This window comes from Mustela lutreola, chromosome 2 (genome assembly GCF_030435805.1).
Source record: "Mustela lutreola isolate mMusLut2 chromosome 2, mMusLut2.pri, whole genome shotgun sequence".
In the NCBI taxonomy this organism is placed as follows: Eukaryota; Metazoa; Chordata; class Mammalia; order Carnivora; family Mustelidae; genus Mustela; species Mustela lutreola.
The window spans coordinates 1859542-1930984 of record NC_081291.1 but is presented as its reverse complement, the minus strand read 5'-3'; the positions used below and the strand labels follow the sequence as shown (position 1 = coordinate 1930984).

Sequence of the window (71443 nt, the reverse complement as noted above, 5' to 3'; positions counted from 1 at the left end):
TGGCCCAGGTGCCCCTCCGCTCTGGACAAAGGGTCACTCCATGGGGAACCGGATTCTGAAATTCCTGTGCCCATGGAGTAAGGCTTCCTAAACCCAGGTGGACCACTACCCCTCTCCCAAACCTGTTTTCAGCTCTTTTCGGGTATAAGATTCGGAGTGTAAGTGCGGGGCCGTGGGATGCAAACCTGCTTCTGTAGTGCGCTCAGGGTGCTATGACGGATGTCCCACTCAGAAATGTAGTAGATACTTCGTTTAGTTTCATAAAAGTGGGTAACATCCTTCAGACTGGGCCCCCACATCCGTGAATGGACGCAGGCTGGCGTCAGTGTCCGGGCAGTGAGACAGAAGCAGAACCACGTTCTCACGCAGCCCAGAAGCCTGCCCCTTGTATAGCCCACGTCGTTCCGATAAGGATCAAACACGAGCTCGTTGCTACATTTTTTTATAATATTTTATTCATTTATTTGACAGACACAGATCACAAGCAGGCAGACAGGCAGGCAGAGAGAGAGAGGGCAGGAAGCAGGCTCCCTGCCGAGCAGAAAGCCTGATGCGGGGCTCGATCCCAGGACCCTGAGACCATGACCCGAGCCGAAGGCAGAGGCTTCAACCCACTGAGCCACCCAGGAGCCCCTCGTTGCTACATTTTTAAAGGGTCTCCTGATGACCTGTGCGTCTCCAACTGACCCCTAAGCACCACAGTTAACATCCAACTGAGTGATAAGCACCAGCAAAATCTTACGAAAGCAGTTTTAGGAGTAGAAATTCCCAGAAGGCATTCAGGATCTGAGAGTCCCTGCACATCCCCTGCCCCTCCACTAAGCTGATAACCAGCAGCTTCCTGCAGCTGAGGCAGCGCTTTCTGCCCACGGATCCTGTCCCTGTGCTAATATGGAAGCTCCTTTAGCACCAAACATTCCTTAAGAATTCTTTCTCTTTTTAAAAAGATTTTATTTGTTTATTTGACAGAGAGAGAGATCATAAGCAAGCAGAGCAGCAGGTGGAGGTTGGGGGGTGGGAGGAAGCAGGCTCCCTGCCAAGCAGAGAGCCTGATGCGGGGCTCGATCCCAGGACCCTGAGACCATGACCCGAGCTGAAGGCAGAGGCTTAACCCACTGAGCCACCCAGATGCCTCTCAAGAATTCTTTCTTGACCGTCGGCTCACGGCCCCACATCATTCTGGCACCCGATGTGGGGCTTGTCCTCTCACTAGACTTGGAGCCCTGGTGCAAACTTGGTGAGCTGCTCCCTCTTTTCTTTTACTTTCGTTCCGGGGGCTCTTCAGAGAGTAGGGGCTTACGGAAACATGCAGTCCTCTACGGGGAGGAGAAAGCCCACCTTCTGGCTGGGAGTTAGTACCCTGCCTGGGAATGAGAAGACCGAGACACTTGATGCCTTCTCTGTATGCCTCCTGTCCTCACACAGAGCTGTCTTGAGCACAGGACAGCCACCTAGGCCACCAGGACACCTCCCATCTTAAGACTCCCGTGGCAGGTGGTTTCCTCATTGGGCTCCTGTGATCCCCTCCACGTCTCGGGTCTAGCGGCTTCTGGCCATGGGACCTCCACTGAGGGGCAGCCGAAACCAGCACCGACTGAACTAAAACCCCAGTGGGGGCGGCCTCCTAGGGAAGACGGCTGTCCGGACGACCCGCGTCGGAGCGCTGCGTAGACGCGATGGTCTCCTTCCTACTTTTCGCCAGTGCCCGCTGCTGGCTACCCAAATGCCAACCCTGGGTAATTTCCCGTTGTAGAACTTTTCTGGGTTTTCCCATGGGTTCAAAATGGCAGGTTCCCGGGGGCAGCGTTTTCAGTGTGTTCACCGGCCCCAGGCTGCGGAGCAGAATGCACCGGAGAAGCAGAGACGCGTCTGGCCCGTTGGTGAGCAGGGAGCGCGGGGCCTGTCTTGCACCGGATGCCGCCGGGAACTCGGGGGTCTTCCCGATAACGGCCCTTCTCGCAGTCCCCACACGGCGCCCTTGGGACGCCTTTTAACCCGCGGGAAACGCTCGGATGGCAAGGGCTGGTTGGCGCCCACTGCAGGGCCGCACGCGCAGACGCTGGTCTGTCGGAGCGAGAGGGGCGTGAGACGGGGGAGGCTTTTACTCTGCCCTCTGGGCTTTTGGGCGCCTCACCCCTCCGGCCCCTCCCGCGGGGACGCCCCCCGGGTACAGCCCGCAGGACCGGCTCCACACCAGGCTGTGCCTCCGACCCCTTCCCTCGCCTTGGAGAAGCCTAGAGCACCCCTTCCTGGGCTCACGTTCCCCAAATTCAGCTTTCCCCACTGGGGCCGCAGGTAAGAACGGACCATGGGGAGCACACTGGTCGACGCCGAGGTCAGGTTCCTAGTTTCATTAAGGCGCACATGTCTGTGGAGTCCTCGGCATTAGAAAACTCAGGCTCCCAAGGTTTACGGCCACTCCCCGAAGCGCACATCACTGCTGGGATGAGGCAGCGGAAAGATGACTCGACAGCACGCGCAATTTCGTCCGTCCCATAAAGTTCTCATGGGTGACTGTTCAGGTAGACTTCAAAGTCTTTGGTAACCTGAAGGCTTGAAGTTTTGCCACATTAGATGTCACATTGGGTTAAACTGACGGGATATCGGCCTTTTCCAAATAACATACAATACTAAAGCACTGATTATTCGAATGTAGGTTTGTATTTGGCTTCTTATCATAGAGAACCCGAATGTACTCAGGTCTGTAAGTAAATACGCTTTGTGCTTGACTGAAAGATTGTACTATGGAAAACGTATGTTTTTATGAGACTGACCCACTGCGTACTGCGCTAAGAAGGCACTAAAATGTATGTTTCTAGAAATTAGTGAGTGTTTATAAATTTGCCATCTAAAGAATTCTGGTGTGACTCGCTGCTCACAACTGGTTAGTTTTCACCAGAACTAAGGTTTCCAAGAGATAAAATTCTAAAACATGTCATTAAGCCTGATGGAAATGATGAGGAAAACAATGCTGTACGTAGGAAAGCGGATGTGTAGGAAAGGTATAGGCAATCGGAATCCACTTTATTGAGGGGAAAAAGGAAGTAACTTGGTCCTAAAATGAGCTGGTTGTTTGGATAGAAAATACACAGGACAAAATCCAATTGAAAAAGAAAGTTGTGGGGCGCCTGGGTGGCTCAGTGGTTTGGGCTGCTGCCTTCAGCTCGGGTCATGATCTCAGGGTCCTGGGATGGAGCCCCGCATTGGGCTCTCTGTTCCGCAGGAAGCCTGCTTCCCTCTTTCTCTCTCTCTGCTTTGCCTGCCTCTCTGCCTACTTGTGATCTCTGTCTGTCAAATAAATAAATAAAATCTTTAAAAAAAAAAAGAAAAAAAAAAGAAAAAGAAAGTTGTAAAAGGTTTGTGAAGGGAAAGCTTTGGAAAAGAATTGTAAATAAAGAAGATGTGGTCCATAGATACAATGGAATAGTAGGCCTCCTTCAGATAGGATGAACACCCAACTTTTGCATCATCATGGATGGGACTGGAGGAGATCACGCTGGGTGAGGTAAGTCAAGCAGAGAGAGTCAGTTCTGATATGGTGTCACTGACTTGTGGAGCACAGGGAATAGCGTGGAGGACAGAAGGAAGGGAAAAATGAAGGGGGGGAAATCGGTGGGGAGACGAACCACGAGAGACTGTGGACTCCAAGAAACAAACTGAGGGTTTTAGAAAGGAGGGAGTGGGGGGTTGGGTGAGCCTGGTGGTGGGTACTAAGGAAGGCACGGTTTGCATGGAGCACTGGGTGTTCTGTGTAAACAATGAACCTTGGGACACCGCATCAAAAACGAACGATGAGCTGGATGGTGACGAATGCAACATTATAAGAAATAAAAGCAACAAAAAAAGAATTTTATGTGTGGTCAGGACTAAGGTTGAAATGAATGGATATTAAAAGTACACTGGTCTAGGGACACCTGAGTGGTTCAGTGGGTTAAGGGACTGCCTTCTGCTCGGGTCCTGATCCCAGGTCCTGGGATTGAATCTCACATCAGGATCGTCTCCCTGCAGCTCCCCCTGCTTGTGTGCTCTCCCTCTCTCTGATGAGCAAATAAAATCCTTGAAAAAAAAAAAATGAATGAAAATTAGTAACATAGGACTGAATGAAATGAGGAAGATGATAAAATATTCCTTTGTGAATAAATTGAAACATTCAATTTTCTCCCTGCCTGAGCTCTCCAGAACTCAGAAACACTCAGTATTATCTCTGTCAAATAAATAAATAAAATCTTTAAAAAAAAAAAAAAGTTCCAGCAGAGCAAGTTTTTTTTTTAAAAAAAACTCATATGATCGGGCGACTGGGTGGCTCAGTCAGTGAAGCCTCAGGGTCATGACCCCAGGATCCTGGGATCGAGCCCAGCATCGGGCTCCCTGCTCCATGGGGAGTCTGCTTCTTCTGCCTGCCGCTCCCCCTGCTGGAGCTCTCTCTCTCTCTGACAAATAAAATCTTTTTTTAAAAAATCATTAAATGGGGCACCTGGGTGGCTCAGTGGGTTAGGCCACTGCCTTCGGCTCAGGTCACGATCTCAAGATCCTGGGATCGAGTCCTGCATTGGGCTCTCTGCTCAGCAGGGAGCCTGCTTCCTCCTCTCTCTCTGCCTGCCTCTCTGCCTCCTTGTGATCTCTCTCTCTGTCAAATTAATTAATTAATTAATTAATTTTAAAAATCATTAAAAACTAAAACCTCCCTTTTACCTAAAGTCCTGGACTTTATTTATTTATTTTTTTAAAGGTTTTCTTTATTCATTTAACAGAGAGGGAGAGCACAAGCAGGGAGAGCAGCAGGCAGAGTGGGAGGGGGAAGCAGGCTCCCTGCTGAGCCAGGAGCCAGATGTGGGACTCGATCCCAGGACCCCGGGATCACGACCTGAGCCGAAGGCAGCTGCTTAAGGAACTAAGTCACCCAGGCGTCCCTAAAGTCCTGGACTTTAGAGTTGGAAAGCCTGAGGTCAGCTTCAGACAGACTGCCCCAACAGATCCTGTGTAGACAGTCTCCATGCTTTCTACTCTGTAGGGATAAAAACAGGACCCCAGGGGCACAGGGTTCCTTCAACAGCTGGAACATGGGCAGGACTCCCCAAAAAGTGCTAACTCAGCTGTCACCTTGACCAGTTTTGTGCAGCTGGCATGACCAAATCACAAGCAGAGGGCTTCTTAATGGTTTTATCCCGTAGCCATGTTTGTCCTGGGAGGTGCCTCGATTGGTGTAAAACCACGAGCCAAGCAAACTATAGCTACCCTTAACCAAACCCCCCACACGGTCACCCACAAATTTGGAAAGTGGCCCCCCAAGAGCTAACGACCTTGGATATCCCGACTGCAAGTCAAAGAGAAAGTCATTAGGCTCCGAGGAGGATGAAAGTTGGGTGCATTTCCCGGATGGTACTGCTACGGCCTCCGACGTCCTAGCAGACGCGTGCACGGTACCTAGAGCGTGACTCGTTTTCACAAGGGCGCAACATCACGTGGCGCTACAGCACCAGCATTCACGTTGGACTTGTGGCTTAGTTCCCCCTTTAACGGTTCTCTACTACAAGGCACAGACCGCATTATTTGTGCCAATACATGGCCCATAGGATACGTTACGTCAATGTCGGCACATACAGAAATAGCATTTCTATTACTAAAAAAGAATGTTTCTTGGTGGCCCATGGTAAATGTTACATGGGACTCTTGTGTCGTAAGAAGCCTTTCTCTTATTCTCAAGCCATCAGAATCTTAACTTAGTATGCCAAGCCACCGATGGACTCATAACAATGGACGAGATCGTGTTCCACTGCTACGACCATCTCACATCTTTCTTCATCAGCGGGTTTAGAGAAGATTGCATATGGCACACGGAGGCCCTTGATACATACACAAATGAAGACTTGAAAGTCTCTCAAAATAGCATTACATTATTAAACATTAACATTACCCAAGTGCATAAAGCAATTCTGCAAAATAGAATGACATTAGGTGTCTTAACAGCAACGCAAGGAGCAGCATGTGGCATTGTTGAAGCTGTGTGTTGGGGCCTGGGTGGCTCAGTGGTTAAGCATCTGCCTTTGGCTCAGGTCGTGATCCCAGGGTCCTGGGACGGAGCCCTGCTTCTGCTCCCTGCTCAGCAGGGAGACTGCTTCTCCCTCTTCCACTCCCCCTGCTGTATTCCCTCTCTTGCTGGCTCTCTCTCTCTGTCAAATAAATATAATCTTTTTTTAAAAAATAAGTAAAGCTGTACGTTTCATCTACATTCCAGATTATAACAAAATTATAACAAAAATGTAACTTACAGATACGAATAATCAAATTGCTGCTCTTACAGACCCTACAGTGTCTCTTACTAACTGGTTATATTGCTGGTCAGGAGGCGGACGCCACCCACTCTAAAGGGTCTTCTTACCGCCCCTCCTGTTTTTATTACAAGGTTAATCCTATATATATGTTGTCTCTTCCCCTTTGTTCTCGCCAAGGGTCAGATACCTGCAGGCAGCCCCCAACTCCTTTGCCAGCCAGCAGACCTTCTACTGGAAAGGAGCTCGCGCCCGTGTTTACTCTGCACTCTACAGCAGTGGCTTTCCCTAGTAGTAGGGACAGACAGTGACCAATTTTGACTCAGAGGTAGAAGATGTCGTTTTTGAATGCAGGTGAGGTTCGATGGGGTGAGATCCAGAGCTGACGGCCAAGGAAAGAATTCTTGAGATGCCTTTGGTGCAAAATGGTGGTTGATGAAAGCTCGGGGACAGGACCCGTGGGTAGACAGAGCTGCTGCCTGGGGCTCCGAGGGGTGACTGATTCTACACTGGGGAGCTGGGGGCAAGGAAAAAGGGAGGTTTTCAAAAGAATCTCTGTAAGCTGGGGTGCCTGGGGGGCTCAGTGGGCTAAAGCCTCTGCCTTCGGCTCAGGTCGTGATCTCGGGGTCCTGGGTTCAAGCCCCGCATCGGGCTCTCTGCTCAGCAGGGAGTCTGCTTCTCCCTCTGCCCCTCCGCTCACACTCTCACTTTCTCAAATAAATACTTTTTTTAAAAGCATTAATGTGAAGGTAGTTGTGAGTTCCTTGAGGAATGTCATACTCCACCCGCCTCAGGTATTTCTGGATGGCTGCAGGGTGCACGTGATGAAGTGCTAGAACACAGGTGAGATTCGGTGGGGTGAGGTCCGGAGCCAATGATCAAGAAAGAATTCTTGAGACATCATTGTTACAAAATGGTGATTCATTAAAGCACGGGGACAGGACCCATGGGCAGGAGGAGCTGCAGCCCTGGGGATGTGAGGCGTGCTCTATTAGATACTTGTAAGTTGGGGAGGGGATTAGGGATGATTTAAGTCTCTAAGGAATTTTGGCAGCAAGGTTTCTAGGACCTTGAGGGGCTAACGGTTGTCTGGGCAAAAGGTTATTCATTACCAGTAACAGAACCTTCTCCTGAGACTCTTTAGATGTCTATCTGTGGGCCATATGCTTGGGAATGATTGTCAACACTATCTTGGAGGTTTAGAGATAAAGTTTCCTAAAGGAATTGTTAATGTAGACTTACTGGATCCTGGCTGGGGAAAGGGGGTCGGTCAGGCTAGGATTGTCCTTTGCCCTTAGCAAAGCCTTAAGGTGGTGGTCACTCTGCCTGTTTTAAGGGCTTGTCAGTAGGTAAGGAAATTTAATAATTATTCTTCTGCCTCTGTGTCCCCCCTGAACAATTTTTTTAAGATTTTATTTATTTATTTGGCAGAGAGAGATCACAAGTAGGCACAGAGGCAGACAGAGAGAGAGGAAGGAAAGCAGGCTCCCTGATGCACAGAGAATCCAATGCAGAGCTGGATCCCAGGATTCTGGGATCATGACCTGAGCCAAAAGCAGAGGCCTTAACCCCCTGAGCCACCCAAGCGCCCCTCCCCCTGAACAATTTTGACCTTTAAATCTTTAAGGTAGTTGAAGGTGGAAGGTCTCATCTTCTGTAACTTCTTCCTGCTGAATAGGGGCATAGAGTTGTCCCTACCTACTCGGGTCAACATCGATCAGTTGAGGAATGTGTACGGGAGTTACAAAAGATGTGTGGTAAGGATCATCTGTCGTCGTGAAGTCATTGCAGCAACGGAGTATCGGCAGCAAGTACAGAAACACTGAACAAGGCAACACATTAAGATTAATAAGGCTATAAGAATGAGAAGTCCAAAAGTGGGATTTTTAATTGTTGGCCATAGTCCTCCTTTAAACCAGGAACTTAACCAACCACTGAGAGAGAGAGAATGATCCTGTAGAGCCTCAATCTGGGTATTCATATCTTTTATTAGTCTTGTGACATTTTTGTGATATTCTGGGATGGTCACACAACATTCTGCTTTGATAATTGCACATGTGCCACCCTGTGCTGCTGTCCGGACATCTAAGGCCATCTTATTTTGTAGGATTGCCTTGTGCATCTGTGTGACTTTGATATTAAGTAAGGAGATGCTATTTAGTGAATCAGAGTGCCTTTGCAGTATATTTATTAAAGGCTTCTACATGCCAAATGACATCTTCTAGTTCCACAGATAGAGCAAAAATGGGTGTTAAGTGATTTAAAAACCATTTAAAAACAGATCATGTCCATCTTTGCTTTAAATTGGGGAGATTAGCTGGAGTAGTGATGGTTTTAGTAATGCGTCCATGAATCCAGACAAATCCTAAGGTACAGTGAGTGACCTATCCACCCTGGAGGTAGCCAGGGCCACAGGTTAGATCCACATATCCAGTGGGTTCCGTTTGGAGCTGGCCATCTAATGCCAGGTTACCTTACCCAATCAGTAGCAAACTAGTCAGTAGCCTGGAGTACTATTATTTGAGAACACATTTCTAATGATAGCTGTCCTAGATGTCGTGTGTTATTTGCCCAAGTATCATATGTATGATCTCTTTGTTCCCAGCATAAGACTGCCTTTTGACTGAGCTGTCCAACAGTGGGTGTGAGCCACAAATACGTATCCCAGATTTGATATATGCCATCCTCAGTATAGCGATAAGGAGGGTTTTGTAGCTTAGGCCCTAGTTGCTGGGTATTAATTTGTGAGCTTGTAAGGTCAATTAGGATTTTCATAGTTTGAGAGTATGAAAAAGTTTGGTTATGTCCTGGTGAACTCCATGTTTCACTGATCATGGGCCACGAAGAAACATCTGGATTAGTGATAGATTTATCCTGGTACATAATGTCTCCATATATTATATCTGAAATATAATCCTGCAGAGAAAGCCAATCAGTACCCTATAAAGGGGAAACCCACCAGAGTAACCTGGACATACTTGACATAGGCAAAATTCCACATATCCAACAATCTGCTTGATTTTGTAGACCAGCATACTGCTGTGCCCACTATAGAAAGGACCTGTCAGTCAAGATAGGTGAAAGGAAGATAAAGAAGATATATACAACCTTCATTTTTGTTTGAAGAGAAGTTTGAGATCTTCTGTGGGCTCAGAGGAGTTAAGAAGGCACGTTAATTTGCTCACTGGGTTCCTTTTCCTGCTTCCTTAGCTGTATGGTCTGCTAAATTGTTTCCTTTAGATTCTAAGGTCATATCCTTTCAATGTCCTTTGATGTGAATCACAGCTACCTCCTTGGGCAGGTGTACAGGCTCAAGAAGAGTTATGATCTCAGGCCCATATTTGATTGGGGAGTTATGGCTTGACAGCAATCCCCTTTCCTTCCAAATAGCTCCATGGGCATGTAGTACCAGGAAGGCATATTTGGAGTCAGTATTAATGTGTATTTTTAAGGCTTTGGCAATTGCAAAGTGCTAGTGAGCACTATGGCATACATAGCTTTTCTCATTCTTTTTATGAAAACTATTGTCATCAGTAAACCAACTGTCATTTGTATTTTTCATAAGAGCAACTTAAATCTGGCCAACTAGAGTAAACAAGACCAATAACCTCTGAACAGTTTTGCCCTATAGAGAAAGAAGCACCATGGTCAAGTTGAGGCATACGGGTAACTAGTTTTAAAGTTTGACAAGTTTTAGGTATTATTTCTGGCATATCTGTAAGTGTAGCCCAGTATTTAATAAGTCTGCCTCCCTCATCCATTGGTGGCCTTTGGTTTCTAAGACAAATCTGGACCTGATGTGAAGTCATTACAGTCAGGGACTGTCCCATAGTGAGCTCTGAGGCTCTTTCTATGAAGAGGACTATTCTATGCTTCGCTAAAGTATTTGTGTGCAATTACACCTCAACAGAGGTAGCTTCTAGGATAAATATGACTAAGGGATGAAACCACTAAGAAGCCCTTCGAGTGGTCCAGCCTTAACAGTATCCTGAATACAGGGGATCACTGGCAAGTGGGAGAAAACTTGTCAAGAGATAAGTGGAGTCCCACACGCATCATCCGATCCAATCATGAAGAAAGTGGGGTCAACCATTATCTCCACAAGTCCATAGTTAATCCTATGGAGTGCGGTATGCTGGCTTTTAGGCAATTTCATTATTCCATCTACACACAAGGTGATAGTTAAGTTATACAATTGTTGGGGAATCAATCCCATTTTTCCAGTTGTTTAATCATATGCCATGGGATCTTGTTATTATCTCCACAGAATAAAAAGCAAGAAGTGTAAGGGCCTATTTAGCCAGAGCGATTTCATCTTGGTTAAACAGTCATTTTGTTGTTTATGCAGTAGAACTTAAACTGACCCTGTTCCCCTCCCCCCAGGGGAACTTACTTAAAAGCAAGACCGGGAAACCAGTAGAATGTGGTCAACCAGTCCCTGATAACAGAGCCCAAATACAAGGGCGGGTCAGGTCAGGTGGAGATAACAGCCCAAATGCAGGGATGACTCGGGTCAGGTGGAAACATCCAATCAGTGGGGCACCCATACTCTCTCCCTAGCTACCAAGGAGTGTGGGTCCCGCCTTTTGGGCGCCTTTTGGGCCAATTCTGACCAAGGTGATAGGCTAGTTCATATAGCTCCTATGGGGTGAATTGTAACTCAATTGGCCACCCATGTGTGACCTAGCATGACTGTGCAGCTTTCTCTGTGTGTTGCAATCTCTTTGGCCATCTGTGTGTGGCCAGGCTCAACCACATGGCCTTTGCTCTATAAAAGTTAGTCTGTGAGGCTGGGAGGGGTCGCCCTCTCTGTAAGAGGTGGCCCCAAACGGTCGGTTTGATTCTCAATGCTTGGCACAAAATAAAGCTTTGCTTGACCTTTGCTTTGTATCAGTCTTGCTTCTTTGATAACAGACCTATCATATGGGGGCTCCTCTGGGATCAAACAACGAGATCTCGGCCAGCATCAGAATTTCTGGGAAAAGGCTCCAGAGGTAAGATCTCAAGATTTTATACTGTGAGATCTGGTCTGTCTGTCTGGGGTTGAGGACCTCCAGGGTATAGCCCGCTGGGGAGAAGCTGGACACAGCATTGTTCCCCAGGGCTGGAGTGGATGCGGGAATGTCCCGTCCTTCTTCTGGTAGGTCGCCAGGGGGTTCAAGTCCCCCTAGGCGGTCAGGGGACTGAGAAAATTCCCACCAACAAGTGTTTATAGGGGACTGAGAAAACCCCCACCGGCCAGTGGGTCTGCGGTTGGCTTTGTCTTGTCTTTTTGTTGTCTGTTGTGTTGTTTGTTCTGTTTGAAGAAATGGGGCAAGGAGAGAGTAAGGGAATCTGACTTTCATCTCTCTGTTCCTCCTAATAGATGTGGGGCTTCTCCCTTACTCATTTCGTGTGTTAAGGGCTATAACTGGAGCCAACTGTGGTTAGTCTAACTTGAGACAGAGTCTTTAAGGAATATTCCCAAGAAGCTGCCCAAACTCCCTTTGTTTCAGGGAAATTCCTTGCCTTCTTTGGTTCAACATGGACTGCCAGCCCCTCCCTCTTGCTGGTGGGAAAGCATGGCATCTGCTCCTCTGTTGTAGCTGATGAGCTCTAAAACTGGGAACATTTTCTTTGCCTTATGGTGGCACATTGTTCTTCTGTCTCCCCATTCTGTTTATGCACTGCCTTGGGTGCAGCCTGCATAACTGGCCTCTAAACCATCCTTGGTGCTTCCTACACCATGGCTCCTTCTCTCTTCACTGTCGGGAAACAAGAAGAGCACCCCCTGGACCTAACACCCTCCCACTCCAGACCTTCCCACCCATATCAAAGGTAAAGATTCAAAGTGGAGCGGGCCCAGGTGGAATGTAAATCAGTATTTGAACTAAGTTACATTTGTTGGTTTAATTAGGATGAACATGTCTTTTGAGTTAGCAGCAATAAATGTGAAACTTCAATCAAAGTTTACTGAGGGTCAAATAAGCTCGTATTATTTGCTGAAATCTGTTAGCAAAGAGATGACTAAAACTGATGGTTAACTGTCTGTTTCAAAGTTTTAATGGGTGATAAAGTAGTTTTCGAAGTTTTTGGTAATCTGAAACTTTAAAGTTTTGCTTGGATAACACATGGAATTAAATTTCTTGGACATCTAGGTCTTAACCAAATGGGATACAATGCTAGAGCACTGGTTGCCAGAACTAGTTTTGTGCTTTTGAATCCGCTGGTAAATATGTTTTGTGCTTAACTGATTTATAAATTTGCCTTCTAAGAATTCTGTTGTAACAGTTCACAGTTGATTAATATTTAGTCTTCACTAGAGATTGAGATGTTTCTAAGAAAATGTAAATGGGGGGCACTTGGGTGACTCGGTGACTTAAAGCCTCTGCTTTAGCTCAGGTCATGATCCCAGGGTCCTGGGATCGAGCCCCTCATCGGGCTCTCTGCTCAGAAAGGAGTCTGCTTACCCCCCTCTCTCTGCCTGCCTCTCTGCTTGCTTGTGATCTCTGTCTGTCAAATAAATAAAATCTTAAAAAAGAAAATGTAAATGGTTTTCTCTTTGCTTGCCCAGAATTGTAAATGAGATCTCTTTGACTCATAAGGCTTTTACTTGATATGCTAAGTTACCCAGGAAGTACTACTAAACCACTGATAAACCTTGGGTTACATTTGGGTAAATGCTGTAACTACTCTAGAGGTTCTATTCATTTCTCAAAGCTTGAATGTTTTGATACGGTCATCACTTGATATTTAACCATATCTATTCTGAGTTCTTGTCATTTGTAATTGTTTTAATTCTCTTGTAAAATGAATCCTGCCAAAAGGAAATTCATATGGGAGACTTTCAGGACAAATACAGGTCTTTGATATGTTGAAATCCTGGAACTGAAATGGGTAAGAATTTCCAGAAGTAAACGCTGCATTCGGACTAAACCAGATTAGCAACATGGGACTACATGAACTGAAAGATTGTAATGTCATGCCTCTTAATGTTTTGTCTTATTTTAAACATTATTGGTTCTGTAATGTTTGCTCTTCCAGACTAGGAAAACTTTTTCTTAAGGTATCTGTAACTTACAGAGATGTAAAAGTATTCATTTGTAAACAAATCAAGGTATTCAACTTTTCTATCTGAACCCTCTGAAACTCAGAAGGTCTCAGCAAATATTCTTTCTTCCACGGCAACCAGTCATTTGCATAAGTTCAATAAGAATCTGTTCTCCTTGTAACAGGACACCATTGGAAACACTGCTTATTTTACCAAGGCTTTGACTGGAATGTCATATTTGAAAAAGACTCAGATATGACCGGACAGCTTAAAGGAACTAAGGTTGACTTTGTAAAACCTGGAGCCGTAAAGCCCTTTGGAACTGTTCGCCTGATACCTTGCTTGCAGAGTTCGCAGCAGCCTCAACAGGTGAGTAAAGAATGTCACTTCCTGGCAGGTGCAGGAACCTCAGGAAGAGGAATTCACCCAAATCAACAGGTATTGCAGGCATGTCTGATGGCAAGTATGTGGCTTGGCTTCTGGCCTGGAGAGCCTACTAAAAGTTCAATCTAGAGATTCCTTATAAGAAGTTCCAGCAAAGCAGATTCTAAAAGATCTGTATAATCACTCACTGTTCTTGCTGAGCTGATGCAGGTAATTAGGCCAAGTTTAAATGAATTAGTACTGATTTGGCTATCTCTACAAATGAGGGTTATTTTAGAGAGAAAAAATTATGTTTTAATAACACAGCTTTATGGATGTTAAATTCTAGATTTGGTTGTCCTTAAATGTTTGTTTACCTAAGCTAGTCAACTTGAGATAAACTTCAGAGAAGTTGCACAATAGCTCCTTTAGACGATCTTGCCTTTGCCAGTCAGTCAGCCCCAGATATAGGAGGAAACTTCAGAAAGTTGAAGGATTTGAAGGAAAGAATCTGACTGAGTTAGTGGGAATAGCAGAAATAGCCACTGAGGACTATGAGTCATGCTTGCAGGGGACGAGAGCTCTCTTACAGACTCTGCAGGGAAAGGGGTATCGGGTGTCAGCAAAGAAAACACAGCTCTGTCAGAGCCACACAACTTATTTAGGCTTTGATCTCCACGAGAGATTTTCTTGAGACAGTGGGCCACTGTAGGCTGTGGATACCGCAGTTCGTGGAGATGGCCTGACCTCTCTATGAACTAAGGGAGGGCTCGCTAGAGCAGACAGCTGAGGCAGAAGGAGCATTTCGAGAATTGCAAACAGCCTTACTGAGTGCCCCAGCATTTGTCATCTCAGATGTTACCAAGCCCTTCCTCTTGTATGTGGATGAAAAGGCAGAGGTGGCCAAAGGAGTTTTGACTCAGACTATGGGGCCTTGGCAAAGGCCAGTAGCCTATCTTAGCAAGGAACTAGATCCAGTAGCAGCTGGGATCCCCCCTTGCCTCCACATAATTGCTGCCACAGCCCTCCTGGTCAAGGATGCAAGTAAATTGATTTTGGGTCAAAATCTCATCTTGACCACCACTCACACTATCAAAGGCCTTCTCCAACTCCACCAGACCGGTGGATGACAAACGCCCGAGTGATGGGGTATCAGGCCCTCCTCCTCAATGAACCGAAAGTGACTTTCTGGCCCCCGGTGGTGCTAAATCCAGTCACATTGCTGCCAGAGAAGCTGGCTGACCACCCACACGACTGCGGGAAGGTACCTAACCCAGGTCACAGGAATAAGGCCGGATCTCGGAGACACTCCCCTCCCAGATGTGGAGATGACTCTGTTCACAGAGGGGAGTAGCTACATGGTCAATGGAAAGACATATGCAGGGGCTGGGGTGGTTTTTCCTGAGCAGGAACTCTGGACGGCGGCCCTGCCACATGGAACCTCGGAGCAAAAAGTGGAGCTGACTGCACTCACCAAGACACTGCAGATGGCCAAGGGTAAGACTGCCAACATCTATACAGACAGCAGGTGCGCCTTTGCTACTCTCCATATACATGGGGCTATTTATGAAGAAAAGGGCGTATTAACAGCAGAAGGAAGCCAATTAGCAGATCGAGCCACGAAGCAAGCAGCCCAAGAAACAGCACAAGAGCTGGTCACATTCCCTCTCCAGTCCTACCAGAAAAACCAGATTATTCAGAGGAAGACTTAAGATATTTACAGAAATGGACTAAATTAGACTATAAAGAGGACTGGGCTAACACTAGAACAGGAAAGTTAATTTTTCCTTGAAGTCTAGGAAAAAATTAGTAAGCCAAATACATCAGGGCACTCATTTGCAGACACATAAGCTTAAGGAGCTTATGGACAAGCAATTCCAGGTTTCTAAATTAGGGCGTATGGCTCAGGATGTGGTTGATAGATGTGTTCAATGTCAGGCGGTCAATGCAGGAGGAACTAGAATGGGAAGAGGGAAAAGAGAAAGAGGTAAGGAACCAGGAATTTATTGGGAAATAGACTTTACAGAGATGAAACTGGGAAAATATGGATGTGGATACCTGTTCAGGCTGGGTAGAGGCTTTTTCCGCCAAACATGAGACATCAGGAGAGGTAGCCAAAAAGCCAGTAGAAGAAATAATTCTTAGGTTTGGGCTGCCTCTCGCGATCGGGTCAGACAATGGCCCTGCAATTGTGAGTTCAGTCTCGCAAGCATTGACCAAGGCTGTGAACACTAGTTGGAGGCTACATTGTGCCTACTGGCCCCAGAGCTCTGGGCAAGTAGAGAGAATGAAATGGACTCTTAAAGAGACCTTAGCAGGGCTAATTCTGGAGACTGGCAATGGATGGGTGGATCTCCTTCCTTTTGCCCTCCTCGGGGCACGATGTACACCCTGCTTAAACAAGGTGGCCCCATTTGAAATACTGTTCGGGAGACACACACCCCCGCCCCCACTCTGCCCTCAGCTACCAGAGGTTGCCTAGCAGAAATGACTGATCAGTCTGTACTCCAGTCACTGCAGGCATTGCAGTCTGTCTTGGAAGGAGCCTTCGAGGGATCTGAACTGCCTACACTGGGACGGAGACAGAGGTGGAGCCACATCCTTGCCAACTCGGGAACTTGGTTTGGATGAGCCACCACCAAATGGTAGGCTTGGAGCCTCGCAGGGAGGGACCATTTGCTGTCCCTGCGAAGGACACCCCCCCAGGGATGGATGCCGCTACCAGTGAACCCCCCCAATCGTGGACTAAAGCTAAGACTTGAAAACAATGAGTTCATTGAGTCATTGTTGCTCCTATTGGTAAAGTATAGGTGGGAAATAAAGACAATTACAAAATAAAGGAGGGCTTGACATACTATCTCTAGAAAAGGGGGGCTTTGCATAGCCCAAGAAGAGGAATGCTGTTTCTGGGTAAATCACACTGGAGTCATTAAAGACAGTTAGGCAGATTTGGCTGAAAAGTCAAGGATTTGACTAATCTCCAAAGAAAAAGGGGGAATGTAAGGGCCTATTTAGCCAGAGCGATTTCATCCAGTTAAACAGTGATTTTCTGTTTATGCAGTAAAACTTAAAGTGACCCTGCCCCCACCCCCCCACTCAGGGAACTTACATAAAAGCAAGTCTGGGAAACCAGTCCCAGGTAATAAAGCCCAAATACAAGGGTGGGTCAGGTCAGGTGGAGATAACAGCCCAAATGCAGGGATGACTCGGGTCAGGTGGAGACATCCAATCAGTGGGGCGCCCATACTCTCTCCATAGCTACCAAGGAGTGTGGGCCCCGCCTTTTGGGCGCCTTTTGGGCTAATTCTGACCAAGGTGATAGGCTAGTTCAAATAGCTCCTATGGGATGAATTGTAACTCAATTGGCCACCCATGTGTGACCTAGCATGACTGTGCAACTTTCTCTGTGTGTTGCAACTCTTTGGCCATCTGTGTGTGGCCAGGCTCAACCACATGGCCTTTGCTCTATAAAAGTTAGTCTGTGGGGCTGGGAGGGGTCGCCCCCTCTGTAAGAAGTGGCCCTGAACGGTTGGTTTGATTCTTGATGCTTAACATGAAATAAAGCTTTGCTTGACCTTTGCTTTGTATCAGTCTTGCTTCTTTGATCATGACTTATCATTGGGGGACCTTTCAGGCAGAAAGGCAGGCAGAGAGAGAGGGGGAAGCAGGGCTCAATCCCAGAACCCTGAGAACATAACCTGAGCCGAAGTCAGAGGCTTAACCCACTGAGCCAAGCGGGAGCCCCTTCTGCATCAAAGATGTCTCAAGAATTCTTCCTCGGCTGTGGGCTTCAAATCCTAATAATGTCCTTCCAACATCATTATGTAAAGTCCCACCACCTTGTTCTTTAGGAACTTCCTGGTATTCCTAGGTACTTGTTCTGCCATGGAAATTTTAGAGAGTTTTTGTAAAGTACCAAAAATCCCTACTGGCATTTTATTTAGCATTTTGCTGAAATTTAATGAAAACTATACATCTATTTGTTTAGAACTGATATCATGGTGATGAAGTTCAAGAATCTAGGTGAGGTCAGGCAGGGCGAGATCCGGAGCCGATGCCTAAGAAAGAATCCTTAAGTCTCTGGTGCAAAAAAAGTGGTTTATTAAAGCACGGGGACAGGACCTGTGGGCAGGAAGAGCTGCTGCCCCAGGGATGTGAGCAGTGGTCTATTATATACTTGTAAGTTGGGGAGGGGATTAGGGATGGCGTAAGTCTCTAAGGAGTTTTGGAAGCAAGGTTTCTAGGACCTTGAGGGGCTAGCGGTTGTCTGGGCAAAAGGTTATTCATTACCAGTAATAAAACCTTTTCGTAAGACCCTTTAGATGTCTATCCGTGGGCCTTATGCTCAGGAATGATAGTCAACATTATCTTGGAGGTTTAGAGATAGTTTCCAAAGGAATTGTTAAAGTAGACTTACTGGATCCTGCTTGGGGGTAGGGGGTCGGTCAGGTTAGGACTGTCCTTTGCCCTTAGTAAAGCCATAACTCTGCCTATTTTAAGGGCTTCTCAGTAGGTAAGGAAATTTAATAATCTTTCTTCTGCCTCTGTTTCCCATGTCGATGGCAGCACCGAGGTCTCTTTTCTAAGAGCGTTATTCATGTTTCTCTCTCTCTCTTTTTTCAGCTGGCTTTGATGTCAGGCATGATGATGTGGGACACAAAGGCAGAAGAGAAATTATTACGTTTCCTTACTACCTGCAGCCCCTAGACAAGTCCTTGAAACAGACAGAGTGACATTCCTCTAGGGACTCAACAGCCTTGACATTGACACTTTGCTTAGGGCAAAAGGCAATCTTAGCCTGATCTCCAGGATCCTGTAAGTCTACCTTAACATATAAAATTTCCTTTGGGAACTTCCTTTATTTCTGCCCCTTGGGAATGTTGGTCTGATACCTTGCTTACAGAACTCCCAGGAGTCTCCCCAAGGGAGTGAAGAATGTCCCCTCCTGGCAGGTGCAGGAACCTAGGGATACAGAGGGGACCTTGAGATGCGGAATTCACACAAATCTACAGGTATTTACAGGCATTTCTGATGGCAAGTACCTGGCCTGGTTTCTGGCGTAAAAGGATACTAAAACTTCAACCTAGAATTCCCCTATAAAAGTTCCAGCAAAGTGGATTTTAAAGACCTATATGGCCAATCACCATTCTTACTGAGAGTAATAATCAGGCCAAACTTGTTAAAACTGGAGTTTTGCAAGGGAGTTAGTCTTGATTTGGCTAATCATCAATCTGGAAATATGGCCGATTTTACAGAGTAAAGAAAAACTGTGTTTTAATAACACACCTTTACAGATGTTAAATTCTAGTTCTGCCTCTGAATGCTTGTTATTTGCCTAAGCTAGACAACTTGACATGAATTTAAGGAAAAAACCCACAACAGTGCATGATCAGACCCTGTGAGGGTAATACCAGTACCCGAGCAATATATGATTGTTTGAACAGCTGGAAATTGGAATGGGCCCCCAACAATCGTGTAATTCAAGGAACACCATGACCTATTCCATGTGGTTGGGATGGCAAAATCACTCCTGAAGCCAGAGTGTGCCCTGCTCCACGTGGCTGACTGCGGACTGATGGACATAATGGGTGGCCACACTATGCGTATGATGGGACTGGTGCCCTCTATCTGGGACAAGTCTTCTCCACTTCCCAGTGACTCCTCATTATTAGGATACTGTTAAGGCAAGACCTCAACCAAAGAGGGCTTCTTAGCTGTTTAACCCTTAGCCATGATTTGCCCCAGGAACTGCCTCTAGTGATAGAAAATGGCAAGTAGAGCCTTTAGCCAAGCCGACAGCAGCCACGTTACACAAACCCGGGTACACACTAGATGGAATGCACCGATTTGGGATTAATAGCTATGGCTTACCCCACAATGGGACTGTTAAGCCAAAAGGCAACTCTACTGGGGAAAAAAGGAAACAGTGATAACATGTGTACCAGCAGCACACAGCAGGTACAGAGGCTACCATCAGAAGTTTGCTCGCTCACAAGTCCGTGTTCCCTAGGCCACGGATGGGTTCGCTACTGAGTGGACAAGGAGGCCCAGAATTACAAGGCTGGCTCCTAACAGGGCCCAATGGCTGGGTGGCTATAACCTTAGCCATGGCTTCCACCAGGCCGGATAGACCATTGCACTCTGGATTTGGCCTGGATGCACGAACCCAGTATTAACACCATTACCAAACCAGACAACCTTCCACGATGAAAACAACGGTGGACACGTGCTGTGTTTCACCGGTGACCACCTAGCATCCACCTTTACTCCTCTTTAGTACGAAGGGTTTTGTTTGCACAAGGAAGCTCTTCATAGCAGTCAAAGCCCTAAATGACACTCAAAATAGCATTTCCCTATTAAAGACTGAAGTAACACAACTGTGCAGAGCACATGTGCGATACAGAATGCAGGGGATGTTTTAGCTGCTGCACAAGGTGGATCTTGTGCTGTGACAGAAACAGAATGCTGTGTACACATGCCGGTGTGTCCCAGTAGTATTTCTGGGATCCCACCTGACCTGAATATTCAACAAGGCCCTTGAACAATCCCTCTCTTTCCTTCAGTGATGGCTGAACTCGGGAGTGTAACATTTTTGGTCACCGATGAAACCACTCCTATTTGGGCTTCTGCCTTTTCTTCATTTTGTTACAGTAAGTATGCTTTCCTCTTTTCTACCACGACTCTCCACCTAGTGCCAAGACCCCTTCAGCACTGTTGGGTCAAGACAGTAGATGATCCTCTCCACTAGGGCAGATCCGTACTTGTTGTCTCCCTCCAATGCAGCTGTCTCTGCCTTCTTAAAAGCTCTCTCTATATGTAAGTCCCTGGCCAACTGAATGGGGTCCACAGGTGGGGACACCTCTACAACTCCATAGAGCGGGAAGAAGTTACGGAAGACCTTCCATCATCGGCAACTGTAAGATTTAAGGGTCACAACTGCTCAGGGGGAAGTGATGTGGAGAATTAATGCAAAAGAAAAATCCAATTTCCTGGCAACCTACAAACAAGTCCTTGAGACGGCCAGCGTGACATTCCTCTAGGAACTCACTGCCTCGATGTTCATACTTTGATAAGGGCAAAAGGCAACCTTAGCTCAACGTTAGCCCTACTTCCATGATCCTGGTAACCTCCTTTAAGATATAAAAATTCCTCAGGAAACTCCCTTCAACTCTACCCCCGAAGACATGTATTAACAATCACCCTCCAACGTATGGCTAACTGATACATACTTAAAGGTCTCAAGACCAAGCTTTTACTACACAGCAATAAATGCCTTTTACTACTAAAAGCCAGTCTCTCAAGGTCCTTAAAACGTTGGTAACAAACTCCTTAGAGACTGATGCTATCTGTAAGTGTCCTTCAACTTGAAAATATATAACTGGCCACTCCTCCCAACCCCAGGGCAGCTTGCCCCATCCCTGGCTCCTGTCACCATGCTTTGATAAAACTACTCTCTTTGCACCAAAGATGATTCCAAATTCATTCCTGACCATCAGCTTCCAGACCTCATCTCTCTGGACGTGAGCTGGCCTTCAGACCAACTCCTTTTGAAACTGACCCATTCCTGTTGAAATTCCTGTTAGGAATTTCTTTTTGTTCTAAAGAAAAGGCTTAGAAATGGGATCCCAGACATCAAAATGCTTTGAGGGTATCCCTCTATCCGATTTGTGGCATCCTCTGGTGTTACACTTAACAAAAACTACCTCTCCTCACATGCGCTTCTAACTAAATGGACTAACTTCACAAGAACTTAGAACATCAATGGTATTTATGGGGAACTTTTGATCTCTCCAAATTGACCCTTATCAAAATTCAATTTAACAGCCACGACTACAGTGGTCAAAACCAGATCCAATGCCTGCTTCACTGGCTATTTTGGAGATTTCCAAACGCTATCAGGACCTAATGGTGCTTCTCTGCAAAACACCATTTCTAAATTCACAGAGGCGAGCCACTGAAAGGTATCAAAATAGCTTTTGATCCCCTTTGCCCCTCCCCCATCTTCTTGGTCTCCGAAGCTGCCACCACCTGGTGTTCAGACCAGGCCTCCAGTGGCCTCCTCCTCTTTTCCCTCTACCCCATTCCCTTCTCCTGTGAAACCATCCCCCAACTTCTTTCTCTGAAGATCCCTTTTCCTCAGATTCTCTACCCAATCCTTCCTCTCCTGAACCTGTTAAAACAGGCCCATTTGGGGTTCCAAGTAACCTCAATTCCCTGCATTTGAGACTGAACAATGAGCCACAGTTAGCATTTCCAAATGTGGCTGAGGATCCCCAGAGGTGTGGTGAACAGTTAATCAAATTTATTTCTAGGAATTACTTCACATAAGCATGGTGAGGGCCAGGCGAAACACTGGGTGACTCTGGCCCGACAGGAACATCTTAAGAAGTATTAAGGGAACAGCATGTTGTCTGCAGGGACACTAGAACACTTGCTGGAAATACTACTGAGCAATTCTACTATCTTCCCTCAAGCCTGCTGAGTAGAACAAAATTCAGACTTGCACACAAAAACCTGATGGGCCTTTCAGGATGAATAAAACTGACTCCAAATTGTCTCTAAAGAAAAGAATTTTTTAAAAATTTATTTGATAAAGAGAGATCACAAGTAGGTAGAAAGAGAGGAGGAAGCAGGCTCTCTGCTGAGCAGAGAGCCCAATGCAGGACTCCATGCCAGGACCCTGAGATCATGACCTGAGCCAAAGGCAGAGGCTTTCACCCACTGAGCCACCCATGCACCCTTTTCTTTTCCACTCAATTTTCAGTTGTGACGTGTGAAACAGTTATGAAACCAGTGCTTTCTGCGATTACAACAAAGAGCCAGGATACTGGAGAAAGCCTGTTACACACGTAAGGGCTGCAGACACCTGTATCCTTCCAGCTGGCCGCCCCAACATTCTCTGCATTCTCAAACCAGGGCTCTAAGGACTATGGGGCTGTTCCCAGGGGTCCCTTTTAAACAACTGGTGGGACCATCTGCACATTGGGAATGAGTCTCTGCCCTTGACACCAGAACTACCCTCCTGGGGACCAACTCCCTCACACAAGACCCCTGCCTACAAGGACTGAAACAGCTCCAACAGGGGGCCCTCTTAAAAGCATCTCCACAGGTCGCTTCCTGCCTCTCAGCCTCTTCTTTTCTGGGCCTTGGAGAGATACTCACCTTCTTCCCCTCTGTTGCTTCTCCTCTCTTCATGTGTGCACCTGACGTTCCTTAGAAAAATAAATGCCAGAATCTGGTTCCCTCAAAATGGGCCCATAATTCCAGAACTGGGCAGCAGTGATCAAAATGATCAACCAGGAGAAGTGAACGACCTCCTGGCCTCTTCTGCACGTTCCGTCTCTGGTGGCGCCATGGGGTCTGTTCCTACTGGATCTGCTACCTCGTTCTTTACGGGCAACACGTTCAGCTGAGATTGGCAGAACCCACAGTATGCCTCATAAAGATAAAACTGTATTTTTCAAAATCTCTTGGGAGAATGAGACAATAGTCTATAAAGATGCACTTCAGGAAACAAGCCCATGATAGAAGATTAAAAGCGTTAGTGTCTCATGATCTCCCAGCACTACTCCATGTAACATGGTCTTCCTGGTGAGAAAACCCAATGGTTGGCAACGGACATCTATCCAGGACCTCTCAGCAATTAAGTAACATGTTCCTGCCTCCACACTGTTGTTTCTAACCCCACGGACCACGGACATCTATTGCCACTAGAGGGAATTTTCCATCGTAACTCACCTATGCACTGGATTTGGGATTCCAGCTGGTAAGTGTAGCGAGTTTTTACTTTCCCTTGGATAATAACCAGAGACAGTCATGCCCCAGGGAACTGCAGAGTCTTCTGTACTTTCCATGGACCCCTAAGGCAGCTCTGGATGGCGGATAATCTTCTGCATCTCTACTTTGTCACACTATGGAGACAATTTCATTCTGTGCCTTTCAATGGAAGGCATCATCTACTTGTTGAAACTTTTAGTTTTAAAGGCACATAAAGTCTCAAAAAATTAAAGTTTGCTCAAACTCAAGATAAACATGTAGGGTATCTGATCTTGGAACCAGACCACACTGGGATCCAGACAAAAATCCCTCATCCTTAATGCAGACACATCATGTTTTGCGTCCCGGTGGCATTACGCGTCACTCTTCTAAGGAAAAAAGACTGTTTTCATAGTTTACTAGTGGGTATTTTAAAAAGCATGAACGTAGTAAACATTATCTCGGGTGTGCTTCTGGGAATCCTTTCTCTTTGTAAGATGTTATTTGATGACTACTTATTTTACATGATCTCTACACAGAATCTGGGGCTCTAACCCACAATGGCAAGACTCAGAGTTCCAAGATCCACCGACCTAGTCGTCCAAGCACCCTGCAAATTCTTTTGAAGGTCTGAGACAGCAATACTAACCCATTTGATGTCCAACCCAACAGGGTGAATTACACTCTCTCCTTTTGCCAAGGGTAAAACCACAAACACTAGTCCAGTTGGTATGCGACTCGGGTACTTCAGGACTGTGGAATATTATGGAGACCATGAAATGTTGTTACATCCAATGTCAATAAAACGAAGAGGCTCCCATGCCTAAAATGAATGTTATGCTGTATTTTGGCAGGAGTTCTGGCTGCTATTACTGGCACTGTGCATGCCAGACTTTGGCTCCTGAGGGTAAGAAGAAAGCACTTCATAGATATTCCCACCACCATCGCTAGTTGCGGGGAAAATAAACAAGCAATCCTGAGCAATGGTCAAAAGGCACATTCTTCCAAGTCATATTGGAACAAAATCAACCAAAGACACCAACAATAACTCTCAGAAGACATAAAAACAACATAAAAAATTTAACAACTGCTCAATAAAAGGAGAAAACTTATGTGAAAACATGTGTTTCAATAATGAAGACTGAAAATACAGAGTTGATTCAGAGTCAGGAAATTCCAGTATCAGCAACAGAAAAGAACTTTCAACAATCAAAAAGTCTTATATGATGATCAGAGATTGGGAAATTTTTGGAATATGAACTTCAAGTTTTTTTTCTAAAATTATGTGAAGTTGTACGCACACACCCCTCCCACAGACACGTTCTTATCAACCTGAGTCTAAGACATCGTAATGGAAAAGAAATGTGTTTTACCTAACCAGGTGATTACTTCAAGTCTGAGACAACAAAGTGTATGTCCTACAGATGTAGAGGACAAAGGACACTTAGGATCATGAGTGTTCATATCAGCAACAGGAACTAGAAATTAAGACACTTCGCATCTCTATCATGGAGGAGGCACTTGCAAAAACAAAGCCATGTTTATAACAATGAAATGATTTCTGTCCTGCCACAACTGTCATGAACAAAATACATGACGTTCTATACGGGAAGTATTCCCCAAATTGTGTCCATTCGGGTTTGTCTCCAGTAAATTGGTTCTCATTTAACAAACGATTTTCCCACAGTGTCTGTGCTCCCAGATTGAGGAAATACTGGAAGGTTTTTCCATGGTTCTTAACTTCACAGGGTTTCACATCACTGTGCTCTCACAAGCATCCCCAAAGATTAGAGGGACACCTGAAGGCTTTCCCACATGGTGGACATTCACAAAATTCTCATCTACTGTCATCACATATACTTGCAGTTCTACGCAATATTGAAAGGTCTTACCAGAGACCGCAGATTCACAAAAGTTCACTGTCCAATGTGATTCCTCACGTGTTCCTGAAGGGAGTCGTGACCAGTGAAGTTCTCTCCCCAGTGTGTTTCTTCATATGCCCTCGAAGGGATGAGGGAAACCTGTATGCTTTCCCACACTCCTTGCATTCATAGGATTTAACTGTGTTGTGCGTTTTCAAACGATCTTGAAAACACTGAGGCCGACTGAACGCTTTCCGACACTCTGTACACTTAAAAGGTCTCTCCCCAGTGTGTGTCCGCATGTGTGCTTCCAGGTGCGATGGACTCCTGAAGACTTTGCCACAGTGGTGACATTCATAAAGTCTCTTCCTAGTGTGTCTTCATATGTACCCGCAAGGATGCAGCACGGGTAAAGGCTTTCCCACACTGCTGGCATTTACAGGGTCTTTCCCCAGTGTGTGTCCTCATATGAGCTCGTAGGTTTCCAGGAGTGGTGAAGGCTTTCCCACACTGCTCACATTTACAAGGTCGTTCTCCACTGTGTGTCCTCCTATGAGCTCGCAGGTTTCCAGGACTTAGGAAAGCCTTCCCACACTGCTCACATTTACAGGGTCTTTCCCCAGTGTGTGTCCTCATATGTACTTGCAGGTTTCCATGAGTCGAGAAGGTTTTCCCACACTGCTGACACTTGCAGGGCCTTTCACCAGTGTGTGTCCTTGTATGTCCTCGAAGGTTTGCGAGAGACTTAAAGGCTTTTCCACACAGCTCACATATGAAGGGTCTTTCCCCAGTGTGTGTCCTCGTATGTACCTGTAGGTCTCTGTGCCACTTGAAGGCTCTTCCACACTCCTTACATTCATAGGGTTTCAGGATACCATGTGTGGCCATGTGACGTTCGAAAGGTTGATGCTTTCTGAAAGTTTCACCACACTCCTTACATTCCAAGTGTCCATCTTTAGTGTGCCATCTCACAGTATGTACTACAAGAGTGTGGTGACGAATGAAGGCTTTTTCACAGTGCTGACACTTATAGGGTCTCTCTCCACTGTGCTTCCACATGTGTTGTCGCAGGCATGAGTTATACCTGAAGGTCTTCCCACACTGCTGACATTCATACAGTCTCTCCCCTGTGTGTGTTGTCGTATGTTCCCGCAGATTTCCAAGATATCTGAAGGTCTTCCCACACTGCTGACATTCATAGGGTCTTTCCCCAGTGTGCGTCCTCATATGGACGCGCAGGTTTGTGTAATCCCGGAAGGATCTGCCACACCAGTTACATTCATAGGGTTTCACGGTACTGTGGGTGGCCATGTTATGATTAAAATGTTCATATTTCTGGAAAGTTTTCCCACACTCCTTACATTCGTAGGGGCTATCCCCAGTATGTGTCCTCATATGGACTCCAAGGGCTGTGTGATATCTAAAGAGTCTGCCACACTCCTTACACTCATAGGGTTTCTTGACATTGTGTGTGGCCATGTGATGTTCAAAAGGCAGATGCTTCCTCAAACTTGGCCCACACTCCATACATTCCAAGGTTCTGTCCTTCTCATGTCTTCTCATGTGTGCTTCAAGGGAGTCGTCACCAGGGAAGGCTTTCCCACATTGCTGACATTTACAGGGTTTTTCCCGAGTGTGTGTCCTCACGTGTCTTTGCAGACTTGAAGCAGACCCAAAGGCTTCTCCACACTTCACCCATTCATAGGGTCTCTCCCCACTGTGAGTTCTCATGTGACGTGTAAGGTAGGACTGATACATGAAGACTTTCCCACACACGTCACACGCATGGACTCTCTGTCCACAGTGACCTCTCACGTGACCCCGAAAGGACGACCTGCAAGGGAAACTTTTTCCACATTTCTTGCATTCTAAAGATTGTTTACTACCGCTACTCTTCAAGTCTCTCTTCGAAGCTCCCCCAGTGTCCTGAGGTTCATAAGGTTTCACTCCAAAGCCTGGGTCCACGTGAGGGCTGGGGCTCGAGACACAGCTGCAGGCCGACCCACATTCCTCACGGGGACTAGGTTTGTGTCCAGGGTGGGATCTTTGTGGATTCTCAGGGAAAGAACCATCTGTGAAGGCTTCTCTACACTTGGCGCAGTGACAGGACTTGTCTCCAGTAGGACGATCCTCACGAACGGTAAGACTTGTCATCTGCCTTCTGGTTTCTCTACGTCGATTATATTCACTGCTATCACAGACCCGCTCCACCAAATGACCTCTGTTCAAAATGGGAAGGCACACTGTTATGGAATAGTGATTTTAACTGATCTCTATATTAATTATCTACTGATCCATATTAATGATTACTTGATACATAATGGCCATCTTCAGTGAACGGCTGTGTTTGTGGCACTGTCTTCATGGTAACAAAGTGAAACAAGCTTAATGTACTGGCTGAAGACTGAAATACTGACAGAACACTCTAGGTTTCTCAGATGTTGGTTTTCTCACCATTATTTCCAACTGAATTAGTTTTCAGATGTTCAGTATCTAGAATGCATTCATCAAAACTTCGTCATGTGAAAGTTTGGATCATACAATTATTGAAGTGTGCTCTCAGCGATCCTTTGATTTCAAGTTAGTCTCATCGTCTGCCTTGAGCCCCTCCTTCTCCTGTATGAGTGTTACTCACCTCAAACGCCTTTCCTCGGTTTGGGTCTGATCTCCACTGTTAGGAAATTTCCAGTTTTCTCCAAAAACAGAACACAAATCATTTCTTGCACATAAGATGGTCTTGCCTTCACTGGGGAGCTCATTCTGCAAAACATTCTGCTGAGTCCTTGATGCACTCCTTTTATCCTGATTTGTACCAACTGCAAAAATTAGGATCATAATTTAATTTCTTGGGAATGATCTGTTGTTTGAAGGTAAAAAAATAGACCGTATGTCGATTTCTAGTCATACACTGATCCCAAAATGGAAATGAGGTTCATCAGGAAGAACAGACAAGTAACCAAAGAAAAATCCTCAGAACCCTAGTGATTTGGGACTTCGGCAATAAGAGGAAAAGTGTATGCAGGGCAGCCTGTTTACTCAGAAATACTTCAAAATCGATGGTGACTAATGTGGAGGTAAGTATTATCAGAAAAGTAGAAAGGTAGAAAAGTAGAAAGGAACTGGACAAGATACATACATCCACACCCTACCTCTAAAAGAATAGAAAAAGGCTTGCCATGTGGATGAGGATGGATGAAATGTCCGACAGGGAGAGCAGGTGAATGACAAAATCACCCTTCTCAGAACAAGGACGGAGTCAGGTTTCTAACAAAAATGTGCAAATGCTATTCCCTTCCCTAGAACCTGGTCCGACTGAGGGCTGCTGGACTGTTCTGAAGGCACTGAGGCCATTGGGGGAGCCTGCCTGACTGCCCCAGCTGCCACTGGGTGGTCAGATGGTGGGTGTGGCTGCTGCCCAGCTCCCCGAGAAGAGCCCAGCAGGAGGGAGGATTTGAAGGGTCACAAGCAGTCTGGAAGATGGGCTCTTTATTCTTCGAGTTCACTAATGATGTTTAAGTGTGGACTTTTTCTTCTTCTTCTTGTTGGAAGCACAGTGACCGTTCATTTTATTGTCAGGTGCCCACCACGGTGTTTCAACAATCATACATGTTACAAAATGCTCGCCACATTAAGTATAATTAAAATCTGTCAGTATGGAATACAAATACAATATTATGACCATATTCTACTTCCTGAACTTTCCATTCCCACATTTGTTTTGTGTGTGTGTGTCTGTGTGTGTGTGTGTGTGTTCCAACATTCACTGTTTCTACCCCACACCCAGTGCCCCACGCAACAGTGCCCTCCTCCATTCATTCGCACCTTCGGTAAGTGCCGCTCTGGACCACTCAATCCCCTTCATCTATTTCTCCTCTCCCTCCGTACCCTCCAGTGGCACAAACACCAATTTCTTCTTGATAGTTTTAAGTCTGTTTCTACTTCCTGTTATTTGTTCATTCACTTTGTTATTTAGATTCCACACACAAGTAAAATATGGTGTCTCTCTGACTTATTTACGTGGAAGAAAACCCGCTAGTTCCATCCACATATTCACCAACGGGAAGACGGCATCCCTCTTCCACGGCGGGGCAATCGTCCCTTATATGCGTTTTCCACATGTTCATTATCCAGGTTCTCCCACTGACGGATGTGCGGGTTCCTTCCGTATCTTGAGTACTGCAAGTAACGCTACGATGAACGTCAGTGTTTTTGGTGTGGGTAAATGCCCAGAAGTAGAATTACGAACGATACGGTCCTTCTGTGGTGTTCTGTAGAAACTCCGTACTGCTTTCCATGTGGGCTGCACCAATTTACCTTCCCACCAGCAAAGATGAGTTTCCTTTTCTCCACATTCTCACCAGCACTTGTTATCCTGTTGTCCTTGTCATTCTGATACAGCCAACCTGGCTGCCTTGAGGTGGTATCTCACTGCTGATTCAGTTTGGACTTCCCTTTTATTTATTTATTCGACAGAGAGAGAGATCACAAGTAGGCAGAGAGAAAGGGGGAAGCAGGTTCCCCACTGAACAGAGAGCCCAATGCAGGGCTCAATCCCAGGACCCTGAGACCATGACCTGAGCTGAAGGCAGAGGCTTAACCCACTGATCTCCCCAGGCGCCCCGTCCACATCTCTCACCCAGCTTGTGCTACTCGGGACAAAGATGTTCCATCATCCACTCATTATTCTTTGGCTCCAAGTATTTTGTGATTCCTCCCTGACCTTCTCTGTTGACCCACTGGTGTTAGTAGCATGCTGTTTGGCCTCAGGATGTTTGAGCTTGTTTTTATTTTTTTGGTAAAGTTTTCTTTTTAAGTTATCTGTCAGAGAGAGTAGAGAGGGGGCACAAGCAGGGGAAGCCACAGGCAGAGGGAGAAGCAGGCTCCCCACTGAGCATGGGACCGTGACCCACATGGGAAGCAGACCTTTCACCAACTGAGCCAGCCAGGCATCCCAAGCTTCTTGCTTTTCTTATTATTGACTTGTAATTTCATGCTGCCATTCTTCAAAAACATGCCTCCTAAGATCAGTCTTCATAAATTTACTGAGACTTGTTTTGTGGTCTAACACACAAACTATCCTAGAGAATGTTCTGTGTGCCCTTGAAAAGAATGCATGTTCTGCCATTTGGAATGGAAAGTTCACTATGTCCCCCTGGTGCAATGTCACTGGAATCCACTCTTTACTGATTTTCAGTCTGGGCGTTCTATGCAGGCACATTAGTGGAATGTTAAATCTTCTTGCAATTATTTACTACTCTCATTTTATGCCTCTATTTCTCTTAAGATATGCTTTCTATATTTAGGTGTTCCAATTGGGTGCAAAGATATATTCTATGCACACATATATACACACAATTAAATATGTATCACAATTAAATCTGTGATATATATATCACAGATATATACTGCTCTTGTCCAATTTGCTTATCATCATGTCATGGCAGTCTCTGTCTCGTCACAGTCTCTGTTGTGACCTCCACTGTATCTCATGTAAGTATTCGAGCTCTACTCTTCACCCCCCTTCTATTTGCATGGAGAATCTATTTTAGTCTACTTGCCTTTCAGTCCATATTGTGTCTCCCTTTTAGGCAGACTACAAATGGGTTTTTATAATCATTCAGTCAATACATGTCTTTTGATTGGAGCATTTAGTTAATCTACATTGAAAGTAATTAATGAGAAGCATGTACTTCTTTCTAGTTTGTTAAATGCCTTTTTTATAAGTTTAAGATTTATTTATTTGAGAGAGAGAGCATGAGAGCGGAGCTCGGTGAGGCACAGAGGGAAAAGGAGATGACTGCACTGAGCAGAGAGCCTGATGTGGGACTGGAGCCCTGGACCTTGAAATCATGACCTAAGCCAAAAGCAGATGCTAACCTGACCAAGCCACCCAGGTGTCCCCACAGCCTACCTGTCTTTCTTTCTTTCTTTCTTTTTTAAAAGAAATATGTACACCCAATGTGGGGCTCAGACTCATGACCCTGAGACCAGAAGACCAATGCTCACCAGCTAAAAATAAGCCAGCCAGGCTCCCTATATTTCACATCTGGTCCTCTGTGTCTATGGATAAATTTCAAGATACAAATGATTTCACTACTTGTGTGTTTTAACCATCATAATAGCTTTCTAAGTGACTTGTCTACTAATCTTGTGTTTCCAACTACCAGCAAATTCTTATATCCTTTCAAAATTTTCATGCTTTTACTTATCGCCTTTTCTTTCCTACTTAAAAAAGTTTTCTTTCCCACTAAAAGCAGCACATCATGATTTCTTGTGGGGCCGATTTAATGGTGGGATGTCTGGGTGGATCAGTTATTTGAGCATGCAACTCTTGATTTTGGTTCAGGTCATGATCTCAGGGTCTTGAGATCACGCTGCACATCAGGCTCACACTTGGTGTGGAGCCCACTGAGATTCTCTCCCTTCCTCGCCCTCTGCCCGCCACCCTCCTTGTGCATGTGCGCTCTCTCTCCTCATATAAATAAGTAAAAGATTTTTTTTTTTTAAAGATGGTTGCCTGGTGATGAAATTCTTTAAATGTTGTTTCTTGGGAAACTTTTTTATTTCTTTCAATTCTGAGTGATGGACTTCCTCAGTAGAATATCCTCAGTTGTGGGTTTTTTCCCTTCAGCACTCTGAATGTATGATACCACTTCCCACTGCGTGCCATTTCTCTCTTGAATAATCAGCTAACAGCCTTATGGAGTTTTCCTTGTAGTTTAGAGTTTCTCCAGCTGGTTTCAGATAATCTCTTCATATTTCCTTTTTTCTCCATTTTATTGTAAATGTGGGTGTGCACCTCCTTTTGTTCTTCCCATTTGGCCCTGCTGAACCTCCCAGACCTGAGTATCTGTTCCATGCCCAGATCTGAGAACCCCTCACCCACAGTTTCTTCAAAGAAGTTTCCGTTCTTTCTTCTGTTCTCCTACGTAGACCCCCATGATGCAAATGATCTCATCACTGCTGTGCTCAACAGGTCCCTGAACTTAATACGTCAGTTACTCATTTCTCACCATTACTGTAATTCTGCTGTTCGGCTTGGTTGCTTCCTACGTTCCCTCACCTTCCAGATCACGGGGAGCTGCTGGGCGTCCTCCAATGTGCTATGAATCCCCCTAGGGTATTCCTCACGTCAGTTAGGGGGTTTCTTAGCTGTGATTGGTTCTTGTTTATATTTTCTATCTCCTTGTTGTAGTTCTCACCGTGTCTAGCCACTCTTCTCTCAAGCCTGGGCGGTATCTACATGACCACTACCTTGAATTCGTCTATCTGGTAGATGACTTAGCTCTCTATGATTTAGGTCATTTTCAGTGCTTTTATCCTGTTATTTTCTTTGCAACAAATTCCTCTGTCTTCTCCCTGTGCTGGCACATATTAAGTCAGTCAGCTCTATCTCCCAGTCCTCAGAGTAGTGGCCTTTCCAGAAGACATGCTACAGTGCCCTCCAACACAGCATACCCCGGCCACCAGGACCAGGTGCTCCAGGAGTGTTCTGCTGTGGGCCCTGTGTGGCTGCCTGTCACGGCTGAGACCCACTGCTACATGCACACTGTGTTGGGCTCACACCCCTGCATGGCTGGCTGAGAAGTCCTGCTGTAGCCTTGCTGGGGCACTGATGAATGGGGGTCACCCTCAATATGTCTGTGTGCAACAATGTGTGGTGACTGCTGTGGGTGCAGAGGTGGGCAGCAGTGGGCAGCTGAGAGGCCAAGGGACCAAAGGCCTGAATGCGGCCAATGCAGGCTCCCTGGTCGCTGTGGTTAGCTCCTTCAATCACAGGACAGGAATCATGCTGGAGAGGCAGCCATCATACCTGGAGTTGCCTGACAGGGGTGGCAGGACAGGAGTCCCAATGGGGAAGACATCAGTCCCAAGGGAGGCTGCCACCAAGGGTGGCTGGACAGGAGCTACTTTGGACAGGTACCTCCAATACAGGTGGGTTAGACGGGGTGGGTGAGTGGGAACCAGTGCCGAGTGGGGGGAACCAGTATAAGCAATGCACATGTGACCGGTCAGAACTGGCTCCCAGATGCAGCTGGCTATCCCAGGGGACGGGCTGCAAGACAAAGGACACCCATCAACATGTCAGTCCCCAGACGGCTCTCTGGGCCTCCAGCGTGAGCCCTAAAATTAGGCAATGAATCTTCACACATAACCCAGGGACATTTCAACATGCAGCTGTGTGTTCCGTCTTGTGCCAATGGATAAGAGTGTGCTCTCTGTCCGTTGTCTACAGCCTCCATCCTTCCTGGAGTTGCGCCACACTGATGTTTTAGCTCCCAAACTTAAGACACACTGATTTTCAAAGGCAGGTGTCCCAGGCCCTGGTCTTTGCACTGTGGTCCCCAGGGCCAGGGTGCCTCACTTCTCTGTACCTGGGAGGGCCCATCCACTCCTCCACGTAGCCGCACTGGGGCTGGGCTTCCAACCACATCTCTGCCCCACCTACCCTCTCCCATGAGGACTTCTCATGGGGACAAGCTGCAAAAGATCTGTTCTGGCAGCCTTCAGATCATTTTCAGACTGAGAACGCAAGCGATTCTTGCCTCAGTGTGTCCAGCAGAGCTGGTGATCTCAGGATTCACGTACTCTGTCATCTTCCCTACTCATTAAGTGAGGGTTTAACTGGAGTGACGTCACCGAGCCCGATAGGTAGCAACTGCGTGTAACTTTCATAGGAGTGAAAAGTACACAGCAGCGCTCCCTGCCCTAACGGGACCCTGGAGACCACATTCGCGTTTAGAAAAGCAGGGAGTCTCAGACTTAGCTCAAGACTAATGAAGAATCAATTTAACACATGAAACTGTTTTCACCGAAAAGGTATATGACCCTCAATAGTTTCTCTGAAGGCCTGGACCACGTCTGTCTCCTTTGCACCATATTCCCAGTCCTCAGACTAAGGAAGATCAGACACTCATTCCCTACAACTCTAGAGACGGGTTGGAACCACACTTACCCAGCGAGGCCAAGTTCCTGCAGGTCTCCAGCATCACGTCCCGGTAGAGCTGCCTCTGACCAAGATCCAGTAAAGCCCACTCTTCCCGGGAGAAGTTCACAGCTACATCCGCAAAGACCACCGCGTCCTGGAACATCCACATGTTCTGTTGTGCAGCGCTCCCTCCTCACCCGTGTGTGAGGGAGGATGCGGGGGCGACACTCAGGGAACCGCATCCCACCCTAGGACCCAAGACACACCCATGCAGGAAGTGACAACACGCAAACACACCCACGGCAGTGCCCTCAGTGAAGGGAAGGGCTGGGACCCCAAAGCAGAGGGCGATGACGACAGCTCATACAGACGTACATACACCCCAATATAGGCTATTTGTACTGAAAATGAGCAGATCTGAGCACAGTTGTATGCGAAAGAATGAAAAGTGAAATACTCGTTCAGACCACACTGAAATTGGACGGCACATCTTTGACTTGCTCAAAAACGGTTACTGCCTTGTCAGCCCCAAGAACTGGAACCAGATGTCAGGATGCTGTGAACACACAGATTCCAGTGCTGCTCTCACTGGAAAGCAACAAGATCAAGGAGCCTAGCACAGTCCCCTCTATCACGGCAGAGGCAGACACCACCCTGTCCCTGGGTTAGGTGGACAGTGAGCAGGGACACAGGGCCCAGGGGCCTGGCACATGCAGTACATAAGAGAAGTTCCAGTTCCTGAAGAGTCACGGAAATCAGCAGGGCCTTGACCATATACCCCAGTGTCCAGAATGCAAGCAGAAGGGCACCAGAAAGAGGAGCCCCTGAGAGACTGATGGTAACAGAGCCCAGGGTGACTTTAACAGAGGGCGGGAACATAATGTAGGGGCCGCTTTCCAGCAATAAGCTCGGGCAATGGAAAGATAAGCATCAAAGCAAAAGGCCCACAGTGACCACAGCTGAATGCTAACCCGCTCATGAAGTCACTACCTGGAAATGGCCAGAGGTCCTAAGTAACCAGCAGACTTCTTCCAACCAGGCACAGTTACCAAAACAGGAAAGATTCCATAGGATCACATACTGCCTCACAGTCACCCCATTTCTCGCCCCTCGGCACTACCTCAAAGCAGACACTGTCCCCCGCTGTCCTGTGTGCTGCTCCCTGTGGTGTCTTCAATAAACTTCTATGTCCTTGGTTTGTCTAGGGTGCTTTCACCACCCATGCCACCAGCTCCACGGGATCAGGCCGCCCTAGTTTGACGTCCTTCATGGCGCCACTTTGCTCTGACACTGCATCCCCAGAGTCTTTAAGAATTTTGTGGGAGTTTCCCTCGGTGACGACCTCCAGCTGGGACTGTTCCTTGAGAACATCCAGAGGCCCAAGGAGCGCCCTATGGACTGCCTTTGCCCAAAAGGGTGAGGGATTTCCCCCCTTACCCCTTTCCTCCCTCTTGCTCTTTTTAGTCCTTCGGCTGGTCTAACCCTAGTGCTCCACAGACAACAGAAGGTCCTGGGCTGTGCGTGCCCGTGTGGGCAAAGGACGCCTTTCCTATTCTCTCCCACTTCATCACCTGAGCCCTCCACTCCCAACACGTGGCGCAGCTGGCAACAGCAGCTCCTGCAAAGTGACTCCAGACGGGGTATGTACTCTGCCAGACCCTCTCCTGAGGCCTGCTGACTCTCAGCAGCCTCGCTTCTTAGAGACCAACCCCTTAATTTCTTTGTTCCCTTATATTCAGCTGCCATTTGATCTATAGCCAAACACGTTCCTATGTGTCCCAACGGTGAGTCCTCTCCTTGTGTGACCTGGTTTGGCCACCTGGTGTGTGGCTCTGGCTACTGCCGGAAACGATGCAGCGGGGCTTACTACCCCCATCTGCTGCAACCCCTCCTTGGTGGGACAGGCCAATGGGCATCAGCAGCAGGTCTTTCCCGTTATAGGAAATAAAGCGGCTGGTTCAGGGAGCACAACTGCAGTCATAAGCCTTATGAACAGAATAAAAACCAAAACCCCATGATCACTTCGACGGACCCAGGAAGCCATCTGACCAAACCCACGACCCTGTCTTAACAAGAGAACTCAACCAACCAGGAACAAAGGCGAACGGCCTCACCCTGGTAAGGGGCAGCGGGGAAAAGCCCACACCTAACACCTGAGCAGCCGCGGCTCCGAGGAGGATCTGCCAGCGGCCGACAGGTTCAGGTGATGCTGGACGGTTGTCATCAGGGGCACGGAGGTGGCCCTGCAAGCAGACACCCCTCAGACCCACTAGAATAGCTCCGAGGTCATGCAGGCGCCAGCCGGGGAGGAGGCGAGGCAGGGGCAGCTGTCACGCATCTCTGCTGCTGGGAATGCCAAACGGTGCGGCCACCTGGGAAGAGTCCAAGTGGTGAACGTCGAGTCACCGCGCACGACAGCGGCCACCACCAGCTCGCGCTCGCCCGCGCTCAGCAGCCGACCCCACAGCCAGCAAGGAAACCCGCGCAGCAGCCCGTCCGCTCCCCGGAAACGAGTAAAGGAGACACGACTAAGATGGAGTCACGAGTCCGCAGACAAAGCACCCGAACCCTCCCTCAGGGCCAGGTGCGGAGTAACGCGGGGAGATGCGCGCCGCCAGGCCGTCCTGCACCGGAGGAAGCAAGATTGTTTCTCCGCGTGGCAACAGTCCAGCCAATGAGAGACACGCACGGCTCAGCCAATGAGACACACTCACGGCTCAGCCAATGAGAGACACTCAGGGCTCAGCCAATGAGAAGTCACAACACAAGGACTCTCCAGCTTGCTCCAATGGATGCTCTGTGTGGCGGCCCCGCCCCGTGCCCCGGCTCCTCCGAGAAGGAACCGCTCCCTTTCTTTCCCAGGCTTGCCTGTGCTTTTGCTGGGGGCTTTCTTGTCCCCTATTACGATTCTCTGATATTCCCACATAAACCCATTTTTCTATAAGACTTTAAAATTTTTTATTTAATTTGTTTTTCATTTATTACTAATTTATCATTTATTAATATTCATATTCATATTTAATTATACATTTATTTGTCATTATTTCTTACGTATGGATCTATGGATCTATGAGCACAGAGGGAATCTCAAGCAGACCATGTACTAAGCACAGAACAAGGCTCAATTTCAAGACGTCAAGATCATGACCTGAGCCAAAATCAAGAGTCGGACACTTAAGCCACTGAACCACCTACTTAGCCCCACCCCATAACTCAATTTTTCCTGTAAAAAGAAGTGACGGTTTTATTGTTAATGTCAGTGTGACTTGCTGATCACAAATGGACCCAAGAAGACACCGACCACTGAGAACATGCAAGTGTGGGTCCCACAGAGCCCACGGTGCTGCTTTCTCACCGACCCGGGCTGGAGGCTGGGCGGATCAGAGGTCGGCGCCCTGTCTGCGCCAGGCAGGGTCTGCTGGGGACCTGTGCCGGGGGCTTGTTCCTTCGCAGAAGACTCATTCGGCTTTGGTTCACCTCCTTTTCAGAACTGGGCTCTTCCTCTTGGATCAGTGCCGAATGGAAACAGGCTGGTCTTCTGTCTGATTTCTTCTGTAACAAGCCTACTCCTACATAGAAACCATGTTGAGAAATTCCATAGTCTAGAGAAAACCACCAGGAAATGGATTCCAGTCATCAAAGTGCCATGACAGGGCAACTAAGGGGGACCCTGGCCAGTTTGTTTTCAACACCACCATTCCCCCAGGGGCACTGGGGTGGCTCAGTGGATTAAGCCGCTGCCTTTGACTCAAGTCATGATCTCAGGGTCCTGGGATGGAGCCCCACATCGGTCTCTCTGCTCAGCAGGGGGCCTGCTTCCCCCCTTACCCTGCCTGCCCCTCTGCCTGCTTGTGATCTCTGTCAAATAAACAAATAATATCTTTAAAACAAACAAACCAACAAGTAAAAACAACAACAAAAAAAAGCCCCACAGTCCCTCCACACATGCATTTCTAACAAAATGAACTAAATAACCAAATGTAATTCAGAACTAAAATGGCCTTAGGGTGTTTGGGTGGCCCATCCGTTAAGGGTCCTACTCTTGGTTTCAACTCAGGTCACGACCTCATGGGTCCTGAGACCCTGTGCTCTGCGCTCAGCAGGTGGCCGCTTGCAGATTCTCACCTCTGCCCCTCCTTGATTCATTGCTCTCTCAAATAATAAATAAAATTTTAAAAAGGAAAGGAAGGAAGAAAAAAGGAAGGAAGGGAGAGAGAGTAAGAGGGGCTACAGGGGCTTTGACGGGGAACTTCGGAACTCAATCTCCCCAACTGGTCTCAGTGATCATTAAATCTGCAGTTTGCCTCCCAGATCTCTGTTTCCACAGCGGAGCCCTGCACCGCTCTGCCCTCCAAACCGCCTGTGGTTTCGCGACCTTACACGCTCCCAAGGGCAATTCCCGCAGCTGCAGAGTAAATCCAGTTTGGGGGTAAAGTAACCGACAGCTCTATTTTTAATGAGTCATCAGACGGTTGGCACTGACAGAGGATGGACACACGGCCTGTCGGAAAACCGCGCAACGCAGGAACAGGCCCCAGACTAGGGGAAGGGGCGGCAGTGGGGCGGGGCGGGGGCTGCGGCAGCCCGTGGACACCGCGCATTGCAGACTGCTTCTGTGCGGGGTAACGAGGGATGGTTTCCCTTGACCCGTGCATGCAGCAGAGCCCAGTCCTGCGGATCCCACGTCCGCACGGAAGCACCCGCAGGGGTACGAGGGACCGCAGCGACGTAAGGGGTTTCTCACGGCGCAGAAGGAGGTTGGTTTGCGCCGGGGGGACCGGGATGCGCAAGTGTACTGAACACGCGAGGAGCCCAACCGCGCAGACATGGAGAGGCACGCGAACCCCTGAGCTGGACAGAACACAAGCAACACACGGAAAGGAGACCGCACGGATGTCCACAGAGCGTGAAGGAAGCAGACGCGCGGGTGACAGATGACAGCATGCGGGAAATGCTGCCCTAGAAGGGGAACCCCAGGATGACAGTGCCCACCCCAGCACGGATCAGAGCGACCTCCGTGTGATGCCCAGCAGATCCCTGGTCCTCCCCGAGCTGGACAGAGCCAAGCCGGAGAGCTCTCGGGGCCGGGTGACAAGCATCCGCCCGAATGGACGCCGCAGCCGCATTCACTGGCCAATTTTAATGTCCCGCCACCGACACCGCCACCCCCCCCCCACCGTGTGTCAGTGTTTACTCCGGTTTACACTTAGAATGACTGCAGCTGCGGTGCCCACACCGGCCAGGGATGAACGTGAGGACCGCCCACCCCCAAGGCCCCGACTCGCCCACAGTCGAGAACGTGAGCCCACTGCGCACACCGCAAGGACAGAAGTCGTGTCGCCCACGCTGGCCCCACTAGTCAGCAAGAGCCTCCCCAGGACACACTCGGGAGGAGCAGCACGGGTGAGCGGCTCAGAGCAGGGGCTGCTGCCCGGTCGCGGCACCGGAAACCCACCTCAGCCCGCCCTCTGCAGAGGAGGACAAGCTGTCCCCAGGGAAAGACCCATGCACCCTGCCTCCCAGAGCGGTCGCTTTGGAAGCCCTTCCATGAGACCTTGCCTCGGCCAATCCACAGTTCCCTCAAGGGAGAGGGGGGCATCTCAACCAGGTGTCCTTTCTGATTCACCAAGGAGTGACACCAGGTTGGATGGTGTTAAGGGCCTACTTAATCAGAGAAAGCCCTTTTCTTGTTTCTGCAGTAAACTTAGATTGACCCCGCCCCTCCCAGAGGAACTTACTTGCAAAGCCCAGATACAAGGGCGGGTCAGCCAGGTAGAGATGGGCAATCACTGGGGCACGCACATATCTACTAGGGTGAATTGTAATTCAATTGGCTGCCCGTGTGTGAGGTAAGGTGACTGCGCAGTTTTCTCCGTGTTTTGCAATCTCATTGGCCACCTGTGCAAGGCCGGGCTAAAGTACCTCTATAGAAGTCAGTCTGAGGCAGGAAGGGGTCGCCTCTTTGCAAGAGTCATACCTGACCGGACAGGTTGATTCTCAATGCTTGGCATGAAATAAAGCTTTGCTTAACCCTTGCTTTGTATCAGTCTCGCTCCTTTGATCACGGACCCTAACAGGTTACAGGTCCACCGCGGGTCCCCCTGTGAGCTCAGAGGGTTGGGGGCGGCCAGAAAGAGGTCCTTTTTAGGCCCCCGTTGAAATTCTCCCCTCCAAGCAGGGCTGCCTCCAACTACCCTCCCGGCACCTCCCAGTCTGTTGGAATCACAAAGAAATGGAAAACAAACAAACAAACCAGAACAGCAACAATAAAAAACAAAAACAAAAACAAAACCCTCCTTCCTTAAAAGTTTGAGGAGCACAAAGGGCTCACAGAGACCTACAGTGTCCCCCAGGCCTGGAAAGAGCCAAAGGCGATCAGAGACAATGAATCTCTCCTGGCAGCTCGGAAAGTACTCAAAGGCCCGCGTTCCGTCCCCAGGTCCCAGCCCCAGGCCCCCTGCAGGGCGCACCAGCTCTCAGATGAGGCCCTTCGCCCCCTCCCCGCTCCCAACAGCGACCTGGGCGCGCGATCCTGTCCGCGGCTCCGCCCCCGGCCCCCAGGGAAGCCCTGGCTCCGGCACCCGGGACGCAGGAACACGTACGAACTGCTCTGGGCCACCTCCCGCCGCCTCCGCGGGGAGTGGGTGTCCGGAGCCGACAGGCGGTCCGAGCCGGGTCCCCAGCCGGAAGCCAGGGGCCGGGACGGCGAAGCCAAAACCACACTCGCACCGCCTGTGCTGCCGGCGGGACACGGGGGCACCGGGTGTCACCGCCTCTGCAGAAGGATTTCAGCAAAACGTCCCCAAATCACGCAATGAACTGCAGCGCGTCTGTCACTGTCTCGGCAAAGAGGCGGCTTAGACACACGCCCACGGGTGTCAGCCCCGAACACGGACCGAACCGTGGCCGGATGCGCGGCCGCGGCCCGACGGGCACCGCTCGGCGCGCCCCGTGCCTGTTCCGACGGACCCGCAGGAGCCCCGGGCCCCGACATGCAGCCAAAGTCCCTAAACCCCTAACGGTAGCCCCGCGCAGCAGCCCGCTCCCGTCCCGCGGCCTCTCGGCGGTTGCACACCCTTCGTCGGGCCCCGTCGTCCCGAAGTGACCGGACCGAGAAGCGCAGGCTCCGCAGCAAGCGAAACCCACCGCGGCCGTCCGGGGCGGCCCAGCCCCGCGCGCGCTCGTCCCGGCCCGAGGGAGAGACCCCCACCCCTACCCCGGGGGAGCGCACGAGGTCCCGCCCGGAGGGTCCTCTGCGCGCCCGCTGCCCGGTCGGCGCCCACCGTCCCCCCGCGGGGCCGCACACGGTACGCAGCCCCAGGCCTGCCCGCCCCGCGCCGGCCTCGCTCCGGCTCCCCCCGCCCAGCACGCAGGTGCGGCCCGACCCGGAGGGGAGCGCCCCGCCGCGGCCGCTCCTGCTTCGCTCTGGCCGGCGGGACCCACGCTGCGGGCCCCGCGCTCACCATCTAGGCGTCCGGCTCCCGAACCTCTTGGCGTCCGTCCTGCGCCGCAGACCCACACGTGCGCCGCGCCGCGCCGGTGAGCTCCGCCCGCTGCGCCCCTGAGCCACACCTACCAGGACGGGGTCCTCCCTCGGGCCTGATTGGACGGGATACAGGCCCCGCGCTCCGATTGGGCGATACTTCAGGTCCTGCGACCTGATTGCACAAGGATTCGGGGTTACCACCCCGACCCTGATTGGACATTCCTCCGGGACATCGGGCTCGCCGCGCCGTGATAGGCCAGCCTGCGGCCCTTTACCTTCTGATTGGGCTGCACTCCCGACACCGCCCCTGGGGACCCACACCAGGCTGCGCTCCCAGGCCCCGCCTCCCGCATCCTGACTGACAGGCCAGCGCTCCACACGTGTCTCACCTGCCTGCGGGGGAGTCGGCTCCCAACCCGGAGGACTCCGGCCCGCCGACCCGCCTGCGCCCTCTTTCCGCCCCCGGAATCCGACGCAGTCTCCCCGCGGAGCCTCCCCCGTGCGGCGCCCGATCCGGACGCGGCGGAACGGAGCTGTCCGTGGTCCCCGCCTGGGCGAGGGGACGGAGCCCCTGTCCCGCGTGCTGGAGCGCAGCCCGGGAGCCGGTGCCATCACGGGGCGCGGAGGTGGGGGTCAAGCCTCCGGGGTCTCCGCCCGGCGCCGGTTCCCCGCGTCTGGATTCCAGCCACCCGGGCGGGGAAGGGGCATCTCGACGTGGTTTGGGCTCGCGTCGCGGTCCTTAGTGACGCCGAGCGAGCATCATCGCTGCGTTAGCGGAAGCTGTAATGTCGGTGGGGTCGGCGCGCCTTCAGCCAGGCCTTGTCGGGTCCTGCTCTCCGATCCAAGGGCTGTTTGTGGATTCCGGTGGACACAGTCTCACCGTCTCTGTGAGATTTACAACATGTTCCCCCCCTTCTCTGGGTGTCTTATCCCTCCCAGGTAATGTCCTTGGATGGACAACGGATTCATTCTACTGTCACTCGTGATAGGCAGACGTCAGGCCACCTCCTTACCAACTCCTGTCCTTGCTGCGCGCTCCGAGACTGGGTAGGTGGCCTTGCTGCCAGTGGGGAGAAGGACCCGGGTTCAGTTACGATGCCAGAGGGGCAAGGCCCTGGGAGGGCGGGCCTCAGGTCTCGCACCAAGAGGGTTCTTGTCTTTGTGCAAGAAATTGGAGGGCAAAGGTGCCTGGGTGGCTCAGTTGTTAAGCCTCTGCCTTCAGCTCAGGTCATGATCCCGGGGTTCTGGGATTGAGCCCCACATCAGGCCCCTTGCTCCACGGGAAGCCTGCTTATCCCTCTCCAAGTCCCCATGTTTGTGTTCCCTCTCTATCAAATAAATAAATAAAATCTTTTCAAAAAAAATTCAAGGGCGGGGCGCCTGGGTGGCTCAGTGGGTTAAAGCCTCTGCCTTCAGCTCAGGTCATGATCTCAGGGTCCTGGGATGGAGCCCCACCTCAGGCTCTCTCCTCAGCAGGGAGCCTGCTTCCCCCTCTCTCTCTGCCTGCCTCTCTGCCTACTTGTGATCTCTCTCGGTCAAATAAATAAATAAAATCTTAAAAAAAAAAAATTCAAGGGCAAGCCATTTAGAGAAAGGGACAAGGATTTACCAAGTATACAAGTAAGAAAGGAGATGGTCTCTCCTCACAGTGGGGAAACGGAACCTCTAACCAAAGCCTTTATAAGTGCTTTTTTTTTTTTTAAGATTTATTTATTTATTGGGGGAGGGGCAGAGGGAGAGGGAGAGAGACTCTCAAGCAGACTCCCTGCTGATTTTAGAGGCCCACATGGGGCTCTAGCTGAAGACCCTGAGATCATGACCTGAGCCACCCAGGTGCCCCTGTTGTGTTTTGTTTTGTTTTGTTTCAATGAGCTAACCCTACAGGGAGGAGCTTCCCCTTTAACTTTGGGTTCATCATTTACATTGAGGTGAGTTTTTCCTTTGTCTTAGAGTTGGAGACATACCTACAGGGAACGACTTTGAGCATGTGCAAGCTTTCTGGCTTTCACTGCTGTAGGGAGTGGGGTCCAGTTGTTCTTGAGTCTGATCTCGTGACTCTTTGCATGACCTGATGACTTTTATATTGAGGGTTAGCCTAAAACCAAAATGGTTTTACGTTGGTCAACTTGTCTTCTGGGTGTCCCTCCCTCACCTCTTGCTCAGGTACAGCGGGTCCTACCAAGACCTCCCCCCTCATACCCTGGCTGCAGAACTGATGGCCCTGTGGTCCCTTGGATGCCATCTGGCCAAGGATTAGGGTGGCCAGGACCCCTCTGGCCAGGTATTCCTGGGGAAAGTGGGGACCTGTCTGGATTCTGGGACCCCAACCCCACAGCCAAGGGTGGGAGCTGGGTTGGGGGCCCCTAAGGGTATTGGGAGAACCAGTATACAACCCATTCAGGTGGGAACCAGCCCCCACCCAGGCAACCCCCACCCCCACCATGCACTCACTATCTCAATGCCTTTCCCCAGGAGGGCCCCAAGGGCAGGAGCATATGAAGGCGAGGCCCACCCAAAGCCACAGAGAGGAGCCTGGGAGCACTCCCTCTTGGATGGTGCCTGAGCCCCTGCACCCTGACGGATCTGCTCTCCCCTGCTAGAACCTGTGACCTGGCAGAGCTTCTGACCACAACCTCACATCTCCTGATGGGGCGGCCATCGAGCACTGGAGCTGGGTCCCTCCTCCCAGACTGGGATATCCTGACTCAGTTTCCCCACGGAACTCCCCCTTGTCCAGAGCTGGGACAGAGGGGACAGGTCTGAACGGGACAGGAGGGCCTGTGGACTTCAGGTGTTGGGAATCACTGTGGGAATGAGGTCCTCATGGCTCTGTGTCCTTCCTCTAAGAACAGAGACCCTGCACCTCTGGAGCTTGACCAAGTGTTCCCTGCAACCCATTTCTTACCACACAGTTCTCAGGCTCTCTCCACACAGGAGTCCTGAAATTTGGGTCCCCTCCTACACCTAGGAAACACTGGGACTGGGACCCAGCTCCGGGTCTGTGATGTAGGAAAGATGTTGGGTTTCAAAGCCGACAGCCAAGAAAGAATTCTTGAGATGTCTTTGATGCAGAAAGGTGGTTTTATTCAAGTACAGGGAACAGGACCCTTGGGCAGAAGGAGCTGCACTGGGGCCATGAGGAGCGGCCCATTACATCCATGCAAGGTGGTCGGGTGTTAGGGAGAGCGTATGTCTGGAAGGAATTCTGGAAGCAAGGTTTCCAGAATCTAGAGGGTGTAGCTGTTGTTGGGAAAAGTGCCTCATTACTGTTTTGTAAACCCTGAGTCATGAAACCCTTCAAATGTGTATCAGTGGGTTGGTCGATTGTATGCTTGTGGGATGAATGCCAACATGTATCTTGGGGAATAGAAAGAAAGGAAGTTTCCAAAGGAATTTTTATACCTTAAAGTAGACTTACAGGACCCTGGGGGGTCAGGCTAGGATTGCCTTCTGCCCTTAGCATAGTATCAACATCAAAGCCGTTGAGTCCCTAGAGGAATGTCACTCTGCTTGTTTCAGGGACCTGTCACCAGGCTGTAAGTAGTAAGGAAATGTAATGGTTTCTCTTCCACCTTTGTTTCCCACAGCAGTCCGTTTCTCCCGAGAGTGAGAACACCTTGACCACAGGAGGCCCTGTCCAGTCCAGCCACGCTGGCCCTGTACTCCTCTGGGTGCCCCCATCAGTCCAACTTCCCCTTCTACGTGGAAGAGAAAAGCCCCTTCCTGTCTGATTTGAGATGCTTGTACCTCTTGGATCAGTTTATTGTCACCTGAGTCAAGTTTCTCCTTATACCAAATCCAGATCTGTTCGCTATTAGACAGACATGCATTTACCTTTGGAACCCACTGCCTCTGGAGAGCTTGGTGCTCCTGGGAGTTGGAACTATTTAAGAAGCAAATTTCGGGGCGCCTGGGTGGCTCAGTAGGTTAAGTGTCTGCCTTCAGCTCAGGTCATGATCCCAGGGTCCTGGGATGGAGCCCCACAACAGGCTCCTTGCTCGGCGGGGAGCCTGCTTCTCCTTCTGCCTGCTGCTCCCCCTGCTTGTGCTCTATCACTCTCTCTGACAAATAAATAAAATCTTTTAAAAAGCCGGGAGTTGGTGGGGAGGCGAATGGGTCGTGGCAGGTCACCTTCCTTTCTGGGATGGCAGGGATCTAGCAGCTGGATATGACGAGCTCATTCCTGATGGATGGGTTTAAGATTCCATTTCTGGAAGAGGCCGAAATGGCAATGAAGTCATGGTTTGGGGACAGGGAGCTGAGTGAGTGACTCCATTTTGGTCTGGTCTTATTTTTAGCAGCACCCAAGCCTGGGAGCAGGAACTTTTTGGACTACCGCCATCATGAGATGTACTTAAGGCTTTCAAGTGGTCGTTTTGTACTGGAAAGACATGTATTTTAGATCGCTTTTTGAACGTGTACCTAAAAGACTTTTAAGTATAAAAGTATGCTATCCCTCTTAGGTGGGCCGTCACCATGGGTGGCAATTGTCTAGAGAGGAGAGAACACGGAAGAGTTGATTCATTCTGCAAGGGAGGAGAGGGGCCCGACATCTTGAGAAATGTCGGCCCGAGTTCCTGTCCACCTGGGCCAGGCCCTTTCTGGGTGTGACAGGACTGCAGCTGTGTCCATGGGAGGGGAGGGGCGGGTGTGGATGGGGGTCACGGGTAGAGCAGGAAGCGACGGGTTTCCCCGGGGCTCTGTCCAGGGCTCCTCTGGGAAGCAGGTGTGCTTCCCAGAGGAGAATATGTTTTGTAGTTGGCGTCTACTCCCTGAGAATGGCAGACACCGTGACCTAGGAAAAGAGAGTTAGGAACTGTAAGGGCCTATTTAGCCAGAGTGATTCCATCTGGTTAAACAGTGATTTTGTTGTTTATGCAGTAAAACTTAAACTGACACTGCCCCCTCACCCATGGGAACTTACTTAAAAGCAAATCGTCACTGTTCTTGCTGAGCTTATGTAAATAATTAGGCCAAATTTGTTAAAACTAGACTCATTTTTCAAATAAATTAGTCCTGACTTGGCTATCTCTGGAAATGAGGGTTATTTTAGAAGGAAAAGTTATGTTTTAATAGCACACCCTTATGGATGTTAAATTCTAGATTTGGTTGTCTTTAAATGTTTGTTTACCTAGCTAGACAACTTGAGGTAAACTTCAAAGAAGTTGCACAATAGCTCCTTTAGACGATCTTGCCTTTGCCAGTCAGCCCCAGATATAAGAAGGAAACTTCAGAAAGTTGAAGGATTTGAAGGGAAGAATCTGACTGAGTTAGTGGGATAGCAGAAATAGCCACTGAGGACTATGAGTCATGCTGGCAGGGGACCAGAGTTCTCTTACAGACTCTGCATGGAAAAGGGTATCGGGTGTCAGCAAAGAAAGCACAGCTCTGTCAGAGCCACGACACTTATTTAGGCTCTGATCTCCATGAGAGAGTGTGTTCGCTGTCTGAGTCCAGGAAACAGGTGATCACCCCATACCCCCGGCTCCACCACGCCCCGAGGGAGTTTCTTGGGACAGTGGGCTACTGCAGGCCGTGGATGCCACGGTTCACGGAGAGTGCCTGACCTCTCTACGAACTAAGGGAGGACTCACTATGGTAGAGTGGACAGCTGAGGCAGAAGGAGCATTTTGAAAATTACATACAGCCTTACTGTGTGCCCAACATTGGTTATCCCAGATGTTACCAAGCCCTTCCTCTTGTATGTGGATGAAAAGGTAGGGGTGGCCAAAGGAGTTTTGACTTAGACTCTGGGGCGTGGCAAAGGCCAGTAGCCTATCTTAGCAAGAAACTAGATCCAGTAGTGGCTGGGTTCCTCCCTTACCTCCACATAATTGCTGCCACGGCCCTCCTGGTCAAGGATGCAAGTAATTGATTTCGGGTCAAAATCTCATCTTGACCACCATCCACGCTATCGAGGGCCTTCTCTGGACTCTACCAGACCAGTGGATGACGAACGCCCAAGTGACAGGTTATCAGGCCCTTCTCCTCAAAGAACTGAAAGTGACTTTCTGGCCCTCAGTGGTGCTAAATCCAGCCACGTTGCTGCCAGAGGAGCTGGCTGACCACCCACACGACTGCGGGAACCCAGGTCGCAGGAATAAGGCCAGATCTCGGAGACACTCCCCTCCCAGATGTGGAGATGACTCTGTTCACAGACAGGAGTAGCTACATGGTCGATGGAAAGAGGTATGTGGGAGCTGCAGTGGTTTCTCCTGAGCAGAAACTCTGGATGGCAGCCCTGCCACACGGAACCTTGGCACAAAAAATGGAGCTGATTGCACTCACCAAGGCACTGCAGATGGCCAAGGGTAAGACCGCCAACATCTGTATGGATGATAGGCTGGGTAGAAGCTTTTTCTGCAAAACATGAGATGGCAGGAATGGTAGCCAAAAAGCTACTAGAGGTTTGGGTTACCTCTCGTGATTGGGTCAGACAATGGCCCTGCATTTGTGAGTTCAGTCTCGCAGGCATTGGCCAAGGCCATGGGCACAAATTGGAAACTACATTGTGCCTACTGGCCCCAGAGCTCTGGGCAAGTAGAGAGAATGAACCAGACTCTCAAAGAGACCTTGGCAGAGCTAATTCTGGAGATTGGCGATGGATGGGTGGCTCTCCTTCCTTTCACCCTCCTCAGGGCACAATGTACACCCTGCTTAAACAAGGTGACCCCATTTGAAATAATGTTTGGGAGGCCCCACTCCCCCACTCTGCCCTCGGCTACAAGAGGCTGCTCTAGCAGATATGACTGATCAGTCTGTAGTCCAGTCACTGCAGGCATTACAGTCTGTCTTAAAAAGAACCCATGCGTGGGGCACCTGGGTGGCTCAGTGGGTTAAAGCCTCTGCTTTCAGCTCAGGTCATGATCCCAGGGTCCTGGGATCGAGCCCTACATTGGGCTCTCTGCTCAGCAGGGAGCCTTCTTCCCCCCCACCCCCCGCCTGCCTCTCTGCCTACTTGTGATCTCTGTCAAATAAATAAATAAAATCTAAAAAAAAAAAAAAAACCCACACAGGGATCCGAACTGCCCACACTGAGACAGAGACAGAGGTGGAACCACATCCTTACCAACCCAGGGACTTGGTTTGGATACATCACCACCAAGTGGGAAACGGAGCCTCGCTGGGAGGGACCATTTACTGTCATCCTGACTACCCCCACAGCGGTGGAAGTTGAGGGCATCAGGGCCTGGATTCGCACAAATCACGTCAAATGAGTCGAGGACAAGGATGCCCCCAGAGATGGATACCGCTGCTGATGGACCCCGCCAATAGTGGACTAAAGCTAAGACTCAGAACAATGAGTTCACTGAGTTTATTGTTGTGCCTATTATTAAAGTATAGGTGGGAAATACAGACAATTAGGGCTTCACATACTATTTCTAGAAAAAGGGGGGCTCTGCATAGCCCTAGGAGAGGAATGCTGTTTCTGGGTAAATCACACTGGAGTCATTAAAAAGAGTCTGACAGCCATTAAAAAGAGGACATAGAATTGGCTGAAAAGTCAAAAATTTGACTAATCTCCAAAGAAAGGGGGGGAATGTAAGGGCCTATTTAGCCAGAGCGATTCCATCCAGTTAAACAGTGATTTTGTAGTTTATGCAGTAAAACTTAAACTGACCCTGCCCCCCCTCAGGGAACTTACTTAAAAACAAGTCCCAGAAACCAGTCCCAGGTAACCAAGCCCAAATACAAGGGTGGGTCAGGCCAGGTGGAGGTATCCAATCAGTGGGGGCACATACTGTCTCCCTAGCTACCAAGGACTATGGACCCCACCCTTTGGGGGCCTTTTGGGCGCCAACTCTGACCAAAGTGATAGGCTAGTTCAAATATCTACTATAGGGCAAATTGTAATTCAATTGGTCACTTATGCGTGACCTAGCAGGACTGTGCAGCTTTCTCTGTGTGACAATCTCATTGGCCACCTGTGTGTGACCAGGCCCAACCACATGGCCTTTGCCCTTAAAAGCTAGTCTGTAGGGGCGCCTGGGTGGCTCAGTGGGTTAAGCCTCTGCCTTCAGCTCGGGTCATGATCTCAGGGTCCTGGGATCGAGCCCCACATCGGGCTCTCTGCTCCGCGGGGAGCCTGCTCCCTCCTCTCTCTCTGCTTGCCTCTCTGCCTACTTGTAATCTGTCTGTCAAATAAATAAATGAAATCTTTAAAAAAAAAAAAAAAAAAGCTAATCTGTAAGGCAGAGAGGAGTCGTCTCTTTGAAGAGATGGCCCCAAACAGCCAGTTTGATTCTCGATGCTTGGCTCAAAATAAAGCTTTGCTTGACCTTCATTGTATCAGTCTCGCTCTTTTAATCACAGACTCAGTATTGGGGGACCTTTCAATCCCAGCACTCAGGGCTCACACGCATCTGACCCGCCCTGGAAAGGGTCAAGTGCCCACAGCAAGCAGCCCAGGGTGCCCCCGCTGCCCCCGTAAGGAATTCCCAAGGAGCATCCGGCAGACTTGCTGGAAAGAGGCGATCACACTGCAGAACTCTGATGGCGCACGGGCCCGCCTGCACCGACCTGAGCTCATGTCCATGACCCTCTGGTACCCAAGAGCCTGCGACCCGACAGCCAAGCGGGCAGTGTCCACGGTCACGCTGTGCAGTAGGCTTCTGCCGGGAGAGGGCTCCTCACCCCCTCACACTTGGGGGGGTTCCTGCATGGTTCCCCCAATTTCCACCAGGTGCCTGGAGGCAAAAGGCTGCCCCTGCACTCCCACTCAGTCGGAGGGTTCTCTGCCAGGCTCCTAGGTGGGCTCCCGCCACCGAGCCTGCGTCCTCTCCCGCCCGCGTTCGCAGCCCACCGCACTCACCGCATCCCGCTGCTGAGAGCCAAGGTCCCTCCATCTCCGGCATTCCGGTTTCCGGGCTATGCGCGAGGACTTCTGGGACCCGGGAGCCAACCGGAAGCTGGTAGCCTGGCGGCGGGACTCGCGGGCGGGCTCCTCCAGCACCTGCGCCCACCCAGACATCGACTGCGCATTCTCTGCTTCCCCGAAGCCGGAAGTCGGGTCTCAGCTCCACCACAGCCAGGGGGGGAGCCTGCGCCTGCGTACTCCAGCCAACCCGGAACTCCCAGGTGTCTCCGCGGCCCCAATGCGAGGGCTTCCGCGCTGCATGTCGGGAACTCCGAGGAGGCTCTTACTCTGCACTACATTTCCCCGGAGGACGTGGGATCCGCCGTGGCTCGCGGTCAGGAAGTGAATACCGTCTGCAGCGGGAAGGGTTTTGCAGATTCTGCCTGGAGCTGAGGTTTGGAGCCCAAGAAACCCGTGGCGTTCACGGCGCATGCGCGACGTGGCTGGGCTAGTAGGTGAGAACAAGCGGGAGACAGTGGGACTGCGGGCATGAGGGCGTGCGCATGCGCATGGCTGTGGGCGTGGCGTCGTCCTGGGTATGGTGCGCACGTGCTAGGCGTTGAGGCTCTGACCAGTTCGAAGGCGAGGATGCCAGGCTGGCGGTAGGGTGCTGAGTTCCCTGGAGAGCCGTTGCTCCGGAGAAAGAATATGAGTCGCCGCGTCTCGCTCTTTCCTCGGACTCTCGTTGCAGCCATGTGGAGTTTCTGCGGGGATGAACGGGGGAGCACCTCCAGTGTACATCAGGAGCCAAAATTTGCAGCAGCGCGGATCAGGGTCGGGTTTGACCCCTGGATGTCAGGTGCTCTGAATTGAGTTGCAGATGGCTTCAGGACAGGACCGAATGTGTATGCCCACCGCCAGGCCAAATGCCTCCACCCCTGCACCCCCTGAGGATCCGTGAGAATGCTCTGGAATTACTTTTTAATCTTAAACCACAGCATTCCCTGAGTTTGGGCCCCCCAGAGCATGGTGTGAATCCAGAGACATATTGCTGGTTCCCTCTCACTTCCCTCAGGTAGTGTGACTCAGGTGCGGACAGTGTGACCCTGCAGTGTGTTCTAACTTCAGGCGAGTCCCAAGAAAGGCCTGATGGGTCACAAGTCTCTAGGAGGTGGAGAGCACTGTTATTACTTACCGAAAAATAAAGATGTGGGTGGGTTTAAATTTTCCTTTAGTTAATAAGAAAATTTTGCTTCTTTGTTTTCTAATAATTTATTTAAAAAGAATAAAACTGGCCATTTTAAGTATAGTTCTGTGGTTTTTCATAAATTCATACTTTTACTACATAGTCAAAATACAGAACACTCCATTCTCCCAAGAAAACAACTATAGTGCCCATTTGTAGACAAACTTCCCCCCATTCTTACTCCTCTGATCTATTTTAGTTCCTTATACCTTTACTTTTTCCAGAATGTCATAAAAATGTAGTATTTTGAATACTGTATTCGTTTAGAAAAGATTTTATATATTTATTTTGAGAGAGAGAGAGAGAAGGAGCAGCAGAAGGAGTCTCCTCACTGAGCAGGGAGCCCAAGCTGGGGATCGATCCAGGACCCTGGGATTATGACCTGAGCTGAAAGCAGACACTTAACCAACTGAGCCATCCGCATGCCCCTTCAATCCTCTGTTTAAAATTTAATGTTACATTTTGAAAATTGTGTACTCGTCCTCCAGAATTGGGAGATTTCAAATTTCCAACAGTGCCCAGTACAGGTGATAGCACACATTAGGCCTAAAAAATAGAGAGGCTCCATTATCATTGTGCACCATTATTGGGTGCATAAGCTTACACAGGACCCTGCTTACATGCCTGACTTCTGTCACTTGTACTACTGGAAGGACATTGGGAGAAGTGACCAAATGAGGTAATAAGGATCATGCAATAACACTAATCTCTGCTGTGCTGTGAAAACAAGAGTTAACATGAGAAACGGATGAAGACTGGACTTCATTTGCCTCTTAACTAAATGCAGTGCTGTTATGTTTTTCTTTTCTAATATGTATTGGAAGTCTAAGCATGTGGAAAGAATACCTGTAACAAGCAAAATGGACATTTTGGGCTTTGTGGATTATTAAAACAAAAGCTTACAAGTTCTCCTGCTATAGATGGTTATTAAAACTTTCCCTAGGGGGTGCCTGGGTGGCTCAGTTGGTTGAGTCTGCCTTTGGCTCAGATCTTGATCCCAGCGTCCTAGAATCGAGCTTTGAGTTGGGCTCCCTGCTCAGCAGGGCGTCTGCTTCCTCCTGTCTCTGCTTTTGCATGCATGCTAGTGCTTTTGCTCTCTCTCTTTCTCAAATAAATAAAATCCTTTTAAAAGTTCCCTATGTGAGGTTGTCTAATAAATTGGGATGTCACTCAAAAGGATATCCATAGTCTGCAGCTTACTTCATTTATTCTTTGGGTAGTTTTCCCTTTTACCACGCATACCTCTTCTCCTTGCTTCTGTTAGGAAATCACAGTGGACCTGCATAGATATCGCTCTGCTCATAGAGGGGTTAGAACTGTATGGATAATATAAGTTTCCCTAAACTATGAGGAACTCTGATTTTCTGCAGAACTAATGTCAGTCAATGTGTAGGAGCCCCAAAATGATATTACCAAATATATGAGGCCATTTCAAAATATTTCACAAGGATGTTAAATACAAACATCTATACACTGTACTTCCAATTCATAGGAACTGTCTGATCCCAAATATCCATGTCCAGTCTCGTAAACATATATGACATGCCTAAATCTTAAACCATTGCAAAGTTGTGGCTAAACTGTATCTTCACTTTTATGGGAAATAATTACTATTAACTCCACGAGTGGGGAATTACTTCTATATCATGACCCACTATTTATGAACACTTTTGAATAGTTCCAGAAAGGATCTAAGGCATATTAGGTGGGGTAAGTATACATGAATCAATGATATTCCCATTCACTGAGGCCTCTATCCTTCATTCTTATCCCCTTTTACCTGCCTTGTCATGGTTTATATTTTACTTCACTCCACTTTTATATTATCTAATGGACTTTTTAAAATACTGTCTCATCAGAATATTTTTTATCATTTGCTAGACTTATTTACTACTTAATTGCTTAAACTATTGAGTTTTTACTATTATGAATAAGAAATTATATTGACAAAACTGCAGCAGTATACAAAATAAAATTTTCTAGCATGAAAAATGTCTAGATTTGAATGCACCTGGTAATATTGACTCAGAATGTGTAATTCCTAAATTCACAGCTACAAAGTTGATTTGACAGGGGATAGTTACAATATTTTAATAACTTTCCATAATTTTAAAGGATTTTATTTATTTATTTGACAAACAGAGATCACAAGTAGGGAGAGAGGCAGGCAGAGAGAGAGGGAGAAGCGGGCTCCCTGCTGAGCAGAGAGCCTGATGCAGGGCTCGATCCCAGGACCTGAGATCATGACCTGAGCCAAAGGCAATGGCTTAACCTACTGAGCCACCCAGGCACCCCAAGTTTCCGTAAATTAAAGAGTAAAGTAAATTAGTATACATTTGAAAACACAGTTAATAGGATATTTTTCAGAAACATTTTATACATTTATAAAGTACATAACTCATATGAAAACAGTTAATAGACTATTTCTCAGAAACACAGCATTTGTTCAACCAAAAAAGTACACATTGTGTCCAACCACACATACTCAATCTTAATAACAACATATCCTGAGGGGTTGTATTCAGTGCTGAGTAACAGAAAACCCACACTGTCTGCCCAATATGTCAGTAATGCTTATTTATTTCACAGAAATACTGGGTAAGTGTAGCTGCTCAATGACGCTACAGGGAAACACTGCCCCGTATGTTGTTATGGATGCTCCATTGCATCTGTTCTAGTTGGAATCAGAAACATAGAAGCATAAGAAATAATAAGCGAATGAGGTGTTCACCATATGAATCAGATGTTATTCGAATATTTTAAGATCTAGAGAAAAGAGCTCAGAGCATTAGATAATATCAACAGCCGTGACATCCTAACCAGTGGCCTGGTGGACAGTATAGGGCTTTTGGGAAAATATAAGCTGTGGACATCTAACAACGGAGGTACCTCCGTGATGGGAAAGCTGGTAGGGTGTCTGTGAAAGGCCACCCCTCTGACAAAATGGAATTCATGCAGTTGCTATGTATTTTGAGGATACTTTTGATTGGCAAGAGTAGCAATCAGGAAAATATGCTGCAGATGGTGCCCACCAAGTCCCCATGCATCTCTCTATCTCCTTATGTGGTGGTGGCTCAATAAACTGAAAATTGCTTCTTCCAAATCTCATGCAAGCTGGGCTCTTACAGAATTCTATCATGGAACCATATAGAGAAGGCCTCTTCAGAAATGTAGTTTCTAGCCTTACCTATGTTGACAGAACACAATCCAGCAGAACCATCTACACCTCTAAATTTCCTTCTCTTCTTAACTGAAACATATTGTCAACTTCCTAACCAGAAACCAGGACAAAGAGCATATAGTAACAGATGGAAATAATAGTTCATATGACATATATATATATATATATATATATATATATATATTCTTTCAAAACCACTGCATACCTATAAATTTCTGCAAATTTACATAATTACAAAATTGGAACCAAGCAAAATGGAATAATGAAACTCTGGCAAAAAAAAAAAAAAAGGGTGTTGAGAATACATACCTTATGTAAACAAAAGTGCCAACTTCAAAAGTCATAGTTTCTCTCAGGATGAGAATATGATGGAATATATGTAATGGGAAAGTGATACCCAATTTGGAACACACTGGGCCAGTAAGAAAATCTAAACAAATATCAATGTTACATTAGTCTAAAGGCCCCACACTTACAGAACAATTTAAAAATATAGTATAAAATTAGAGGTCCCATTAAGGATGAGATACTGAGTAATACCATCTTTGTAACTTTTGCATGATTTTTCTTCTGGTGTGGATTTTCCACTGTGTTAGGCGAGTTAATTTGCATCAGGTTTTCTCACGTTACTTACAAGTTTTCTTTTGTTGACTGTGAGTTCTCACATGACTATGAAAGGATTGGGGGCAACTGAAGGCTTTTCCACATTGCTTACAATGTTTTCCCACATTTTTCACAGGTATGAGGTCTCTCTCCAGTCTACATCCTTACTGTTTTAGAAGGATGAGGGCCATTTGAAGGCTTTTCCACATTGCTTACAATTACAGGCTTCTCTCCACTGTGTTTTTTGACATGTTTGTGTAAAGATGAGGACCAACCAAATGCTTTCCCACATTTTTCACACTTAAAGGGTTTTTCTTTCGTCCACATTCTTATATTTTTGGAAGAATGAGGGCCAACTGAAAGTTTTCCCACATGGCTTGCATTTATGGGTTGCTCTCCACTGTGTTTTTTGACATGTTTGTGTAACGAGTAGGACCAACCAAATGTTTTCCCACACTTTTCACACTTATAGGGTTTCTCTCCAGTCTGCCTTCTTACATTTTTGGGAGGATGGGGGCCAGCTGAAGAACTTCCCACAGTGTTTGCATTTACAGGTTTCTCCTCGGTGTGCATTCTGACATGTTTATGTAAGGATGAGGGCCAACCAAATGCTTTCCCACACTTGTCACATTTATAGGGTTTCTCTCCATTGTGAATTCTCACATGTCTCTGAAAGGATGTGAGCCAACAGTAGCCTTTCCCACACTGCTTACATTCATAAGGTTTCTCTCCAGTGTGCATTATCATATGTACTCGAAAGGATTTGGGACAGCTAAAGCCTTTTCCACACTGTTTACATTCATAGGGTTTCCCACCATTATGCATCATCACATGTACTCGAAAGGATTTAGGGCAACTGAAGGCTTTTCCACATTGCTTACACACATAGGGTTTCTCTCCAGTGTGACTCCTTATATGTCCAGTGAGGGAATGGGAACGAATAAATGTTTTCCCACAAAGCTGACATGCATAAGGTTTCTCTCCACTGTGAGTTTTCACATGATTTCTTAGGTATGAAGAACAACTGAACGCTTTCCCACATTCCTCACATTGATAAAGTTTGCATCCAGTGTGACTCCTTTTGTGCCTCTTAAGGGATGAACGATGCCTGAAGACTTTTCCACACTGACTGCATTCATACAGTTTTACTCCACTGGAAGTTTTCTTGTACAGCTTAATATTTGGAGTATGGCTGACAATTTCTCCACATGTATCACCTTTGCTGCTTTCACAGAGTCTCTCCACTATATGACTTCTGCTAAAAAAAAATGGGGGTGACATTGTTAATGGTTTGTATATTCATAATTATTAATATTTGTTAATGAGTACTAGGATTATATTTCTACCATTTATATATGTGTGTGTGTGTGTGTGTGTGTGTGTGTGTGTGTAGGCTTTCTTTTTTTAAGAGTTTATTGGCTTATTTGAGAGAGAGAGAGAGTACCATAGCAGGGAGGGGCCGAGAGAAAAGGAGAAGGAAACTCCCCATTGAGCAGGGAGCCTGATGCAAGGCTCAATCCCAGGACCCTGGGATTATGATCTGAGTTGAAGGCAGATGCTTAACCCACTGAGCCACCCAGGTACCCCATAAATACAGGTCTTCTGTCATGTTTGAATTATTTCAAAGTGGAAAAAACTAGCTGCTTTGGGAATGGGATTAAGCACAGCCTAGTACTACAAGTGTTTCTCACATACGGTTCCCTGATCATTGTTTCCCACTGAATTCTCTTTCCAGTGCTCAATGTCTGAGTCACATGAAGAAAAAAAAGGAAGGAATGATTTGTGAATAAACAAATCTGGAAGAAGGTTTATCAGTTTTTTGGTGTTTTTTTTTTTAAATTTCATGAAATAGTAAGATTCTCTACTGGACTATTGTGTTTTCTCCAAAGTGCAACTCACCTCAAATATCTTCCCTCATTGTTGTGTTTATCTTCAATGCACTGGTCTTCCCAATTTTCTCCAAAAAGGGAGGTCCAGAAATCATTTTTTGTGAATCTTGCTATTTTCTGTTCATTGGATAATTTTTCTCCAAAACTATCCTGCTGAGAAATGGACCCAGTGGTTTTAAATTGAGTCTCATCATCTAAAACAAAACAGTGAACAAATATTATCAGGAAGGCACCTGTGAGCAAAGAAATACATTCAGTTTAGCTGTTTCAAAACTTCATTATTGGGGCGCCTGGGTGGCTTAGTGGGTTAAAGCCGCTGCCTTCGGCTCAGGTCATGATCCCAGGGTCCTGGGATCGAGCCCCACATCGGGCTCTCTGCTCAGCGGGGAGCTTGCTTCTTCCTCTCTCTCTGCCTGCCTCTCTGCCTACTTGTGATCTCTCTGTCAAATAAATAAATAAAATCTTTAAAAAAAAAAAAAACTTCATTATTAAGAGGCATCAGAGGGGGGCATCTGGCTGGCTCAGCGGGTTAAGTCTCTTCCTTCGGCTCAGGTCATGATCCCAGGGTCCTGGGATTGAGCCCCGCATCAGGCTCTCTGCTCAGCAAGGAGCCTGCTTCCCTCTCTCTCTCTGCCTGCCTCTCTGGCTACTTACAATCTCCCTCTCTGTGAAATAAATAAAGTCTTTTTTAAAAAAATGAGGCACTAGAGGTCAAAATGGAGGCAATTTATATCTTAATTTTTTAAGAGATTTTATTTATTTATTTGACAGAGAAAGCACACATGCACAAGCAAGGGGAGCAGCAGGTAGAGGAAAAGAGAGAAGCAGGCCCCTGCAGATCAGAGAGCCTGAGGCGGGGCTTGATCCCAGGGCCATAACATAACCTGAGTCGAAAGCAGACATGTAACCAAGTGAGCCACCTGGGTGCCCCTGGAGGCAATTTAATATGCACAGAAAAACCACAAGATTTCAAACAACAAACTTCTCCACACCCACAAAGTGACTCATGAATATATACCCAGACTGACGACACTGAAGGACCCTAAGTATTTCAAAGAAGATAGATAGAAAAATACAGGTTAATATGTAGATTTTTACTGTCACAGAGAAACAGTTAGATTCTAGATCCATGATAGCTGTGATCATGCCTGTTTTATTTATCAATGTGTACTCCTTCTTTAGTCCAAATCTTGAAATGGGCTTAATGAATACATACTTAGTCTCTAAATAATTAAGTGAAGGATGAATACCTCCTTACCTACTGAGACCAGGTTCCTGAAGGTCTCCAGCATCACATCTCTGTAGATCTTCCTCTGAGAAGGATTCAGCAGAGCCCACTCCTCTTGGGTGAAGTCCACAACCACATCCTCAAAAACCACTGAGTCCTACAACAAACCACATAATCGTAGGAAAGCGGGTGACATGGACAACACAGGGAAAGTGGACTCAAATTCACCGGAAGTTCAAACAAGATTCACTGGTCTCCCCACATCTAATCTATGTCCACACTCATTTTCTGTATCATAATCTTTTCTTTTTAAATATTTTATTTATTTACTTATTTGAGAGAGAGAGTGCATGCAAGAGAGCATGAGCGGGGCAGCGGGGGCGGGGGGGGGGAGCAGCAGAGGGAGAGGGAGAAGCAGACTCCCAGCTAGCAGGGAGCCCAACGTGGTACTTGATCCTAGGACCCCGTGATCATAACCTGAGCCAATGGCAGACACTTAACTGACCTGAGCCACCCAGGTACCCTCTGTATCATACTCCTTTTTTTTTTTTTAAAGATTTTATTTATTTATTTGACAGAGAAAGACACAGCAAGAGAAGGAACACAACCAGGAGGAATGGGAGAGGGAGAAGCAGGCTTCACGCTGATTGAGCCTGATGTGGGGCTAGATCCCAGGACTCTGGAATCATGACCTGAGCCAAAGACAGACAGTTAACGACTGAGCCCCCTAGGCGCCCTCTTTTGTATCTTCGTCTTAACACACCATTAATACATTGAACTTATCTCTCTCTCCATTTTTACTGTGGCCTTCCTGTGTGGTCCCTGCCTTTTCACAGAGTACTACTTAGCCAGAGCGAGCCATTTTGTTGTTTATGCAGTAAACTTGGATTGAACCTGCCCCTTCCCCCCAAGAGGAAAGCGCTTAGAAACAGAACTGGTGAAATATGACTGACCAGCCCCGTTATCAACGGAGCCCACCTACAAGGACTTGTCCGGCCAGATGGAAACGTCCAATCAGTGAAAGCGCACGTATTACCTCCCTACCCGCCAAGGATGAGCCAGGCCAGCTGGAAACGTCCAATCAAGGGAAAGCGCAGGTATGACCCACCAAGGAGTGTGAGCCCCGCCTTTTGGGCACCAGGCAAAGGGGCCAATTCCAGCCAAGGTCATAGGCTGAATTACATGACTATTATGGGGTGAATTGTAATTCAGTTGGCCACCTGTGTGTGGCCAGGCTCAACCACATGGCCTTTACTCTACAAAAGTTAGTCTGTGAGACTGGGAGGGGTCGCCTCTTTGCAAGAGACGGCCCTGGACAGTCAGTTTGATTCTTGATGCTTGGCGTGAAATAAAGCTTTGCTTGACCTTTGCTTTGTATCAGTCTTGCTCCTTTTGTCACGGGCCCTTTCAGCTGGGCCACCCAGATGCCCCTCAAATAATAGATCTTTAAAAAAATAAAATTAAGAAAATGAAAAGGCAAACCACAATTTGAGATAAAGATGTTTACAACATATACAAATATAAAAATGTGTGCAGAGTAAAAATGAAGGGTCAAACAAATGAATAAAAAATAGGAAAATGACAAAACAGGTACCACAAAAGATGCAAGACCATATATGAAAAAAGAGTCGGGGCTCCTGGGTGGCTCAGTGGGTTGAGTCTCTGCCTTTGACTCAGGTCATGATCTCAGGGTCCTGGGATCGAGCCCTGCATCGGGCTCTCTGCTCAGCGGGGAGCCTGCTTCCTCCTCTCTCTCTGCCTGCCTCTCTGCCTGCTTGTGATCTCCATCTTTCAAATAAAAAAATAAAATCTTTAAAAAAAAAAAAAGAGTCAACTTCATTGGTAATGAGCAAAATAAAATCTCAAACAGATCCCATTTCAGGCCAAGAAGGGCAGAAATCACGAAACTGGATAATCTCAGGTGTTAAAGGTCACATGGAAGAAGTAAGCAGTTATGCATGCATGTTTGCAGAGTCAACTGATACACTTAATTGGATGTGGCATAAATTTGAGCTTGGCTATGACCTACAATGCAGAGATTTTCCTCCAGTATGGGGCAAATGTACTACACATATGACCTTGGGCACTGAAACAGACTCCATAGAAGTGGCATTTTTCACAAAAGCCAAAGACAAACTTGAAAAACCCAAGCCCCACAAGCACTGCAATGGAAGAACAAATTGAAAGAATACGGCTTTCGGAGAGAAGCACGCACGAAACAGACCGAGGCACAGAACCATAGGAAAGCCTTTTTGGTGCAATTCTGTTAATTTCCCAAAGAAGTAAAATGAAGCAGAACACTGCTTAATAAAAAAAAAAAAATCACAATAGGTAAAGGTATGAAGATCAAGCAAAGAAACAACCAGTGGTCATCGGTGGGACAAGACGGTGGTGTGTTCGGGGAGGGTCGTGTCGGGAGACTTACAGCTACCCACGGCCTATTTAGGAATCCAGGTGGCGAATTCACAGATGTTCACACTGTGGCTGGGGTTTGGATGTCCCACACACCTGTATATGCTCTCTAAATGTGGCAGATTTCACCATAAAAGTAAAAGCATTAATCAAGGTTGGAAAATAACACTTGTATGTTTGCTTACCATGTAATATGAGAAAAAGTCAGTCCTGATTAACAAACCTGGGTAGAATATTCAGTGCAGATCGAGTGCCTAATTAGAGAGAACTGGTTGCTTAAACTTGAAAATCAAAGATATCTGATGTTATATGAAAAGGTCTGCAGGACCATCACATGAGCAAAAGTACATTGCCTCGTGTACATATTACTTTCCTATAACAAAATAAAACATTTGCACTTCTGTTTTATTTTGCAGAAAGGAACACTGATAAAAATGCACAAGAAAGGGACACCTGGGTGGCTCACTTGGTTAAGCAGCTGCCTTCGGCTCAGGTCATGATCCCAGCATCCTGGGATCGAGTCCCACATCGGGCTCCTTGCTTGGCAGGGAGCCAGCTTCTCCCTCTGCCTCTGCCTGCCTCTCTGTCTGCCTGTGCACTCGCTCTCTCTATATATATATCTGACAAATAAATACAATCTTTAAAAAAAATGCACAAGAAATTATTCAAACTGGTTGTCTGAGGGTGGCTGGGGTAGGGCTGGCACGGGCCAGGATATGCTGGTAGGAAGTTGTCCTCTGTTAGATTTTCAATGTTTTGCAGGGTTTTTAAACCTTTATGTACATTATTTAACTTCACATAAAGAGAAATCTATATACATTATATTTTTGCTTTTTTAAAAAACCACTTATTTATTTATTTTTATTTTAGAGACAGAGGGACAGCACTCAAAGGGGATGGAGAGAGGGAACTGCAAGCACACTCCACACTGAGCACAGAGCCCGACACAGGACTCAATCCCACGACCCTAAGATCATGACCTGAGCCAAAATCTAGAGTTTGACGTTCAACTGACGGAGCCCACCACCCTCCCCCCGTACCACGCTCCTGTATTTTGCTTTTTAACACTTTTTATTTTTATTTGGGAACCACTTTTCCCTGTGGTTTTAAGATTTAATCCTGTGAGGGGCACCTGGGTGGCTCAGTGGGTTAAGCCTCTGCCTTTGGCTCAGGTCATGATCTCAGGGTCCTGGGATCGAGCCCCACATCGGGCTTTCTGCTCAGCAGGGAGCCCGCTTCCCCCTCTCTCTCTCCCTGCCTCTCTGCCTACTTGTGATCTCTGTCTGTCAAATAAACAAAATCTTTTTTTAAAAATTTAATCCTGTGAAAATGAATAAAGGTAAGCCTCACTAACACGGAGTTGGAAGAAAAGATAATAATAATGAATGAAAAAAGAAAGAAGGAAAACCCAAAAGGGAAAAAAGAAAATCAGATGGAGTTGGCCGGCCCAAAGGGGGAGCCCATTCCACCTCGAATCCAAGAAGGACTTCCTGTTACACACTCGGGCAGCAGACCCTACGGGGAAGAGTGGTCAGTCACAGCGCCTGGCAGGAAGAGATGTCCGAGGCGTCCCCCAGAAGAAGCCAACTACCCTCAGGCTGTCTGGCGGGCTCAGTCAGTACAGCCTGACACTCTGGATCTCAGGGTTATGTGCCCAAGCCCCACATTGGGCGTAGAGCCTACTATCAAACATTTTTTTAAAGATTTTATTTATTTATTTGACAGACAGAGATCACAAGCAGGCAGAGAGGCAGGCAGAGAGAGAGGAGGAAGCAGGCTCCCCACTGAGCAGAGAGCCCAATGTGGGACTCGATCCCAAGACTCTGGGATCATGACCTGAGCTGAAGGCAGCGGCTTAACCCACTGAGCCACCCAGGCGCCCCTTTTTAAAAGATTTTATTTATTTATTTGACAGAGAGACACACAGTGAGACCAAATACACAAGCAGGGGGAGTGGGAGAGGGGGAAGAAGCCTCCCCACTGAGCAGGAAGCCTGACATGGGGATCAATCCCAGGACCCTGGGATCACAACCCCAGCCAAAGGCAGACACTTAACCGACTGAGCCACTCATGTGCCCCTGAAGACAGAGGCTTTAACCCACTGAGCCACCCAGGCGCCCCAGAATGGAGAATCCTTAAAAAGAGAGAGCGGGGGGGGGGGGGTAGAAATTGACTACCCCTATAATTCAACAAGACAAACTGTCATCAGAACTCAGAGAAATTCTCATTCCCCCTTTGTCCAGTGGGCTTTTGTTCATCAAGCCATCCAAACTTCCTCCTTCTATAAAAAATAATGTTTCTCTCCTTTGTATGTTGGACATGACTATGGTGTTGCTGTAGCTTGTATGTCCCAAATTATAATTCTCTGCTAGTTCTGAATAAACCCACTTTTGCTGGTAAAGTGACATTCATTTTTAAGGTTAACAACTCCCTGAAAACTAAAGTTTATGACAGTGTAAACCGTGAAAAGTAAAATATCTCAAACATCTTTACAACTAAAATGACAGGTGACATCGTCATTGTTTCCACTCTATCTCAAACTGGGGAGTATTTTTTCTTTTAAAAAATATTTATTGGGGCGCCTGCGTGGCTCAGTGGGTTAAAGCCTCTGCCTTTGGCTCAGGTCATGGTCCCAGGGTCCTGGGATCGAGCCCCGCATCGGGCTCTCTGCTCAGCGGGGAGCCTACTTCCTCCTCTCTCTCTGCCTGCCTCTCTGCCTGCTTGTGATCTCTGTCTGTCAAATAAATAAATAAAATCTTTAAAATATATATATATTTTAAATAAAATATATATATATAAATCTTTAAAATATATATATATATATATATATATATATATATATATATATATATTTGAGACAGAGAGAGAGTGAGTGGGCGGGGTGCAGATGGGGACAGAGAGAATCTTAAGCAGACTCCGTGCTGAGCTGGGAGCCTGACTTAGAGCCAGAGGCGGGACCCAGTCTCATGACCCTGAGATTATGACCTGAGCTGCCACCAGGAGTCAGACACTTAACCGACTGCACCCCCAAGAAGCCCCTCAAAGTGGGGAGTATTTTCAAAAATGTGTAGGATACTTCACATGTTAGGGGTTTAGACCTAACCCATTCAACGCACTATGATTTTCAAGGATTTGCATATCCAAAGCTAACTTTCCTCATATTGGTTAAAATAAAGACTATCTTAGGAATAGTACATTTTAAATTTCATAACTCTATAGAGACAATCACTGATATAAAAAATTATGGGAAAAGTGAAAAATTAACCTGAGTTTAAATACAGCCATCTCCTATCTGGACATCTTACCGAAAAAGGAAGAAAAATGTTGTATGCTTCCAGAATTCTCTTGTCTTCTATTTTATCTCTCAGTCCACTTCTGCTCACCCAAGAAAATAAAAGTCTTACACACTCAAACAGGGACATGAAAAGGCCAAACGCTTAGGGAGACTGGAGTTATGCAGCAGCAACATTTGACACAGGAATCAGAATGAGAGAAAACCACACATTTCCATCAGCTCAGATAAAGCCACTCACTCATCCACTGTTCACCAAGAAAACGCACCATATTCAGAAGGTGACAACGTTCACAGGCTTGGGGTCCAGAGCCTCACTGCAGAAATACCAGCTTTCTGCCGGCCAGGCCCCGGAGTCGGAGGAGAGGGAGACCTGACCAGACACAGGGATGGACACTGAGTCCCACACGCTTCTTCTCCCCACCGAGCCGGTGGAAATGCTCCCTCTCCAGGCTTCAGTTCCCTGTAGCCAGGAAACTCTTGGCTGGAGTCAGTCTAAGTCTCTACCCCAAATGAACTTCCACATTCATAATTCTTTCTCTAGAAGACAGACCCGGGAAGAGTCTTTCCCTAAGTCTGACCTTGACAGGCCCCCTCAGTGTGCACACACGAGGCTCTGAGGGCACCGCCTCCGTCTGTGGCCGCCCCAAATGTATTATTGAGAACCAGGAGGGGACGTGGCAGGTCCGACCTCAGAAAGGGCATCCCCGCCAGCCACACACGCACATTTTTCAGTGCCCGGCAACTTTCCTCAGGCACACACACTCCTCCTGCAGAAGGCGTGGGCAGCCTGGGACCCAGGCACAGAAGAAACCGTTTCATTCCCTCCTTCTGCTGTCGCGTGGTTGGCCTGACTTCGTTTGGCGTCACTGGGCAGGGCCCTATCCCCACCGACCTCTCGTCGGGACTTAGCATGAGTCTCTGAAGTCTAATAATACCAGATAAATAGAATTACTCTATTCTGCTGGAGAATAGCTGCCATTTTGGATGAGTCTTTGTAATTCACCAATTAATACGCCACACGTTTTGTGTGTGGAAATGCATTCGTTTGTGCACTTTCATCACGGGAGAGAGGGTTTCTCTGTTTCTCTTAGATTCGTTCCCCCAGCAGCATCCTCAAGGCTAAGCTCCGGAATTCCATTTGTCGTCACCAGAGAGAAAACAACAGATGTGAGAAACTTAACCACACACGCTCCAGGAGGGGGGGAAAAAAAAGACACCAAAAGAATTTTTGACAAACGCAATGTAAAGACTGGATCTTTTCAATTTTTTTTTCCTGAAATTGACCCCTCCCTTGTTACTTTGCAAATATTTTATCGAACCTTTCAAAGTCTGTTAGTAAAATGTATTTCGCATTTACTGAAAACCCCGGGGCCTGAATAACCAAATAAATCTTTTCAAGGTGACAAACCCAGGGAGGGGCAGCGCAGAGCGGGAACGCAGCCACCGATGACTCAAGGGTCAGGCGCGGCCACCCTCCCACGTGGGCCTTGCACGCGTCGCCACCTGTTCTCCGAGATGCTCCCGGAGCGCCCTCCCAGCACCCCGGAGCGCCCTGGCGCCTGCCCCGCCGCAGGTCTCCGGCGCATTCTGCTTTGCGGGTTGCCGCCCGGGCAGACCGGGTGGGTCTTCTCGGTCCTGGGCTTTTGCCTCCTTCACCCTGAGAACCCGGAGGGCAGGAAACCTTCCTCTACCCCTCGGCAGCCGCATCTGCGCGCCTGACGACTAAAGTCCCTCCAGGAAATGAGAACTGGACGGTCACTTAGGGATCAGGGACCTGCCAGGGGATCTCTCCGAGCCCAGGGCCCTAAGCGGGTCTCCCCAGACTCCTCGCCCGCGCCCCACAGCTGTCCTCTGGGGGGAAACGACCCGGGGCTGAGACTCCCCCACGCCCGGGCGGGAGCAGCTGCGCTCGTCTGGTCACCCCCGGCACCCTGAGAACCCAGACCCTTGCGTGGGTGGGACGGACGCCGGGACCTCACCCCACGGCCAAGGGCGGAAACTCGGGTCGGCACCTGGATGCGGTGGGCGAGGGGGAGAACCTGGGCCACCCCCAGCCGGCACCGGCCTGTTCGAACCAGCCCCTCCCGGTGTCGGCCGACCCCACGCACTCACCATCTCTCAGCCCGGCTCCTGGCTCTGCCGGCGTCCTCCGGGTGACTGCCCGACCAGCGCAGGTGAGAGCGACGCAGACCGAAGACACCTGCCGCCGCCCGGGACAGGTGCACACCAGGGCCTCGCGCCGCTGCGGGCCCAGACCGGGAGACCGGGAGCGTGCCCGCCCCCTGCTCTGACTGGACGGTGCTCCCCGCCCTCGGACCCTGATTGGGCAGGGCTCGAACCCCGCCCCGGCCCTCCTAATAGGGTAGCCCAACACGCCAGGGCCCCTGATGGGACGATCCCGCACGAGTGGAACACAGCGGGCAGGCCTCTTCCGGCCGTCACAAGAGGGACATTTGTGTCCAAGTAGAAGTATCTCTAATTCCTTGAGGACTTGGGGGTCTTCCCGCAGCTCCGTGGCACCCCCTGTTTCCAGACTCCGTTTCCTCATGGAGCAACACATCTTTGTCCAGAGAGGGGGGGGGGGTACCTGAGCCTGGCTGGGCTGGGACAAGACGGGACGGCCCAGGAGGGCCTGGTGTCCTCCGTGAGTCGGAGGTTGGCTTGGGACGGGAGGGTGACCCAAGGGTCTGTCTCTCTAAGAACACAGACTTTGACAGTGACTTCACCACGTGTAGTGCAGGGTCTGGATTCGTTTTGATGTTTGGCGGCTGACACAGCTGAGGCCGCGTCTACGCTGCCCCACCCCACTCACCCGCTGCTTCAGATCAGGGAGGTCCAGCCAACGAGTGCTGGGAGCTCACGGGAAATCGGAACCCTGCAGCCTAAATCTGGGCTCAGAACAACCACAAGTTACCAGATGTGTGTATTAGAATGCTCAGGTTCACATTTTACACTAAAAGGAAATTAATCGCAGATCCGGGTTTTAGTGTATCGCTAGAGACTTTGAAATGTGAACGGCTACGATATCCCTCAGGCCACTTAACTCTTAGAAGAAAAGAGCAAAAGCTTAAAATAAACTTGGAATGGACCCAGAAATTTAATATCCATAATAGGTTGAGTCAAAATTCCTAGTGCATTTAATATATGCTTCCCTGTGAAGAAAATACTTGCCAGTTTAAGAGCTGGTGGAAGGAAACACTATTGCATATTATCTTTACGAAGTTGAAAACATTTGTGTTTTATGGTTTTTAAAAAGGATTGTTCACTTTCATAAAAATTAGTGCTCAGAGACATAGCATGTAGAAAAGAGGGTTCTCATTAAAAATATATTGCTCAGGGCGCCTGGGTGGCTCAGTCCATTAAGCGTCTGCCTTTGGCTCAGGTCACGATCTCCCGGTCCTGGGATCCAGTCCCACACGGGGCTCCCGGCTCGGCAGGGAGCCTGCTTCTCCCTCTCCCTCTGGCTGCTGCTCCTCTCTGCTGCTCTCTGTCAGATAAAGAAAAATCTCCAAAAATACATTACTCATTTGATTTATACGGTATAAAAATAAAACATGGTTAATATGTTTATTATTTATAAATGAACAAGTTTTTTAAAGACTTATTTGAGAAAGAGATAGCACTCATTGGGAGGGGCAGAGGGAGAGGAAGAGAGGATCTCAAGCAGAGGTGGAGTGTGAGGAGGGGTGTGAGACCTGAGCTAAAACCAAGAATCCCACACTTAACTGACTGCACCAGCCAGGGGCCCCTGAATGAACACAAAGTTTCACAGAATCAGCCTGAGATTTAGAAATATGCCTTAAAACTCTCTCCTAGCACACCCTCTAGCACACCCTTTCCCCCCTCCAAATTTCAATTTTATCAGTTTTCATATATACAGAGTTTATGTAAAGAGAAGCAATTTCAAGTACATTGTTTCTTCCCTTAGGCATACAAAGGTAATGTGGCTTACACACTAATATGTGCTTGATTCTCTTCAGTTGGAAATAAATTCCTGCAGCTGTGAAATTAAACCTGTGATGGTTTAATTTCATATAACCCGTTCGTTTTAGAGACTGGGCCCATCATCAATCTTCTGGACTCAAATGAATACAGAGGTAAGTTAAATGGACCCAGTTAAAAGGCTTGTGAATAGTTCCAAAATGACTGAAATGAAAACTAGATAGCTGGTCTCTTCTCTAATAGGATGAAATAGTATTTTTAAATTGTATTTTTTTTCACATGTAAAACTCTTTAAATTTTTATAGTGTGCTATCTTATACTTTGAAAACATTGCATAAATGTCCCACCTTAAGCTTAAGTATTAAATATTAAGTATGTCCTATCTTAAGTCTTAATACTGCATGAACTCTGGAGATTGGACATGACCCTCAATAGCCTTTGGGCAGGTATTGGACTCCCAATGCGACCTCCTTTCTTCCCTTCCCTCCCACTCCCGGCGTGACCACTATTGTGAATTTTGAGGTTATTCTTCATAGATTTGCCATCTATTGTTCAGTGCTGAGTAATGTTTCAACTCTGCCTTTTTTTTTTTTTTTTTTTTTTGAGCTTTCCATGAAAGGGCATTATAGAATTACTGGAAAAACGGTCATCACTCGTTGGTTTGCCTCCTGTTTTCACACACACAGGCTTCTGAGGCTGGGGGTCACCCAATCTACTTATCCATTCTGGTGTTTATACTTCTGGGGCTGTTTCAAGTTTGTTTTCCCGTTGTGAACAACAGTGCTCCTATTTCAATTTCCAAATGACCATGCATAACAAACTCTCTATATTGGAGAAAAATCACTTAGTTGGAGACTATGGATAATTTCAAATTTATACGAAATGCCAATGAAATGTATGAATTGACTCTCCCACAGTTCTTTTTTTTTTTTTTTTCAAAGATTCCATTTATTTATTTGAGAGACCGTGAGAGAGAGCAGGAGAGGGAAGAATGTCAGAGGGAGAAGCAGACTCCTCGTGGAGCTAGGAGCCTGATGTGGGACTGGATCCCAGGACTCCAGGATCATGACCTGAGCTGAAGGCAGTTGCCTAACCAACTGAGCCACCCAGGCGCCCCACAGTTTGTGTGTGTGTGTGTGTGTGTGTGTGTGGGTTTGAGTTTAATTTCTCATTCTCTTCCTTTGTAGCGTACTCTTTTCTCTTATGTAAGAAAACTCTCTATATTCTGAAGTCCTAAAAACTTGCTGTAACTTCTAAGAGTGCTCTAGCTTCCTCCTTCACAGGTAAATCTTCAAGAAATAGATTATCATCCATGGGGTTGACAGAAGATTCGTTATTCCCTTGTAGATCACCACTGGTTCTGTCCATGCGTTAATGTAGCCGGAACTTCTACCGCTGTGCAGCGATGCCTGCCGCATCTCCTTGGTAAAATCTATTTGTATTTTATAACACGGGGACATTTTTATCCCTGAAATGAGCTCTAGTCCTTGACAAGTATCTAAGAAATTAGAATTACACTGTCCAATATTCCATTCGCGACTTATTCCTCACTCCAAACTGAGTTTTCTAGGTCATTATCATGCTCACAGTCATGGCTTCATGGACACATATATGTGTCAAAACTTACTCATGTCTGAATTTTATTGTATTTCAGTTATTCTCAACAAACCTGAAAAGCTGGCTTGGTCCTAACCCTTCTGTTTCCTGCAGCATCAAACTCAACGAAGATAATTGCGCCTTCTAGCTTTCCCACACGTAAGGGTTTCCGATACAGTCATTTGGTCCCCCGCCCCCCGAGGTCAGCAGGACCCGCCTGGAAATGAGGACCCGCCGGCCGTTCCGCCGTCACGCACGGGCTGGCCGACCCGGGAGCACGTGCGCGGACACGAGCGCGCCCGCCCCCAGGGCCCCGGACGCTGCGTCCCGGGCGCTCACCGCAGAACCCACCCCGCCGCGCCGCACCGGAACGCCGCGAGCATCGCCGCACGTCCGGCTCCGCGCACACCCGCCGTCGGGGAGCCGCAGCCGCCGGGACCCGGGCAGACCCGCCGTTCTCGCGCCCGAGCCCTGGCGCCGGGCGGCGGACAGCCCCGCGGGCAGCCGCCTCGTCCCGCACGCGGCCCCCTCCGAAGCCACGCCCGCCGGCAGTGCCCCCGCCCCCGCCGCGGGGCCTCCTGTCCGCGTCGGCCGACCCTGCCCGAGCGCAGGGGCACAAGATGGCGGAGGCCTCCGCGCTGGGGCCACCGGGAGAAGCGCCGCCGATCGGGCCGTCGCGGCCCTCGGCGCGTCAGAGCTGGAGCGGGGGCGGTGCGCGGCGAGACCCGCAGCACCTCCGTCCGCGCGCCCGCCCCGATCCCGCGAACCCTCCGGCGGCTCCGCGCGCAGAGCGGGTCCGCCCGCGCGCCTGCGCCGACGAGCTCCCAGGGGCCTCCAGCACGCAGGGGTGGACGCAGGCCCGTGCTGCATGCTGGGAAAAGGCTGAGTGCCCGGACTCCCCGCCTCTGAGGCGGCCTCTTTTCAGAACTACATTTCCCACAGGCCAGCGGGCTGGGTTCCGCGCCGTGGGGACGCCACGCAGGACGAAGGGCGCATGCGCCCCAGCTGTCTTCTCAGAACACTTGTGCTGGAGCCCACGGGGTAAGGCGGACGCGGAGGTGGCGGTCGTCGTCTGGGAGACTGGAGTGTCAGACCTGAGGTGGGAGACAAGTCGCGTTGGTGACTGGGACAAAGGGTGTGAGTGCCTGTAGGCGTCTTTGTCACCTGACAGGCGGTTTTGAGACCCTGAGGCGTGTGACTGTGCTTGTGGGTCGTGAGCAGATGTGCGTGTGGCCGCGCGTCCTGCTGCCGCCTCACGGCCGCGTGCGGCTGCCACGGCCTTCCCAGGGATGTTGGCGTCCGTAATGGCGCTTCCCAGCAAGAAGGCACGGGACTGACTTGACGGCCCGTGTGGAGCGGGAAAGTCAGGGTGCCAGTGCCTGAGCATTAGGACTCCCCATGGCGGGGTCCCCGCCGGGGAACCACTGAGAGGTCCACCTTTGGGCTCCAGAACCAGAGCGTTGCTGAGGGTCTGACCCCAGGAACCCGGTGTAAAATCAGAGGTTCCAGAAGAGGTCTTCACTGCCCTCCGGGTATGCGTGTGAGGGGAGGGCCCTAGG

At 48.4% G+C, this 71443-nt stretch overlaps 1 protein-coding gene and 1 long non-coding RNA gene across 3 annotated transcripts; one reads left to right on the top strand and one right to left on the bottom strand.

Moving 5' to 3' along the window:
- Positions 1 to 24400: 24400 nt before the first annotated feature.
- On the bottom strand, positions 24401 to 41748 carry LOC131823252 (zinc finger protein 77-like). 2 transcript variants are annotated; one of them, XM_059159368.1, is made up of 4 exons: positions 41673 to 41748; positions 34237 to 34363; positions 27916 to 28096; positions 24401 to 27501 (listed from the first exon to the last, which is right to left on the bottom strand). In XM_059159368.1, exons 1-4 carry the CDS (start codon positions 41673 to 41675, stop codon positions 25650 to 25652), a joined length of 2163 nt encoding a protein of 720 aa, XP_059015351.1. In that variant the 5' UTR covers positions 41676 to 41748; the 3' UTR covers positions 24401 to 25649. The 2 variants fall into 2 exon arrangements, with proteins under 2 accessions (XP_059015351.1, XP_059015350.1); XM_059159367.1 differs by lacking the exon at positions 41673 to 41748 and having other exon boundaries at positions 34237 to 35833.
- Positions 41749 to 42087: 339 nt separating this feature from the next.
- LOC131823271 (uncharacterized) lies at positions 42088 to 45784 on the top strand. The gene is made up of 4 exons (XR_009350538.1): positions 42088 to 42321; positions 42635 to 42742; positions 44168 to 44452; positions 45283 to 45784. It is a non-coding gene; the product is annotated as an uncharacterized LOC131823271 (long non-coding RNA).
- The last annotated feature ends 25659 nt before the right edge of the window (positions 45785 to 71443 follow it).

What these genes read in the sequence shown, in the direction of transcription:
- LOC131823252 (XM_059159367.1), bottom strand. Translation starts at nt 34,378, where the DNA reads ATGTGGATGTTCCAGGACGCGGTGGTCTTTGCGGATGTAGCTGTGAAC. An exon ending in CAGGAACTTGGCCTCGCTGG is followed by an intron (nt 28,097 to 34,236) that starts GTAAGTGTGGTT and finishes TAATTTTTGCAG; the next exon opens with TTGGTACAAATCAGGATAAA. An exon ending in ACCGAGGAAAGGCGTTTGAG is followed by an intron (nt 27,502 to 27,915) that starts GTGAGTAACACT and finishes CATTTTGAACAG; the next exon opens with AGGTCATTTGGTGGAGCGGG.